This window comes from Bos indicus, chromosome X, assembly GCF_029378745.1.
Source record: "Bos indicus isolate NIAB-ARS_2022 breed Sahiwal x Tharparkar chromosome X, NIAB-ARS_B.indTharparkar_mat_pri_1.0, whole genome shotgun sequence".
Classification (NCBI taxonomy): Eukaryota; Metazoa; Chordata; class Mammalia; order Artiodactyla; family Bovidae; genus Bos; species Bos indicus.
The window spans coordinates 18,383,466-18,455,554 of NC_091789.1; the positions used below are offsets into that span (position 1 = coordinate 18,383,466).

The 72,089-nt window shown below is 42.1% G+C and overlaps 1 protein-coding gene and 1 non-coding gene across 3 annotated transcripts; both read right to left on the reverse strand.

Moving 5' to 3' along the window:
• Window positions 1-8,947: 8,947 nt before the first annotated feature.
• PLAC1 (placenta enriched 1) lies at window positions 8,948-45,614 on the reverse strand. Of its 2 annotated transcripts, XM_070783711.1 has the most exons (3): window positions 45,504-45,614; window positions 43,343-43,414; window positions 8,948-9,673 (listed from the first exon to the last, which is right to left on the reverse strand). In XM_070783711.1, the coding sequence occupies exon 3, from the start codon at window positions 9,613-9,615 to the stop codon at window positions 9,076-9,078; it is 540 nt and encodes a 179-aa protein (XP_070639812.1). In that variant the 5' UTR covers window positions 9,616-9,673; window positions 43,343-43,414; window positions 45,504-45,614; the 3' UTR covers window positions 8,948-9,075. The 2 variants fall into 2 exon arrangements, with proteins under 2 accessions (XP_070639812.1, XP_070639811.1); XM_070783710.1 differs by lacking the exon at window positions 43,343-43,414.
• On the reverse strand, window positions 23,911-23,984 carry TRNAE-UUC (transfer RNA glutamic acid (anticodon UUC)). The gene has a single exon. It is a non-coding gene; the product is annotated as a tRNA-Glu (tRNA).
• Window positions 45,615-72,089: the final 26,475 nt, after the last annotated feature.

The window sequence follows — 72,089 nt, forward strand, 5'->3', positions numbered from 1 at the left end:
TGGGCAGAGATAGGAGGAGGGGACAGGAAAGTGAACAGTGCTAAGGGATGCTATCTGTTTAAAACCAAGATGTGTTTTCCAAACCATGAAATACTTGTTGAAATAGGAAAGGAAGGAAAGTCAGTGTGTATAACTGAAGCATAATATTAAAGCTATTAATGCCAGAATATCCAGAACTTCTTCTTGTGTCCATAACATAGCTGTTTGCATTAAAAAAATATTTAAAAGACTTAATATGTAGAGTTTCTAGGACTGGTGAGACATGTCATTTCTTTTACCTCCTGTCTTTTAAAATAATTCTTGGGTTTAAAATCAGGTGGGATTCCACAGTAGCTAATGATCAGGGTGAGCTCCATCCATTGGCAGGAAATGGAGCTAGAGATCTGGGTCCAGTTTTCCATTTTAACATGTGCCCTAAACCCAGGGCTTCAGCAGCTTCCTTAGCTCAGAGTTCCCAAGGAATGCTTAGGCCTCAGGCAAGGAAAGAGGAGGGAGGCAGAGAGTAGGGGCAAGGACAAAAATGAGAAAGGAGGAAGGTGAAAGAAGGAAAAGAAAATCAAGTCCTTCCCCTCATTCCTTCTCTGTCTTCTAATGCAAACCCTTAACTTGCCACCCTTAGGTCACCAAGGTAACCTTCTCAGGCTCCCGGCTCATCCCCCAGCTTAGTTTGGCCCCTCTCACCCTAGTTCCCTAAGTTCAACTCTAAAAACACAATTCTGATCATATTGATCCTTGGCACTAAAAAATCATACAGCGAAAAGTATAGTCCTTGAATGTGGCCTTCAAGACCCTCTCCAACCTGGCTCTGATCTGCCCCTCTGGTTGTACCCCTTCACCCTCCAACCACAGCTTCTTTTTTATCCTTCCACGCAGGAGATTTTTGCTCTTCTCATTTCCTCATCCCTCAAGGCTCAGCCCAAATGCCATCTCCTCCCTGAAGACTTCTCAGATGATCTCAGGTTGGGGTTAACTGCCTCTGGCCTGTTCCATCACAGCACATTAATAAAGCTAGTCATTCTAAGTCTCTGCCTAGCAGATAGGAAGCCCCTAGAGAGTAAGGACATGCCCAGCTATGGATCTCTTCTCAGCACTTTGCACAATTACTCGTGTTAGTTGGTGTCCAACGCAGATTTTCAAATAAATGCTACCTGAGAAGGGAAAAGACATGGAGGGAGTGAGGAGAAGTCAGGTCGTGTCGGTGGTGAAGCTTGTGGCCAATATCCTCAAGAGTTGGCTTAGGTGCCCTTTGGTGCCCTTGGTGCCAAGGGTTGTCTAACCCAAAGCCAACATGGTTGCTTAACAAGTTGGTCTGAGATTGGCATTTGAAACTCATCCCCTTTAATACTATGGAATTAGTTTATTTTAAATTAGCTACTCAGTACTAGAAACCCTCTCCTGAAAAACTACCTCCATCATTTGATTTATTTTTATTTTTTATTTTTTTGTCTGTGTGGCACAGTGTATGGGATCTTAGTTCCCTGACTGGGGATCAAACCCGTGTCCCCTGCATTGGAAATATGGAGTCTTAACCCCTGGCCCACCAGGGTAGTCCCCCACCATCATTTCATACTTTTAAGTTTCAAGCCGATTTTTGAAGGGAAGGTGCAATTTAAATGCAATGAGGAAAACAGTATGTTCAGGGACCTGCAGATAGAGAAGAGTTAAAAGGAGAGAGACACAGCAAGACAGAGGCTATCTTTTGTGGAATTAGCTGTTGATTGAACTGGACAAATAAGGTCTGCCCCTCCAGGACAAATAGATTAGAGGGGTGTGGAAGTAGGCAGAGGCGTCTTGATTTAATTATGGGACTGTGAGGAGTCTTTGAAGGGCCTTGAGTGTGATGTAATGAAAATTGTTTGCAATAGATTCACTGGGCTTACCTGGTAACTCTACAAACTAAAACTGTGATAAACCGAGGTTGATCGGAACCATTGGAATATCTTCTTCTTCATGCACACAGGAGTGAGTTTTCTTACTGGAGAAGAGAACAGATGGAAAAATACTGCTTCACATATGCCTACACAGCAGCTTTTCTCCTTCTCTCCCTACCCCTCTTTCTTCCCTTTTCTCTATTTCTCAGACAACTGCATAGGCCCCCACCAAAATATACCCACCCCCCTGCCCCTGACTAGACTTGACTGGCCTTTAAGGATAATCAATTTCTTGTGACATTAGTCATAAAAATATGTTTTAAAATACCAGTAAATATCAGGCAGAAAAATTCACCAAAAGAATACAGAAATTTAACCTCATGTGCTGATTTGATGGAACAGAGGAACGGAAACACACCTTCTGGACTGAGGCTAATCGTTTTGGAGTGATGGCAGAGCTTCAAACTGGAGAATGTTTTTTTTTCATGGGCAGCTTAAAAAATTGTCATTAAATATTTTCAAGAAGTTAAAACAACACTGAAAGCAACTTGGGCAACTTAAATATTCATTGTAGTTGCTGTAACCAAATATCCCAACATATATGAGCTTAGGTGCTTCAATATAATCAGAAAAGTGTGATTTCTCTATAGCTTGGTAGAGCAAAAATTAAGCAGATGAAATATGAAATGAACATGAGAATTAATTTGTAGCTTGGATCATACAAGCCAGATTTTTGAAGAGATAATTTTATTTTGATTGCAGACTGTAAATTATTATAGGGAGTTAGTGTAGGAATGATATTGAGGCTTACTTTTGGGTCAATTTGTTCCCAACTTGACCCTCTGTTGGTAGAGGGGAGGGCTGAGGTTTCTCTAACCCCAAAGAAACCAGTCTCACTGTGGCTTTAGGACTTGGCTTTAGGACTTATTTCTCCTCTCCTCACACTGGCTTTCTTTCAGTATGTTGTCATGTAAATGCAGTTTAGAAAACAGAATAAATATTCTATGGGCATTACTTGGAAAATAAACTTTTAAAGATGTGTATGTATTTAAGTTGTAGTGTTACAACTCAAAAGAATTCTTGCTAGAAAGAAATACGTATTTGGCTAAAAGTCAAAAATTTTGAAGTAACTTTAAAAGGTGAATAATTTACATTAGCCTGGTGTTTATATAATAGGGTGTGTGTGACAAAGTTAAAATAACATTGAAAATAACTTGAGTCATTTAAATATTCCTCCTGGTAACTGTAGAATATAAGTGCTTTTGAAGGGGGGAGTGGTAAGTTTTTAGACAGCTGGCAGGGATTTTTTGTGTGTGTTCCTTTACATTTGAAAACTGGTATTAGCATTTACTTCTCTGACTCAGAGCAATTCCCCCTTGCCTGTCAGAGAACATCTAAAAATGAAGGCTGACAGACAGGCAGGGAAGGGCAAGCCTGTCGTTTCACTTCCGGGAACTTGTTTATGAAGCCTCCTGCAATCCCCCACCTGCTCAGGCCCTGTGAGCCCCTCTCGGTTCCTGCTGTTTAATAATTCTGGGAGCTCCTCTGATTTCATTGCATTACCCTTCAGATAAGTTACAGAAACTTCATCAATGGCCAAGCCAGATGGTTGTGGATTGGATAGGAACAAAGCAAAAAAAAAGAAAGAAAGTAGTAATGGGAAGAGTGATGGGAAGCATTGTGTTAGTATTTATATACATACATACATACATAAATCAATGAGCAAAGTCCCCTGCCTCTCAATTTTGAAGCTGGCTAATGCCTTATATATATATATATATATATATAGTGTGTGTGTGTGTGTGTGTGTGTGTGTGTGTGGCTCAGTCGCTCATTGTGTCCCACTTTTTGCGACCCCATGGACTGTAGCTTTCCAGGTTCCTCTGTCCATGGAATTTTCCAGGCAAGAATACTGGAGTGGGTTGACATTTCCTTCTCCAGGGATATATAAAAAATATGTGCATACACATATATATGACTCAGATTCCCCCATCTCCCCACTCCCACTGAGCTGCATTAGGAAATCGTTGGTCTGATCTGAACTAGCATCATCATTTATGTTATTTGATTTACCGTTTACACTTTTCCCCTTTGGCTTTAAATGTCTTCAGCAATGTCGTCTTAGAAAAATAAATAGAAGCTTCCTCTGGAATACTTTTCACCAATCAGTCGGACTTGTAATTTGCAGCTGGTAGGACTTATTTTCCCCAGAGAAGGAAAACAGAACCGACAGAGGCAAGGGTACAGCAGTGACTTATCATGTATTTTTCTACCCAAGCTGTGTCCTGCCATTGATTGTAAATTGATTGTATATACACAGATAAATTGAAGAATGTCTCATTTGTGGAGTTAAGGTCATCACTGGGATGGTCCCCAGTGATCCCGCCTCCTGGTGCTCCCACCTTTGTGTAGTCCCCTCCCCTCATGTAGGGGCTGGACCTCCAGAGTCACTTCCCCAACAAATAGAACATGGCGGAAGTGGCGAGATGTCACTTCTGACACTGGGTTACAAAAAGCCTGTGGCTTCCGATTTGGACTCTGTCCCTCCTCTCCTTCCCTCCCCCTTCTCCCACTTCCTATCTTTGTTGTCATTATCATCTTCCATACCATGAGAACACTCGGGCAGCCTATGGAGAGGCTCACAGAGAGGAAATGAGGCCTCCTGCCAACAGCCTCTTGAGTGAGCTTGGAAGTGGAATCTCCAACCCCAGTGGCATCTTGAAATGACAATTTGATGGCATCTCCTCGGAGATCTTGAGCCAGAGGCACTTGGCTACATTGTGCCCAGGTTCTTGATCCGCAGAAACCATGAGAGAATAACTAGTTGTTGTTCTGGGGTAACTTTTTTTTTTTTTTTTGGGCTGCACCAAATATCCTGTGGGATCTTAGTTCCCTGACCAGGGATTGAGCCCCCTGGGCCACCAGGGAAGTCTTGTTTTGGGGTAATTTGTTATTCAGCAAGGGCTTCCCAAGTGGCACTAGTGGTAAAGAACCCATTTGCCAATGCAGGAGACATAGGAGACACGGGTTTGATCCCTGGATCGGGAAGATCCCCTGGAGGAGGAAATGGCAGCTCACTCCAGTATTCTGGCCTGAAGAATCCCATGGGCAGAGGAGTCTGGTGGTCTTCAGTCTGTAGAGTCGAAAGGAGTCAGACGTGACTGAAGCAACTTGGCATGCATGCACATTATTCAGCAATAGATAACTAATACAGAAAGTTTTATAATTGTATAATCAGTGTGTAAGTTTATAAGCTGAAATCTGATCAAACCATTTGTTTTCTTCTGAAAAAGTTGTAGAAAGTCGCAAGACTGAAAGCCCTCTCCTTATGTCTCTCTCTGTCTCTGTCTCCCTGTCCTCTCTTTCTCTCTTTTTTTGGGAATAAACAACTATAATTACACTTTAAGCAGTATATCATAGAGATCAACCGCAGGGATTGCAATACTAATTAGATTTAAAGAAAACAGAGAAAAAGAATTAAAAGATGTTACTTCATAAATTAGCCTTTCTTTAAACATTTGATCTTTGATGATGTATTTCTTTTTTTTGGATAGTGTATTTCTTATAAACATGGTGCGTGTGTATGTGTGTGTGTGTGTGTGTGTGAACATGCTGTGTTTAGTATAATGCTTGGTCAGACTTTCATTCTTGATGGAGGAATGGAGGGATGGGAGTATTGACATGCAGCTCCAAAACGGCCTATTAGTTAAAATTAGGGATAAAAGACTTTTTGCCCTTGACATTTATATATACTTTATACTATTTTTTAAAAATCTGGTTTGCTGTTTTATAATTAGTATTATAATACCCTGTTTTCAGGGTATAGGAATTAAAATTTAAATGTTACTTTGACTCTTCTTCTATCAGTGAAATATTTTTAAATATTTGACAAGCAATTATCATAACACATGGTTTCAAACATTTTTGGCTTTCCCAGAGAGTGAACAAGATGTGAAAATGCTCATTTCTTTTGAGGGCAATAAAGCATTTCTTATTATTATTACAAATATGGTTAAAACTATGTGGTAGATTTTTATAAATCATGTCACCTTAAAAGTGAAATGGACATTACCACAATAAAGGAAGAAAATGCCCTTTCAGAGTGGCATGCCAAAAGGTAAATAAACTAGCCAACTCAAAATGCGTTTTTTTCTTAAAGCATTTTTATCTTCCCACCTTTTGAATGGTTTCTATGCTTATGAACTTCCAGGCCCTTTCTCAGTAACAGTCACCAAACAGGCTTGAGCACCTACTGAATACCTTCACCAAGTACTACATAGGAGAAAAGCAACACAAACAAACAAACAAACAGGACAGGGTCTCCCATGCTCAAGAAGCACATGATCAAGCAGAAAAGATCAAACATGGAACTGAAATGGTTGAAGTTTGCTTTTACTGAGTAAAGACATGTCTGAGTCAACAAGTGCAGATTACTCTTGAATTCTGAAAAAAAATGATGCCTAGTTATACAGAGATTTTTACCCAGGTAAAATATGATTCTTGATACAATATTGCTTTGCATCTTTGTTCTTGCTATTTCCTTTGCCTAGAATGCCTTTGCCCTCCATCTTCATCTGATGAAATCCTCCCTCTCACTTAAGGCCTAGTTCAAATGCCCCCAATCCATGAGGCCTAGGCTTATTCCATCTTGCCTTATCTGTTGCACTGGAAAAACTAACCTACCCAAGTCTCTGGTCTAGAATCCCATGAGTCACACTTCTTTCATCTCTTGATCACTTCCCTTTGGTATCCTTTGTTGTCTTTCTCTCTGTCTTTTGTTTTGCAACTGTGCCTTGAAGATTGAATGTTGGGGAGTTTTCATTTTCTGATCCTAATCACCTAGATTCATGTCATCTTCCCAAGGCTTTATCTCCCAGTAATTACCTCTTATACCCTTTTCTTAAGCTCCAGTTCAAGGAAGCTCAATTTCTTGAACTAATTCCTGGACATGTTCCCTTGGATATCACTATCATCTCCAAGTCAACTTGTGCAACCTGGACTCATCTTCACCCGTATCCTCTACCCTCATTCCGGTTTCCTTACTTAAAGCCAGAACTGACCATGTCTTCTGAGCTTCTAGGGCTCTAAGTGATGACATCTTCTTTGATTCAATCTCCTTTTTCACCTATATCCTGTCAGACAGATCAGGGCTTAGCTCCAATCTCATGGCCTCCATGAAGCCTGTCTTCTCTGCTCCAGGGTCTGGAGTCTGTCACACTCCAAATTTGCCTGCACAGCTCACTTTCTTTCTTGATCAGGAATGGGGCTTCTATAGGCATAGGCTAAAATGAATGAAGTCTTATTGTTCTTCACTTGAAATCATTCTCATTTTCATCTCTTCCTACACTTTTACACCTTCCCCTATTTGTTCTTCTCATGCCCTGTCACCTAACTTACAGCCCTAACCCCCTAGGTGTCTTCCCATCACAGTGCACTTAACTGCCCTGTGCCAGTTCTTACGCTCCCGAAGGATGCCTCTTGTCCTACTTTGTGCTTAGCCAACTCCTCCTTATCTTCTAAGAATGAGATCACTGCCCATCTCAACCAGGAAATCTTCCTGGATCTTTCAACCCAACTGGAAGCCTCTCCTCTCTGGGAGGGAGTGTTAAGTGTAGGAGAGGAAAATGCATTTTGGAGCTAGTCCAACCTGGGTTTGAATCCCAGTGATGTTACGTATTAAGTGTCTAGCTTCAATTTCTCTGAGACTCAGGTTCCTCATCTAGAAAACAGAGAAAATAATTTTTATCTTGCAGAGCAGTTGTGAGGATTAGATAAGGTCATGTGTATAATGTATCAGGCATATGGTAACAGCTGTTATTAGCGAGTAGGTCTTGAGTGTCCTCCAAGGCTGATACATTGCACAGCCCCCGGGGGTGTCTCCACGAATACTGCCCCTTGAGGTGTCAAGTGCACAACTTGCCTGTGTAGTCCAGGTCTCCTATATCTAGTACTGACAGTTTGCTATGTTATTTATAAGTGTTTTAGTGTTTAATAATCCATAAGCTTCTGAAGAGAGGATGGGGAAGGGCAGTCCTCATTTTCTTGTACATAGCCTTGTTTATTGCTACTTTTCTACCCCATTTCTCACCACTGTCAACTGCCCTCTACCCCAACTACATCGGATTAAACTAATTGTAGTTTCTCTGATGGCTGCATCCCTGATCCTCAGGCCTCTGAACAGGCCCATTCTCTGGGCTAGAATAGCTTCTAGCTACCTAGGCTTGTTTACTTGTCTTCTCTTGATTAGACCATGTTAGTCTTATTCACCAATGCATGCTCAGCATCTAACATAATACCTGGAACATAGGATGAGGGTGCTAAATGTTTGTTGAATGAACACATTGTTTTCAGGGGTTGTTACCTAGTTTTCCTCAAGAAGGGACAGGAGATTTTTAAATGAACAGCTGTGTTTCTTTGATGGCCATGACTGCGATATACTGGGTATTTGTTCCCCCTGCCTAATTTGTATGCTGAAATCCTAACCCCCAATGTGATAGTATTAGGAGGTGGGGCCCTTGGAAGATAATTAGGTCATGAGAATTGAGTCTTCATGAATGGGATTAGTGCACTTATGAAAGAGACCCAGAGAACTCACTGTTGAATAAACTGATGTACCTTCCCTTTGCAAGTCTTTGAGAACCGTAATGGATAGCCAGGCTTGGCTGAAAAATTTCTGATCACATAAGCTGGGCAACTTTTCAGAGTACTATGAGTGTATGGCCTCAGGAGTATGCCTTCTAGTTGGTGGGATGTGAGTTGAGTGATTCCTAGAACCACTGGTGGTTTATAAACCACTAGTATGAATTCTGCCTTCCATGGACAAAAAGTGATACAGAAAAGTGATAGATCGAACTAAGAAGGAATGTGGCTAAATGCTGAGTTGGGTGGTGTAGTTTCAGGGACATGCGTAGACAGATGGAGGGATTCACTGGGGGCCCTTAAAGGAGAGAGAAGTCATCTTAGAGAAGGGATCAGGCACTCAGATTTGTAAAGCACTTAGAAGAGTGTCTGGCACATAGTAAAAGCTTTGTATGTGTTTATGAAATAAAAATGCCCAACTGATATTTCTATGCCAGCAGGATTTTATTTTTCCCTAAAAATATACAAAAAGAATTTTTTTTAAAAGCTTATTCATGAAATCACCATGAGTTGTTTTTCCTCAAAAACACACATAGGAGGGTCATAAGAGCTTCTATTTGTCTACTTAGTGACGTGGGGCTCGACTCTGCCCTCTTTCATTGTAGACACAAGACAGACAATAGCAGTTGGGCCTTTGGCTGGACTGTGACAAGGTGAACACTTCATAGCATGTCTCGCCATTCCGGGTTGTGACCCCTCCGTTGGGGGCTAAGTTCCTGGAGCAGGACGTTGTGAGCCATGGGGAACATAGCGGGGCAGTACATGACACTGGAATCACATACTTAGATGAGGTATGCTTGGAAATGTAGTATATCTCGGAGCTGTAGAGAACCATGTCCTGAGAGACAGCCTTGGCCCTGATACCACATTCTGTCACACGGTAGGTGAATTGGTAGGCATGTGGCTGAACATGGTTGGCAGGGCAACCCAGGCCCAAGTATAACTCATGGAAGTGGACATACACTTCGTTGTTCAACATGAAGGGGTGTACCGTGACCATGAACCAGTCTGTGGAGCACAGTACAGTCACTGGATTTTGTCCGGAACAGGCTGAAAACACAGAGGTGAGGATGATCAGCTCTCTTATCAGCTCGAAAACTTTCATTCTGGCAGCTTATCAGGTAACGACTCTCAGGAAACAGGAAGCTATCCCGTGAGGAGTTCTAGAGCACACAAAAACACAAAAGGCAAATCATCATATTTCTTATGGTAAGTTCAAACATGACCATTTGAAAAAAAAAAAACAAAAGGCCAGGACTTCTTGGTGGTCCAGTGGTTAAGACTCCTTGCATCCACTGCAGGAGACACAGGTTCTATTCCTGGTCCAGGAACTAAGATCCCGTATGCCATGCAGTGCAGCCAAAAAAAAAAAAAAGAGGCCATTCCTAAAGCATTGAAAAAAAAATGTGAAGAGAGTAGAACTTAAACGTTCTCACTGAAAAGAAAAACAGTTAAACATGTGAGGTGAGGGACGTGTTTAATTAACTCAATAGGGGGAATTCTTTCACAACGTCAATGTATGTCAAATCAGCACATTGTACACTTTAAATCTCTTCCAATTTTATTTGTCTATTATACCTCAATAAAACTGAAAAAAAAAGAAGCAAAGGAAAATATCTTTGTGAAAGAGAACTGAATTTTTATTTCATTGTTGGAACTCATGGGTTTCTAGATAACTACAATGATTTCTTTAAACGACTTTACCATGTTGTTTGGGTATAAAACTCCCTCACATATACAATGAAAGTCTACACTGATTAGCAGTGGCATTCCTTTGTGTGCAACCCCAACAAAAAAGAAAACAAAATTGTTTTCATGCCAAACATTAAATAAGGTGACAGAAAATAACAGTTTAATTCAAGCTGACAGCACTTTCCTCCTGAAGGCCCCAATGTCCTCCCCTATACCGTACTAATGAACTCTTCTCTATTGCCTTCTTTTGGTTAGCAACAAATTTAATTAAATGAAAACCCAGCAAGAAATTGTGGTTTATTTCCGACAAACAAGTGGCTTATGTAAAGTGATCAAATGAATGCTTTGAAAATGCCAGCAGTGGCTATTGATTGTGAAAATTAATAAACATCTTTTACTCTTGTGATTATGTAACTATTACTCAGTTAATACCATTGTATCATGATTGGTCAACAGAAAAATAATATAACTCTATATCACCAAAAGTGGGATCTAATAGAAAAACCTATAGTCACTTTTTAAAGTCTGGATGCATGTCAGAATTATCTTGAAATTTTTTGAAAATACAAATGTTCAGGTATTGCTTTTTTCTTCAGAGCTCCAGATATGTTTCTAATCAGCAGCCATGTTTAAAAACAACTGGGCCATATGATGACCTTTTACTTTTATCTAGTTAGTTTCACTTTTTCTATTTCATATCCAGTACTCTCATTTCATTTAGTTTACATTCTCCAATTTCTGCATCTCTTCTTTTTTTTGATGTTCTTTCTCAAGCCTTTATCAAGTGTAGTAGAAAAAATTTTCTATACATATGTATAAGTATGTACAATATGTATATTTTAGAAAACTTATGAATTCTTGCCTAACTAAAAAGATGATGACATCTTGATTCCACTTATTTGACTTAATATGAATAGAAGGCTAGATTTCTAATTAAAAAATAGATATGCAACAAGCAACAAACACTTATTGTAGAGCTTAGGCAACTATAGTCAATATCTTATAATAACCTATGATGGAAAATAATTTCAAAAATAATATATGTGTATTTGTATAACTGAATCACCTTGCTATGCACCTGAAACATTGCAAGTCAACTATACTTCAATAAAATATATATATATATATATATATATAACGGAGAAGGCAACGGCACCCCACTCCAGTACTCTTGCCTGGAAAATCCCATGGACGGAGGAGCCTGGTAGGCTGCAGTCCATAGGGTCGCTGGGAGTTGGACATGACTGAGCGACTTCACTTTCACTTTTTACTTTCATGCTTTGGAGAAGGAAATGGCAACCCACTCCAGTGTTCTTGCCTGGAGAATCCCAGGGACGGGGGAGTCTTGTGGGCTGCCGTCTCTAGGGTCGCACAGAGTTAGACACGACTGAAGTGACTTAGCAGCATATATATAAATAAAAATGCCAGCAGTAGCATCATAGGCCATTATAACCAACAGATTCCCTAATATATTCCTCAAGACACCTTATAAAATAGTGAAATTGCAGAAATAAAAACATTATGGTTTTTATTTGGACATTTCCCCATCCATATTACACATGAAAACTACCAAAAAGTCCTGTATTGAAAAAGCAAGTCATGGGTTTGCACTTTACACATTGATTGTCAAGGCATCTCTTAAGGTGTTCTTTGTGGCCATGGCTTGCACCTCATGGAGTCATATGCTTTGCTTGATATGCTTTTATTTTCACTGGTCTTTTAAATTTATTTTCTTTTCCAATAGGAAGCTTTGTAGCCATTTCCCAGTCCTATTGCCTTTACCTCCTAAAGAGTGACAGGCAGAGTAATAAAGAGCAAAACGGAGTCATGCTCAGAACAAGTGTCTAAAGCTCTGCTTCAGAAGGGGTACACATGAAGAAAGAAGGAAGGAACAGGAATATCATCACATTTTGTTCAACTCAGCTTTAATTTTAAAAGTGAAAATAGAATAAATCAAATAGAAAAGTGCCTAAAATTTCAAAGGAAATGTCTATGCAGGGTTTTACTTTTGCTCCTTGGTAAGTTAAGTAATCCTTGAGTAAATGAACTCATTTGATCTATTGAGTGTCTACTATGTGCCCAGCACTGTGCTAAATAGAAAGCATACCAAGACAGTTCTTTCTTCCCCTCTTTCTCAGTTGCAAAAATGCAGCTCTTTCTTTTCCTATGATGCTGATGAATTTGCTGTTTTCTTTAATGGCAGAGGAGCCCACTAGCCAGGTGCTGTGGCCTGGATGGGAAGTTTTGTTTTTATGTCAGCACTTGATCTGATTGGTGCCCCTGTCTTTCCCTCCCTTGTTACTGACTCCTCATTCTCTTGAGGATATTGAGGTGTAAAGAGAAGCCTAAGAGGTTTACCCGGCTCCTTCCTTTCCTCTTTGTTCTGAAATGTCTCTCTTAAGACTATTTTTTGGTTTGTTTTCCACAAAGCAAAAAAAGAAAAAAACGAACAAAAAAAAACAGCCGCAACAAACCGAAAACTCAACCCTCTTACCCCTCCAAAAAAGCAACCAAACAAAATACAATGGTGATGACCACAGCAACAACAAAAAGCAAGTAAATTCTGATGCCAGCTGCTCCTGGATAATGACTCAACAGCTAAATAAACAAGCTACTTGCTCCAGAATGATGTGCATTTGCTGAGGTTGCTTCTGGAAGCTGAGGTCATCACGCCATGACTGCTGCACTACTGTCTTGGCCTCAGGAAGACCACCTTGTCCTGAGCTCTTTAGGAGTATCCTTCTCTCTCTCTCTCTCCCTCTTTCCTCCTTCCTTTCCTCCTTCCTATGTCATCTCACAGTCTGGACCTATTTGCCCTGAACAAAAACCTTCCTTTTAAGTACTTTCTGGAATAGGCCAGGGAAACAATCCTTCCACTCCAGTTTTGTTGTTCAAACCCCCAAACTGAGACCAAGTTTAAGGCCGTGTTCTCATCCAGAGAGTTAGCCATCCACTTCTTCTCCTTCCCTCGAGCATCTTTTCTATCTTCCCTTCTCCTCCTTCTCATGGTTAATCCAAAGAGAATTATAAAAAGCCCAGATTGTCTGAGAAACATTACAGTTGCCCCCCAACCAATCATTTTAGACTACCTCACTCTCACCCCCAACATTAACTTTTTGAATTACATTCACTGAATCAGTCTTGAAGGAAGGGGTTTAGTAAACATCACTGAGTTTGGGAGCTTATTGAGCATAGGACAGAATTTGTTTCCTCTGATTTTCTTGTAACCACAAGATTGCCACAAGATTGGAGCAATAAATGTGTGTGACAACATAGCTTGGGCTCAGATAAAACTGAAAAATGAAGTTAGTGGACCTGTGTTTAAGACTGCATTTCTAGGGACTTTCCTGGCGGTCCAGAGATTAAGACTCTGTGCCTCCAATGCAGGGGGTGCTGGTTCAATCTCTGGTTGGGGAACTAAGATCCCATAAACTGTGCATGACCAAAGGAAAAAAATGGCTGCCTCTCTAAGGTGAGAGAGAGGAGTTGGGACACCAGGAGAGAGCAGAAGGCACTTGCTAATGAACTTGCTAAGGCTTAGCTTAATGCCACTCTTGGGGAGTTGCTCCGTTTTGTTGAGCACAGGTCATCAGAACTGGGCAGCCTCCCTTCCCTAATGCCTGCAATTCCCAGGGAAGTTAGAGGGTGTGTGTGTGGGAGTGTGGGTGTGAGTTAAGGGAAGGTTATAACTCATTCACAACACAGTGTGAATTCATCAAGTCAGCAGCCTTTTCTAATATCCAGCTGAGATATGCTGGTAGAATGGGATCTTGGACTTGACTGGGGAGGGAGAGGGTGGGCTTTGATTATAGGGTGAGGGGGAGCAGAGGAAAAAGAGGGCTGAAGGGCTAAAGATGCGAAGGGGGTGCAAGAAGAGAGGGCTGTGTGGAGTTGCCAAATTAGAGCTATTTTTAGCCATAGTTGGGTCTGTGCACAGCATCCCAGGAGCTAAGGGAGTTAAGATTTGGGGAAGAAATAACTGCAGAGGGGGGAACATTCACCCTGGCTTCTTGGAGGAGGTTGGACTGTTAGAAAAACTGCAAGATTATCCCTGTGACATCCCAGAATCTGAGCTTCCATGCATTTGTATAACCAAACAGGGCTCAGCTATTGGTACCTACAGTCCTGAACTGAGCTATAGAGAGGCCAGTAAATCCAGAGCTGCTAATGACACGTGGATGCAAAATGTTTGCTTTCCTTGCAGCTATAGAGTACAGTAGCTTTCTGTTTTTCTAAATGTGGTTTATGCATACACAGTTTCCATCAGTTCTTTTAAAAGAGTTTTCCTCCTTTCCCCTTTTAAAAAAATTCCCTAATAAGCCTAAATCTTAATACATCCTTTACATTATTTAAAAAAAAAACATGAAACGTTTCATTCTGGGAATATGAACTCTATTTCTTAATGTCTTACAAGAAAGAGATTGAATATTGGTCTAAACACAGAGCGTTTTTAATCTCATGGAAAAGAAGATATTTTTTAAGAGAGACAAAAGCTGAAGTCCAACTTAGTCTTGTGATGTTGGTGAGCAAATGGAGATGTGTAACACAAATCTCCTTGAAAGCAGACAGGATTTTTGCCTCCCCATCGCCTCTGATGTCGTTAAAGACACATATGAACTCTTTGCATGGGGAATGGGGAGGGGAATTAGCTAAACATTTCCACATCTGGTTTGAGAACAGTTTGGAAAAAGAATTCACTCCATAGGCTCCTGGAAGCTTTTGGGGTCGACAGTTATTTATTTTTAAAATTCAGTATGCTCATGACAGCAGAGTTATCGCTTGTATATTGTTTTCCCAGAATCTTGTTGTCAAAACAAAAGGAAACAGAGGGGAAAAGGAAACTCCAAAGCAGTATGCAATTATCTCAGGGAAATATAACTGTCAGGGCATTGATTTGCAGCAAAGTTTGTTCACGCTCTTGCAGCTGATTTGAAGAAAAATGAATCTGAGTTGGAATAAAAATCCTTCTAAAAAATAAAAACAGAAGAATCCTAGCACTCTGTGGACCCTTTAGCTTAGAAATTCAAATAGTCACATGTTGTTGACTTTGCCCAGCCAACTATGTCAAAGTTTGGGGGCCTTTTAAAATTGAGGCCTAGTTTTAAAGAATTACTTGGTTTGCTGCTCTCAAAGAAAGTGAGGATTGTTATTATATTAATGATGTTGAAGGCTCATTAAGGTGAGTTAGAAAATTAAATTACTGTTTTTGTAGAATTTACATTCATTCTAAAGAAATCTGGGCCCAGTTTCGTTTTTCAGCCTCATGAAACAAGCTGTTAAAGTAACCACACATTATTCATTGTTTGGTGAGGAATAAGAATTATGAACTGCTAATGCTTAACAATGTCCATTCTCTCAACCAAGGAAAACACCTTGACTCAACCCTAGGAAAGATTTCATTCAAATTAAACTAATCATTAAAAGTGGTTTTTTTCCCCTCTGATTCTAGAGGTGGAAACAGTGGAGGGAAAAAACTGTAGAAAAATTGGGAGATATAGAAAAAACAGAAAGTACTCTTTGATCTCAAAATAATCATTGTTAAATTTTTAGTTTCATACTTTTAGTTTTGGGGGGAGCAGAAAAGTCTATATACATATATATGATCCAAAGTCATTTCTGGAAAAAAAAAAAAAAAAGGCAAGGCTTTTTGAAAGCTGTTTTTAATTTTTGACATTGAATTTGAAGGCAATCAAAGCATTATTTTTGTTTGGGCCATCTGGTTTTGTTCTTATAATCTGTTAAGCTATCAAGCATAGTTTAAATGTCATGGTTCATCTCATGCACAAATAAAGGTTGCGAAATAAGTAAGAATCCAAGCTCCTTGTAAGAGAGAGAAGTTTTCTCTGGGTCATAAATTTGGTTACTAAAAGGTGAAGAGTCTGATGTGAAATCAAGTCATAATAAGGGTAAACCATACCCTGACTGAACATAAGCATTTCCAAATAAATATAGAAAGCTGTACTTTGGTGGAAATGGCAAATATCAGGTTATGGGAACCCGTTCCCTTTCATGAAGAGAAGCTGAGTTAGTTCAGTTTTTAGAGTTGAACGAAGGGATGTAGTTCATAATTTTCATAAAATGTAAGGAAAATCCCAAATGCGTGCCCTTAATCCAGTTCATGTGTTAATTTAATAATTTATTTGAGTTTGATTTTTCAGAAAATGACACCCTTTGCCACAAAGCCCCAGAGTCCCTTCTCATTTCAAAAGACAAGATAAGTTTGTGTCTGGGCAGAGGTTGCAAGTCCACAGCAGCATGGCTGCCTTTTTAACCCATTAGTCATCTCTGGAAGGCTGCCCAAACCAGAGAAAGGCTCCTTCGCCCAAGATGACTTCCGGGTGTTACCATCAGAAGGCAGAGGACTGAATCAGATGCTCCTTCAAGGGCTTCACCACCTCTTTGATACACCTGTGTCAATAAACAAGGGCTCTAGGTGGCTTTCAAAAATGGTCAGGCACATTCCTCTCTCCCTTTCAAAATTGGGATTTTTGGGTACAGGTTTTCTTAAAGTGAGGTGCACGTCTACGGCCCCAGCTGAAGGATGGCTTAAGTCCAAATCAAACCACAGTTTACTTTACAGACTGTTTGGCTGATTTTTACCTGACTTGACTAATGTGTGGCTCTCCCAAATCCAAAGCTACCTTGTGTATGCCCCCACCCAGAATGTGGCCACTTGGTCCATATGTGTACACCCTGACTGAGGCCATTCACCATCCCTTGACTCCCGAGAGGGAGAAAGGTTTTAGAAAAGGTTTCTTTGGTAGGAAAGCTGTTGCCCATTGTTAGGGAGCCTATAGCTTGGGAGGCTTGCCTGCATATTGGAATAGGTAGAGGCATTACCCTGAGGCCAGGACATTGTTGGAAAAGCAAATCCTTCTCTCCCTCTATCTTTCTCTCACACACATATACAGGCACACACAGATGGACAGATGGACGAATACACAGACACACACATTAAGAAGAAAGGAAAACCCAAATCTATTTCCTGCTGTTGCCATGATCCTTACTATTTTTTCCCATCCCTTAATCCTTGGGCTGTAAATTCCTTAGGGAGCTGAGTCTTGATCTACTATAGTGTTTGGTACATGGTAAGTACTCAGTACATAGTTATTGAATAAAAGAATGAAGGAACCACCAGAAATTACCATTTTCCCCTGTGCCTCCTTATCCAACCCCTAAAGGCCTGAACCTTGTTACTGGCTAAATCTCTCCTCCACTCATTCCCCAAACTCCTCCTTGAAGTCCTGGGGCAACAGTGAAAATTTTCTTGGTAGAAAGTGTAGGGCCCACATCAAGAGTCCTGCCCACTAACCCACCTGCCTGTATACTGAGCTCACTGATGCCAAGGACTGTATGTCGGCCCAGGCCAAATGTACCCACTGCCCTCTCAATTAGCTCCTAAACAGCCACTCGAAACGGAGCCAGCACTCCATGCAGTAACTCCCCAACCCAGGTCACTACCCTCCTTCCTGCTATCAAGCAACCAAGCACAACAAGTGTCAGCATGCCTAGATGCAATGGGAGATTCACAGGCTACCCCCACTCTGATGGTATGAGATAAGTGAATGAAGTCAACCTCTACACAGAAGATAGGTACAACTTTCTCTGGTTTGGCTTTACATGGGAGGAGAGAAGAAATTCTTAAGACCACCCAGACCAAGTCAGGCAACTGAGAGACACAGTATCATCAGAACCGAAAGTCCCAGGTCCACAAGGTACTGAAGAGTGCTGGGTGCCTAGAAGGGGCTTCCTGGAACCACTGGGTTGACTGAAGCCAGTGGACACAGATCTCCTAAGTTGCCCGTGGATGGATTCCCTTAGCTACAAGGAGGAACCAAAACATGGGCTGGATGTCTGTTCCTGCTCAGAGCTCATCTACGTGTCCACTGTCAGTTCTGAGCACAGAGGTGGAAATCAAAATGCACCAGAGGTTCCTGAAAAATCAGAGGCAAGATGGATTAAGTCTCCCCTGGTGCAAGCTGACCCTTGGCTCACTCTGGGCCAGACTTGCTCAATCCACTTCACCAACTCCAGACTGAGAGAGATCCAGGCCAACTCCAGGTTTTGTTTCGTGCCCCCAGCCTGAGTGCTCCCCTAGAATGCTTTGAAGTTGACCCCATCTCTGCATATGCTATTGTATTTCCCTGGTAGATATCACTCTCCATCTCTGCCATCTGCAACTTTTCTATAACAAAAATTTGACTTTTGCTATGATAGGTCCTTATCCCCGCAATGTCAAAATACTTAAGGCAGAGTGTTGGCTTGGTACCTTCTCTATGCAATTAGTCTTTTGTTAAAATAGATACATGATACGTTGAACCTGTGTTCATCATCTGTCTATTATAATGTATATATATTTAAAAGTAAATATATAGAATATAAATAATGTTAGGCTAACCTATTACATTATTATATCTGATAATATATACATATGTGATATATAATACTATTAAAATATATATTAACAACAAAAAGAGGAGGGCCTCTACTCCTGAAAATCTATCTTCCCCTTAACTAAGAACAAAGGCCTCTTTTCTAAAATATTTCTCAAGGGCCAAGCTGTTGAACTTACATCATTTAGCTATAAATGTATATGTGTGTATATATATATATACACATATACATGTGGAATTATGTCCCCTCATAAACATATGTTGAAGTCCTCACCCTTGATACCCAAGAATGTAACCTTATTTGGAAATAGGGTCTTTACAGAGATAATGAAATTAAGAGATCATTAGGGCGGGCTTTAATCCAATGACTGATGCTCTTACTAAAAGGGGAAATTTGGACACAGAGGGAAGATGATGTGAAGTCACAGGGAGAAGACAGCCATGTGACTGGAGCGATCATTTACAAGCCAAAGAAGGCTTAGGATTTTCATCAAACATCAGAAACTAGAAGAGGCAATGAAGGATCATCTCCTAGAGCCATCAGAGAGAGAGCATGGCCCTGATGACATTTTGATCTTGGACTTCTAGCTTCCAGAACTGTGAGAGAATATATTTTTATTGTTTTAAGCCTCCCAGTTTGGGCTACTTTGTACAGCAGCCTTCAGTTCAGTTCAGTTCAGTCGCTCAGTCGTATCCGACTCTTTGCGACCCCATGAATCGCAGCACGCCAGGCCTCCCTGTCCATCACCAACTCCCGGAGTTCACTCAGACTCACGTCCATCGAGTCGGTGATGCCATCCAGCCATCTCATCCTCTGTCGTCCCCTTCTCCTCCTGCCCCCAATCCCTCCCAGCATCAGTCTTTTCCAATGAGTCAACTCTTTGCATGAGGTGGCCAAAGTAATGGAGTTTCAGCTTCAGCATCATTCCTTCCAAAGAACACCCAGGACTGATCTCCTTTAGAATGGACTGTTTGGATCTCTTTGCAGTCCAAGGGACTCTCAAGAGTCTTCAGCAGCCTTAGGAAACTAATAAACATATTTTTCCAACAAATTGAACAGACACACATGCCTCCTTCCTGAGATAAGAGTTTGAAAGGATGAACGTTCTGACTCTTTGTCTTGTTACAACATTAAATTCCACTTGGGATTAGGAAGATGATAACTAACCAGGAATGGAGACAGGAAGTTAGAAAGAAAGTAGCCTGTCTAAAGGTACTGTCTAAAGCTGCTGATGGTACTGGATGCCTGCAAGAGAGTGGAAGGAGGGAGGGAGATTTTAGTGTAATATCAGGAAGGCTTTTTCTAACTTTAAAAGTTGGCCAAAAATGCACAGAGAAGTCTGTTGTAGAACTAAGCTTCCTTGGTTCTCTGCAGGCCTTCCGGTAGAGTCTGGGTGGTCACTTAGGATGGCTGGAAAGGGAATTCCTGTCCTGTGTGGGAGGCTAGACTACAGTGTCTTGAAGGCTCTATCACCAAATGCCGCGTGTGTGTTCCCATGTGTGTGTTTGTAATATATGATCATAATTCATAATGTGTTCTTAATCATGTATCATAATGTGGTCATAATTAGTGCATATATTATGAAGATAGGCAGGAGAGAACACACACACACACACACACGAGTATGCAGTTATTTATATACATCTTCCTGATATATACAGGACTACACAATACGGCCTCACAGGGACCTGAGTCTTTAGCCAGGTTTTTGTTGTGACTGGCCCTTGCTGATATTGGTGGCAGTGACAAGGATAAGGTGCCAGGAGAGAAGGGAGGGTCAGTCACAATGTAGCCATCAGAATGGGGCTTGCTGTCCAGCTCTAAATGACGGGGGGCTGACTTGGCCCTTTCAAGCAGCATAACCTCTGAAAGTCTCACACTGGGGGTTCTCTTTACAAACTTCTGCACTGAATGGAAGGGTTGGGGCTCTGCTCCTTGGAACCAGCATCATAGCTATAGGACAAGTGCTCAAAAGTCTAAATATTCTCTATTTAACCTAGAAAGGAGTGGGGGGAAACCTCCCCCCACCTTTTGGTGCTTCTTTGCAATGTTCTAAGCAAGTACAGAATCCTAGGATTTTTGGAAGTTTGCTTCAATATATATGAGTCACATATGGCAATAAATCTCTGCTTTTTTCTTTAATTTGGCTATCTTTTCTGTGTATAGAGACACCCCTCCCATAGAGCGTGTTCTCTCGTTATCTCCGTTGATCCTTGCAGCAATCCTGTAAGGTCCTCAAAGGCAAACATCACATGTTAAAACTGTGGAAATGGGGGCCCAGAAGGGTGGAGACTCTAGGCCTTGGGCCTTCCCAGGAGCCTGCCCGGTTTCTCTCTGCCTTTACACCAGATACAAAATTGGAAGATACTACAGTGAGCAAATCATTGTGGCAAGGAAGGGAAAGTCCTGCAGTGACTTGACCTATGGACCACTGCTTCAAGATACGTGGTAAATTCTGCGTCAGTGCTGGCGGCCGCGTTGTTTAGGAGAGGGAGAAGAAATGACTCTCAAACTCAGCCAAGGGAGCAGAGCAAACAAAAGGAACAGAGGGCCTCTGGGAGCAACTTCCCACAGCTGCAAAAAGCTGAGAGAAGCTCTAAGAGGGCAAATGGCAGTGAGGGGCAGAGACCGAACTCTCCAGAACAGCTCGAGGTTTGAAAATGACAAGAGGAACAACAGAGTATTCACAGGCTGAAGATGGCAGACCTGTTAGACAGCGGCTGAAGGTGTCATTTGTGTTTCCACTGTCACTTTTTAAAGTTTTCTTTGTATTCCTTACTTATGGGAACAAAGAAACTGAGTCCACCCAAGGCTGTTCATTAGAGGCAGCTATCTGGTGGAGAAACTGAAATTCCTCTGAAGAAGGAAGGAAGGAAACAAACATTTACTGAGACACTGTGCTAAGGGGCTTTACTTGCAATATCTCACTGAATCCTCACAGCAACCCCGTGTGGGAGGTACTCTTAGTAATAGCCCCATTTTACAGAAGAAGTTGAGCATCAGATACATTAGGGAACTCACTAAAGACACAAAGCTAGTAAGTGGCAAAAACAGGATTGGAAGCATCTGCCATAAGCATGGAGCTCCCGGAGTTTTCTCTCTAGTATTTGCTGGTGCTAGGAAAGTAATACAGGGCACGTGTCTGATAAAGAGGACATCACAAAAAGAGGCATAGATTATTTATGGGGTGATGACAGATGGGAAGGTGAGGAAATTAATAGCTTTTCAAACAGAGGGAATCGAGAAAAAAAGCAATAAATGAGAGACAGAAATTCAGAAGTGCTCAGAGAAGATAATTCAAGGTCACTGATCACTCCTTGTAGTTTTGACTTCTTAAAACCAAGCTGTCATTCCTGATTTCAGTGGAACACATTTATTCCATGAGCTGCATGGTGACCCAGAGTATAATGCACCTTAGGACACGCTGTATATTCAGGCCTTCCCCATCTATTTTTGACAAAGGAAATGGGCAAAGCTTCTGTAAAAAGCCACCAAATATGGCAACCCCAACTCTGAAGAATGGCCTGCTAGATCAACCCTCAAGATCTCTATGACTGGAAAAAAGGTACCGCACTTTCTCAAACTCTTTCATTTGTTACAGAAGTGGGGAATCACATGGTCCTACTTCCACCCCGAGGACAGAGATTGTGTCTCTTTCTGATTTCATCATGTTTTTAAAAGGAATGCTGGGGTATGTTTACCAGGCCTGGATGTTTGTGAAGCTATGCGCAGGGCTTGGATGGGAGGGGGAAGGGAACAGACCGCTGAAAGGGACTTCACGTTGGCTCCATGTTCTAAATAACTTGCTGGGCAACCCTGGTGCCCTCATAAAAGTTGAGCTTCCAGAAACATTTTAGTACTCACTTTAAAAAAAATCCCATGTGGTGAACATTAAGAAAGCAGTGGGGCTGGGATGTTCTTGGTTCCTGGTCAAAGGCACTAGCTTGAGATGTTGGAGAAAGGAACTGACCTGGTTTCCCCTAATACTACCATCTGGCATTCTCTCAGACTCCTCATGAAGAATCCTACATTGTTTGAGCCATGCACTAGCTCACAATAAGAACTGAACAACTGTGGCCCCCAGCTGTTAGAAATCAAGACAGCGCTATTAAAACCAGCAGGGCCAACCCAGCAGAAGAGCCTGGCCATTTTGCATGGAAAGCGACCCTCTCCTAAACCCGGGGATTAGTGTGTTCACGTTGGGACAGTCACTGAAGCAGGTGCTCATTCTCTGGGTGGTTCAGAGTTATTTTTCTGACTGCCTAGAGGTAGAGGCTGAAATAGAGTAAGTCCTCAAAGGGCACGACCCCATCCAGGGGATTGGGAGATAAGGGAGATATTCCTTGTTCTTTGCTCCCTTGGAAAATGGAAAGACAAATTCTCGGCATAAAATGGCAGCTGCCCTGGTGTTTGTGCTACAAAACCAGAGGGAAGGAGCAGATTAAAGAAATAGGAAGGATTGTCCTTCTCAAGGGATATGGTCATTTGGGACACATCACTAAGAATGTATGTTTAAATTCTGAATCTCTAATTAAGCAACACTTTCGAAAGGGCCACCTTATCATTGTTTATAAAATAAACTGATTTTCAGGAAGGGGGATTTTCCCCTTCATTTGAGAGATTTTGCTGGTGAGCGATCATCAAACTAGGAGGCATTTTTTTAAAAAAATCAAGTTTTAAGTAGTATTTGTTATTTCTAAATATAAGAATTTATGGTTTTACTTTGTCTTCTGAAGATTCCATGAGCTTATCTATAAAGGTGACTAAAAATTTGGTGCTAGTAATGTTCTAGTTATGATTCCTCCTATATGGATACATGCTTGGGATGTCTAGGATGATTGGGTATTGGGAATAATAAGTGGTCTTGGGGAGGAGATTATAGAGGAGACAGTGACGTAGCTCACTTACAGGACAGAAATGGGTGAGATTTATATGGACAGGGAAAGGGTGAGAAGAAAGTCTGAGGAAAGACTCTTCAAAATAATATCATAGAGGGCTCAAGGCGAGATGATACTCTAGCAGCTAAGTGGCTTTGATGTGTCAGAGAAACCTGGTAAAAAGCTGTGCTCAGTTTTTACATGCTGAGTAACCCTGGGCTTTCTAAGTGTTGCTTTCCTCATTTGTAAAATAAGGATAGTAACAACAACAACAATACTTCCTAGGGTTGTTGTGAGGAGTGAATGAAACCAAGGAGTGTAAAAGTGCTTAGTACAGTTCCTGATATGTAAGTGCTCAATAAATGGGAGCTGTTATTAAAAACCATTCCTTTTTTTTTTTTTTTTTTGGCCATGGCACAAGTTTTGTAGGATTTTAGTCTCCTGACTAGGGATCGAACCCAGGCCCACAGCAGTGAAAGTGCTGAGTCTTAACCACTGGACCACCAGGGAGTCCCATAAAATCATAATTCTTGAATACAAAAACTAAAGTAAACTAGGCAGAGAAACAGGGCTCATAGAACCTTTTAGAAGCTCCTAAACTACTTCCCTGGTGGCTCAGATGGTAAAGAATCTGCCTGTAATGTAGGAGATCTGGGTTCAGTCCCTAGGCCGGGAAGTTCTCCTGGAGAAGGAAATGCCAACCCACTCCAGTATTCTTGCCTGGAGAATTCCATGGACAGAGCAGCCTGGAAAGCTACAGTCCATGGGCTCTCAAAGAGTCGGGTACGACTGAGTGACTAATACTATATTTTCAAACTATTTTAATACTGATGTCTAAGCCACATTCTGAGTTTTTAAAATGCCTGGGCATTGGAAATAGACCTAAGCTTGAACTGGGGCTATGTTGCTTCCTAGCTGGGTGACCTTGGGAAAGTCACTTCCCCCTCCTGGCCTTAGTTTCCTCATAAAGAAACAGGCCCAGGTATAATAACTACCTCTTGGGTTGGAAGGTTGAATGAGGTAGGAGAGACGGCACAACCAGAGCCTGACACAGAGCAAATGCCTGATAAACGAGACCTATAGCCTGGGCTTGGGCAGACAGCCTGACTGCGGGTTTCCTTTCACCCCCACTTCCCTCCACCCCCTTGTGAGTCCCAGCTGGACTCTCATCAATCTGCAACTCTCCCCAGGGGGTTGCTGGAAATTCCTGGCAAGGATGTCTCCAACAGGGATGAATTTTGGATATTCCTCCATCCACCCCTGTTACCACTTGAATTATGGGGAGAGAGAGAAGGAGAGAAGACCCATTGAGAGGGAGAGGAGAAAACAAGCGTCTTCTGTACACTCCTGCCCTGGCGAGCCCAGGCTTATGCCTGAAATAGGTGTTCGGTAAATACTTGAGGAATGTATGTACAAATGAATGAAAAAAAAGAGGCGGTGGGCAGGCATCCGGGAAGGCAGAGACAGAAATTAGATTTGTGGCAACCTTTTCCTGATGATGTACCGCAACATCTCTCAGTTGCAGGGGCCTCCCCAGGCAGGGGACCAAGGCCAACCCTAATCTTCTCCTTCCTCAGGCACAGGTTACCGGCACATACTCATCACACCCCCTCCAAGACACCCAGACAGAAGTGCGGTGGTGGATCGAAGCTCTCCACTTGGGGTTCAGGGTACCTGAATCTCTCTGCTGTGTAAGAAAACAGCTTAATTTCCTTGCTCATCCAGGGATGTGCAGATAGAATCCCATACAGTATTGTGAGATCCCTTCTTGTCCTGAGGCTGAGCAGTTGAGGGGCCAGATGACTGATCTGCCAGCCACTTCGATTTCTCATACACAAGCAGTCTGACTACCAAGTTTTGCTGTGAACGATGTGCAAGTGAGTGAGGACACCTGTACATACAGGTGGGCCATCCGAGCATCGAACGTGCATGACAATCATGTAAGGCACCGAGGTGGAGGATTGTGCTTTTTACCGGCAATGTCTTAAAACCTCTGTGCCATAGTTTCTCAGTGCCTTTCATAAGCTCAACTTCTGTTCTGACATTTGTTTCAAAGAAAGTTTCCTTCCATAAAAATACCACTTAAGGACACACATGCAGGAATGTGCATTTGGCCTTTCCTGGGTGTGAAATATTTTATTTGATGTGCTGATTGTCAAACTACATTGCTGGAAAACTAATATACCCTTAATTGCCTGGGTGACAACCTCTCACTACAGAAGCAACAGTGATTTGATCCTGAATCCTTGATTCTCGACCTCTTGCTGCCCGGGACTCCCAGCCTCAATGTCACACCCAATCTCCTGTTGCCTACAAATTCTGCTAATGACACATAGAAACAGGCTCAACATCTTGAAAAGAAAAAAAACCCACCACCACCAAGGATCTGGAAAAAGAGTGTGAGGATTCCATCCTACGTGATTGAAAATTTTAAAAATATTTTAAAGAGAACCATTAAGCCAGGCCTTTCTAAGCCAGGAAACTTTTGATTGGTTCCACATTCACATCATCTCTGGCTCGATTTGGTTCTTGGGGTTTGACTCAGCAAGCTTTTGTATTATCTCATTCCACATATGCTGAGGGTGAGGGGTATCTCTAAGTTGCCCTTTTATAGTTACAAAAATATATATATATTAGTGAAAATCAGAGCTGACTTTCACTGTGGGCAATTCCAGCTAATGTGTCAGCACATGAGCTCTAGGCAGTGTGTGGAGAGGACCCCGAGGTAGGGGTAATTTTGGCCTGGTGGCAGCTGGCTGGGCAGCTGGGAGTGAGCAGCTGCAGGAGGGGACTGCTTCCACAGAGGGTAGATTTAAAGTTGGACTTCTGTGCAGAACTGTTCAAGTTGACCTGACCCTGGGTCAAATTCTATCCCTTGGTGTACGTTACCAGCTTATGCTTTGACGTGAGATGAACAGCGGTGGGGAAGTGAGCCAGGGCCATAACAAGGACCCTTGCCTACTTCTGGATTCACAGCATTACTGAGGAGATTTCAGGTCCTGAAGGTGGTAATTCTTAGGTGATCTTCTTCTCAACGTGATGTTTGGGTGGAGCTTCGCCAACAGGGTTCTCATTTAAAGTTTAGAATGTCCTTTCATAACTGTTGGAAAGGAGGTTTGCATACATGGAGAGTATCTATGATTTGCCCACTTCTGTTTAAAAAAAAAAAAAAAACAAAAACACCCTTTTTGACTGTAAATCCTGTGCTCTGTAAATAAGTTTTGGGTCCAAGAAGACCAACGACTCACATTTTCATACCCCACTGCCCACCCTGCTTCTGGAGCCCACAGCCACAGGAGGGGGAGGCATCTGCCTGGGAGGGGCCACAAATGGATCCAAACAGACATATTTAGTTAGTCAACGAGCTCATCATCTTCTGAATTTTAAAATTTACCATGAGCAAATGTAAGTGCAGGCTCCCTTTGAAAAAATGTACAGCATTTCCCTCAGAGCAACTCAGTAAGTGCAGGAAGGTGAGAACCACATTCCATCCAGGTGTGCGGGACTGAACACCTGTGAGTTTGGGAACAAAGTCTCAGCTGTTCAACCTGAGGGGCCACGACTGGAAAGGCAGAGTGCCTGGGCAAAGAGACACTGGCTGTCAGACCCCTTCTTTCCAGTAGAATCCAAGGTCATCTGGCCATTGGTTCCGTATCACTTCTCCTTCCTCCTCCACACCTCTAACATTGACTGTGCGCTCACAATATGCCCAACACCCTACTAAGGGCTCTCTGAGCCTTCCTAAATTTCCTTTCTCTCTCACTTCATTCGTGTGCTACTTACAATGGCCCCTGCCTGGCACATCAGCTTATTTAGGAGACCTACTAGGTTTCAAGGTAGCAGGTGGGGGTAGGGAAGGGGACAGGTATTAACATCAATGTGGTTGTCCTTTCTGTCCTCCTGCTTAACCTCCAAACTAGAAAAACGAGCAAGTTTCATGCAGAATAAATCAAATGCCAACACATTTCTTGGTTTTCTGAACTGGTAACACTTTCCCCTGCTTAAAAAATGTGGTCAGGCCTAAAAATAAGCCCAATGTATAAAGTTCTGATACTTGTATTCTCAGAGAATGCTCCTAGGAAAGTGTTGTAAAATGCCCTTGAGTAGATTTTCATGGATTATGATTTGATTAGTCATTCCCAGTTCAAGCTATTTTGCTGAAAACCACTCTCATCGGAAAACTTGGTGATATTTGTATCTTGCCTGTTTTTTTTTCTATAGGCATCTGCCCTGTTATGTGTGCACTGGAATTAGATCCTCTTGGCAGGGGACACTGAGGTGATTTCAGGAAACTGTGTGTGTTTGGTGATTGCCAGTTGCTGATGGGTACAGGACCACTCCTGAATCCAAACAAGAGCCTGGGCCAGGTGTGGGGAGGGGCATTATGAGAAAACAGTCGACTTGAGTATGATAGGCAAGGGGAGAATCCTCAAGAAAGCTCAAGCCGGAGGAAGGGAGTAGAAACTCGGGATGAAATCATTCAAGAGCAGTAGAAAGCAGAAGGGCACCTTGCAAAATAGTTGATTTAGTCGGGGGCCCAGGGAACCAAGTTAATTCCAGCCCTGCAGGCACGGGAATGAGGGAGGGTTGAGCAACCGCTCTGGTGTCAGGTGGCCATGAGGAGAGCACTGTTCATTGTAACTTGGGAATTTCATGTGAAATTCAGCCAGCAAGGACCTTGTTTCCCCTAAGGGACTGGGGGTTGGGGGAAGCCTGGGTGGCCTGGGGCTGGATCATGGTATATTGAGAAGAAAAGGCAAGTTTATGAGTTAAAGGCTAAACAGGTTGGACCTGTCCTTGAAATGTACTGACATGGAACATCTGCACCCCCCTTGCAATTCCTCCCACTGGAAAAATCTGGCTTCCTTGCTGACTGGTGGGGAGGGGGCCTCCTATGTGAGTGACAGGGAATGGAAACTTGGAGAAGCATGGGAAACAGTATTTGGGCTCTAGGGTCAAAGTCTAAAGGAAACTCTTCTCAAATCTTTTGTGCTCACTCAACTTAACTCAGTTATTCCCATGGGGGAAATAAATAAAGGTAACGGAAACCATAATTTTTGATCCCTAACAGTCCTTATGTAGCCTGGGTAGGCACCCTAACCTAGCACTGGTTCCTGCTGGGTGATTTGGAAAGATCCTTGGTGGGTGGAAAGAAGCCCCCTAGAGGTGGACACATTGTCATACATAGCATCTCCAGGGCCTAGATTCCATGACAAGAGTGTACAATGTCTTCCCAAACTCAATAGGTAGGAAGCCTGTGCTTTATTACCATTAGCCCATGGACTTGAATAGTGCTTTTCACTCCAGAGTATCTCCGTATCTATTCAGTCTATCCAGTGTGACTTCCCAGGTGGTGCTAGTGATAAAAACCCACCTGCCAGTGCAGGAGACGTAAGAGACACGGGTTCAATCCCTGGGTCGGGAAGGTCCCCTGGAGAAGGAAATGGCAACCCACTCCAGTATTCTTGCCTGGAGAATTCCATGGACAGAGGAGCCTGGCAGGCTACAGTCCATGGGGTCACAAAGTCAGACACGACTGAAGTGACTTAGCACAGCACACAATGTGACATGGGGGATAAGTAATGTTTTTCCTATTTTCATAATAGAGAAAATAAATACAAATCAAAGTTTATTTTTCTTAAAAAGGTTTTCAGTAACTATGTTTAATTCAATGAGAATCTTGCTACCTTCTCCCTCTTCATTCATCTAACAAATACGTACCAAGCACCTTTTAGTAACACTAGTGTGTCAGATGCTTGCATGCATGCATGATAAGTCACTTCATTCGGGTTCAACTCTTTGCAACCCTATGAACCATAGCCAGCAAGGCCCCTCTGTCCATGGGATTCTCCAAACAAGAATACTGGAGTGGTTTGCCATGCTCTGCTCCAGGGGATCTTCCTGACCCAGGGATCGAACTCGCATCTCTTATGTCTCCTGCATTTGGAGGCAGGTTCTTTACTACTAGCGCCACCCGGGAAACCCTGTTAGATGCTTGGGAATATACAAAAATGAACTAAGACAAGGTTCCAACATTCATTCTAGTTACAGTCCCAAATAGGAGACATGTGATAAACTCACACATCATTATCTAACACTTAGTAGCCTGAAAAACATGTAACTAAAATTGTGATAAATGACTCCAAGGTCAGATTCAAGTGCTGTGAGAGTGTGTAACACAAGGATCTAACCTAGTCTTGGGGTCTGGCTTAAGGCCTCCCTGAAGAAGGGCCATTTCCACACCAGTTCTCAGACTTTGAACTGGGGTTGCAGATGGGGACATAGTGAGCACATGTCAACAGAATGACCAAGACCAAAGCTACAGAGCTGCAGCACAGGTCAGCACAAGTCACCCCCTGTAACTCTTATCAGGTTTCTCTTCCTCTCTTTCCGGTTACTCTTTCCCCTACACTGCCACCAGCCATTACTTTCTCCCTTCATCTGAATACAGCTTAGGTGGGTTTCTATCTTTCATCTTTGAAAATGAGGCAACAGAGATAAGAATCCGATAGCATGAAAAGCCCAACATCCGGGTTATGTATATGCGTGCATGAGTGTGTGTCATGTAGATGTGGGAAGATAATGATAATATTTAAGAAACATTGCTTTAGGGATCTCCCTGGCTATCTGGTGATCAAGAATCTGCCTGTGAATGCAGGGGACATGGGTTCGATCCCTGATCCTGGAAGATTCCACATACTGTGGGGCAACTAAACCTGTACACCACAACTACTGAGCCTGTGACCTAGAAAACTGGAGCTGCAGCTACTGAAGCCTGCATGCCCTAAAGCCCATGCTCTGCAACAAGAGAAGCCATCACAATGAGAAGCCCGTGCACTGCCTCTAGAGAGTAGCCCCTGCTCACCAAAACTAGAGAAAGCTCATTGATGTATACCAAAAACCATCACAATATGGTAAAATAATTATCCTTCACTTAAAATAACTTAATTAATTGAAAAAACAGAAAGCACATACACAGCAACAAAGACCCAGTGCAGCCATAAATAAATAAAATATACTACTTTAGAAACTACCATTCCTCATACACTGCCACAAAATTGAAATCACCAGGGTGCTTCTTTTTATCAATTTATCTTTTGGATCTTAGGGAACTGAATGTAGAATGTTTACAATTGGAGTGGTGGGGTACTGGGACTACAGAGTGAGGGGTGGAGATCTTGATGCAAAGAGTTTTGCCACTCAGGATAATACCCTTGAGGTCCATCCAAGTTGTTGTACTTTCCTTTTCATCACACCCAGAGTTTGCCTAACTGTTCATCTATCAAAGGACATTTGGGTTGTTTTCAGTTTGAGGCCATTACAGGGAAAGCTATAAGCTGTAAACATTAATGTACAAGACTCTGTAGGGGGCATTAGTTTTCATTTCTCTGGGATAAACGTCCAGGGGTGTGATTTCTGGGTCCTATGATAATTGCATGTTTAGTTTTATAGGAAACTGCCAAACTATTTTCCAGAGTGGCCACAGCATTTCACTTTCCCACCCACAGTATCAGAGAGTTCTGGTTTTTCCACATTCTCGCCAGCATCTGGTATTGTCACTGCTTTTTATTCAATTGTTCTAATAGGTGTGTAGTATTAATAACATTTCATTGTCTAAGTTTGCATTTCCCTAATGGTTAATGATGGTGAACATCTTGTGTATTTATCATCTGTATTTCCTCTTTGGTGAAATGTGTCTTTATGTCCTTTACCCATTTTCTGGTTGGATTGTCTGTTTTATTCACTGTTGAGTTTTTAAAACGTTCTTCATATAGTCTAGATATGAGTCATTTGTCAGATGTGTGGTTTACATATGTTTTCTCCCATTTTATAGGTTGTCTTTTCATCCTCTTTAACAGGACCTTTCATGGAGCAAAAGTTTAAAATTTTGATCAGGTTCAATTTACTGGTTTTTCGTTTTCTGTATTGTGCTTTTGATGTCAAGTCTATGCACTTTCCCCCTAGTCCTAGGTCCTGAATATTTGCTGTTTGTTTTTAAAAATTTTAGTTTTACATGTAAGTCTGTGACACTTTTAACTTAATTTTTGTATGTGATGAGACTTAGGATGAGGTTTTTGATGAATAATTTTATGTATTAAGTTGGCTAGGCCATGGTGCCCAGATGTTTGGTAAAACAGCTGAATGTTGCTGTGAAGGTATTTTTTATTTTTAGAAAAGATTAACATTCAATTCAGTAGACTATAAGGCAGATTACCCTCCAAAATATAGGTGGGCTTGATACAATCAGCCAAAGGCCTTAAGAAAAAGATTGACCTCCCCCAAGGAAGAGGCAGTTTTCTAGAAGACTACCTTCAGATTGGAGCTGCAATATCAACTCTTTCCTGGGTCTCCAGCCTGCTGGCCTGACTTGCAGATTTGGACTTGCCAGTATCCACAATTGCATGAGCCAATTTCTTAAAATAAACATCTCTTTCTTTCTTTCTGTATATATTTAAAGTACAAATGGAATTCAAAGAAGGAAAGGTGGATAGTCTTTTCAATAAATGGTGCTGGAAAAATTGGATGTATGTATATACACACATACACATACATACATATATACACACATTCCCACATTCTTTCTATACACACACAGTCTTTACACAGACACACACAGTTTATTGGCTATGTTTCACTAAAGAACTCTAATACAAGGTTCTTTTATTTTGCCCATAGATATCCAACTTCTCCAGCACCATTTATTGAAAATGCCATCTTTCCTTCACTGAATTGTATTTACAGTTAAAAAAAAAATCAGTTAAGCATATTTATGTGGGTGTATTCTGGATTCTATTCAGATCTGTTGGTCTATATATCCTCCTGCCAACACCACAGGCTGAAAAAATATTTATTTGTTTGTGCTGGGCCTTAGTTGTGGCATATGGGAGCTAGTTCCCTGACCAGGAATCGAACCCAGGCCCCCTGCATTGGGAGCTCAGGGTCTTAGCCACTGGACCACCAGGGAAGTTCCCACCATAGTCTTGATTATTAAAGATACGTAGTAGGGCCAACTGATTCTTTCCTCTTTTTTTTTGCTTTTTTCAAAATTGTTTTAGCTATTCTAGTTCCTTTGACTTTTTGAATAAATTTTAGACAAAATTCTACAAGTCTTGCTGAGATTTTTATTAGGAACTACCAACTTGTATATTAGGAGCTACCAACTTGATTAGGAACTACCAACTGAAGAACTATGGACGGATTTTCAAGACATTGTACAGGAGGCAGTGATCAAGACCATCCCCAAGAAAACAAAATGCAAAAGGGCAAAAAGTGGTTGTCTGAGAAGGCCTTACAAATAGCTGAGAAAAGAAGAGAAGCGAAAGGCAAAGGAGAAGGGGGAAGATATACCCATTTGAATGCAGAGTTCCAATGAATAACAAGGAGAGGTAAGAAAGCCTTCCTCAGTGATCAGTGTAAAGAAATAGAGGAAAACAATAGGATGGGAAAGACTAGAGATCTCTTCAAGAAAATTAAAGACACCAAGGGAATGTTTCATGCAAAGATGGGCACAATAAAGGACAGAAACAGTATGGAACTAACAGAAGCAGAAGATATTAAGAAGACGTGGCAAGAATACACAGAAAAACTATACAAAAAAGATCTTAATGACCCAGATAATCATGATGGTGTGATCACTCACCTAGAGCCAGCCATCCTGGGATGCAAAGTCAAGTGGGCCTTATGCAGCATCACTATGAACAAAGCTAGTGGAGGTGATAGAATTCCAGTTGAGCTATTTCAAATCCTAAAAGATGATGCTGTGAAAGTGCTGCACTCAACATGCCAGCAAATTTGGAAAACTCAGCAGTGGCCACAGGACTGGAAAATGTCAGTTTTCATTCCAATCCCAAAGAAGAGCAATGCCAAAGAATACACAGTTGCACTCATCTCACACACTAGCAAAGTAATGCTCAAAATTCTCCAAGCCAGGCTTCAACAGTGCATGGACCATGAACTTCCAGATGTTCAAGCTGGTTTTAGAAAAGACAGAGAAACCAGAGATCAAATTGCCAATATCCGCTGGATCATGGAAAAAGCAAGAGAGTTCCAGAAAAACATCTATTTCTGCTTTGCTGACTATGCCAAAGGCTTTGACTGTGTGGATAACAACAAACTGTGGAAAATTCTGAAAGAGATGGGAATACCAGACCACCTTACCTACCTCCTGAGAAATCTGTATGCAGGTCAAGAAGCAACAGTTAGAACCAGACATGGAACAACGGACTGGTTCAAAATTGGGAAAGGAGTATATCAAGGTCGTGTATCGTCACCCTGCTTATTTAACTTATATGCAGAGTACATCATGTGAAATTTCGGTCTGGATGAAGCACAAGCTGGAATCTATTATTGGGAGAAATATCAGTAATGCAGATAACACTACCCTTATGGCAGAAACCAAAGGAGAACTAAAGAGCCTCTTGATGAAAGTGAAAGAGGAGAGTGAAAAAGTTGGCTTAAAGTTGAACATTCAGAAAACTAAGACCATGGCATCTGGTCCCATCACTTCATGGCAAGTGGATGGGGAAACAGTGGCTGACTATTTTTTTGGGCTCCAAAATCACTGCAGATGGTGATTGCAGCCATGAAATTAGAAGACACTTACTCCTTGGAAGGAAAGTTATGACCGACCTAGACAGCATATTAAAAAGCAGAGACATTACTTTGCCAACAAAGGTCCATCTAGTCAAGCTATGCTTTTTCCAGTAGTCATGTATGGATGTGAGAGTTGGACTATAAAGAAAGCTGAGTGCTGAAGAATTGATGCTTTTGAACTGTGGTGTTGGAGAAGACTCTTGAGAGTCCCTTGGAATGCAAGGAGATCTAACTAGTCCATCCTAAAGGAAATCAGTCCTGAATATTCATTGGAAGGACTGATGCTGAAGTTGAAACTCCAATATTTGGCCACCTGATGAAAAGAACTGAGTCGTTAGAAAAAACCCTGATGCTGGGAAAGACTGAAGGCAGAAGGAGAAGGGGCCAACAGAGGATAAGATGGTTGGATGGCATCATTGACTCAATGGACATGAGTTTGAATAAACTCTGGGAGTTGGTGATGGACAGGGAGGCCTGGCGTGCTGCGGTTCATGGGGTTGCAAAGAGTTGGACACAACTGAGTAACTGAACTGAACTGAACCAACTTGTATATCATTTTGAGGAGAACTGACATCTTTATTGGGGGCCTCCCTGGTGGCTCACATGGTAAAACGTCTGCATGCAATGCAGGAGACCCAGGTTCGATTCCTGGGTCGGGAAGATCCCCTGGAGAAGGAAATGGCATCTTTATTATGTTGAGTCTTCATATCCAGGAACATGGCATTTCTCTCCATTTATTTAAATCTTCTTTAATTTCTTTTCTTCTTTTTTTGCCATGCCATTAGCAGCTTGTGGGATCTTAGTTCCCCCGACAGTGATTGAACCCAGGCCCCTGGCTGTGAAAGCATGGCATCCTAATCACTGGACCGCCAGGGAATTCCCCTCTTCTTTGTTTTCTTTCATTAGCATTTTGTAGTTTTCAGCATACAAGTCTTATGCATATTTGTTAGGTATGTGTCAAAGTCTTTTTTTTTTTGAGCAATTTTAAATGGTATTATATTTTTTATTTTGGTGCCCATGTTTCATTGTCAGTATATAGAAACATAATAGATTTTTAATATTTATTCCGTGATCTTGCTGAACTGACTTATTAGTTTTAAGAGTTAAAAAAATAGATTCCTAGCCTTCCCTGGTGGTCCAGTGGTTAAGAATCTGCCTGCCAATGCAGAGGACACAGGTTCAATCCCTGGTCTAGGAAGATCCCATGTGCCTTGGGACAACTAAGTCCATACTTTACAGCTACTGAGCCCACATGCCGCAAATACTAAGCCTGAATGCCCTAGAGTTCATACTCCACAAGAGAAGCCATCACAATGAGAAGCCTATGTACCACAACTAGAGAGGAGCCTCTGCTCACCACAATTAGAGTAAGCCTGTGCATTGCAATGAAGATCCAATGAAGCCAAAAAAAGAGAAGATTCCTAAAATATGACACAATTGAACTTATCTATAAAACAGACTCACAGATATAGAGAACAGACTTGTGGCTGCCAAGGGGGAGTTAGGAGGGGGAGGAAAGGATTGGGAGTTTAGGATTAGCAGATGTAAACTATTATATACAGAATGAATAAACTACAAGGCCTTACTGTATAGCACAGGAAACTATATTCAATATCCTGTGATAAATGGAAAAGAATACAAAATATATATATGTATATATATAACTCACTTTTTTGTATAGCAGAGATTAACACTTTAAGTCAACTATACTTGAATAAAATGAATTAAAAAATAGCTTCCTTGAGATTATCTGTGTAGATTATCATGCCACCTGCAAATAGAAAGTTTCATTTCTTCCTTTCAAATCTATATGTCTTTTCTGTCATTATTGTCCTGACTAGAACTTCTAGCACTATGATAAAAAAGAATAGTAGCAATGGACATCCTTGCCTTCTACCTGATCTTAGGGTGAAATCATTCAGTTTTCCACCCTTAAATATAATATTAGTTGTAAGGCTTTTTTTTTTTTTTTTTGGTAGGTACCCTTTAGCAAGTTAAGGAAGTTTCCTTCTATTCCTTGCTTGCTGAGAGATTTTGTCATGATTGGATGTTGAATTTTGTCAAATGTCTTTTCTGCATCAGTGGATATGCTCATGTGATTTTTCTTCTCTCAGCCTGTTAATATGATGGTATACATTATTGGTTTTTAATATTCAACCAGACTTGGATACTTGTCACTGTCCCACAAGATGGTGGAGTAGAAGGACGTGTGCTCATCTTGTGAGAACTTCAAAATTGCAACTAACTGCTGAATAGCCGTTGACAGGAGAATGATCCCAGCAGAAAAAGATACTCCACATCCAATGGCAAATGAGAAGCCCCAAAAAGATGGTGAAAGGAAGAGTGAAAGTTGCTCAGTCATATCTGACTCTTTGCAACCCCATGAACTATACAGTCCATGGAATTCTCCAGGCCAGAATACTGGAGTGGATAGCCTTTCCCTTTTCCAGGGGATCTTCCCAACTCAGGGATCGAACCCAGGTCTTCTGCATTGCAGACAGATTCTTTACCATCGGAGCCACAAGGGAAGCCCAAGAATACTGGAGTGGGTAGCCTATCCCTTCTCAAGCAGATCTCCCTGAGCCAGGAATCAAACTGGGGTCTCCCATATTGCAGGCGGATTCTTTGCCAACTGACCTATCAGGGAAGTTGATGGTAGGAGGGGCAAAACTGTGCTTAGAATCAAACCCTTTACCCACCAGAGATGCTTGGAGGGCTCAAACAAAACCTTGTGCACACCAGGACCCAGGAGAAAGGAGCAGTGACTCCATAAAAGATTGAGCCAGACTTACCTGTGAGTGTCCAGGAGTACAGCCATGAAATTAAAAGATGCTTGCTCCTTAGAAGAAAAGCTATGACCAACTTAGACACCATATTAAAAAGCCGAGACATTACTTTGCTGACAAAGGTCCATCTAGTCAAAGCTATGGTTTTTCCAGTAGTCATGTATGGATGTGAGAGTTGGACCATAAAGAAAGCTGAGCACTGAAGAAGTGATGCTTTTGAACTGTGGTGTTGGAGAAGACTCTTGACAGTCCCTTGGACTGGAAGGAGAGCCAACCAGTCAATCCTAAAGGAAATCAGTCCTTGATATTCATTGGAAGGACTGATACTGAAGCTCCAATACTTTGGCCACCTGATGCGAGGAACTGACTCATTGGGAAGGACTCTGATGCTGGGAAAGATTGAAGGCAGGAGGAGAAGGGGACAACAGAGGATAAGATGGTTGGATGGCATCACCAACTCGACGGACATGGGTTTGGGCAAGCTCTGGATGTTAGTGCTGCAGTCCATGGGGTCACAAAGAGTCGGACACAACTAAGTGACTGAACTGAACTGAACTGGATACTTATAATGAACCCTACTTGGTCATGGCATATAATTCCTTTATATTGCTGAATTCTACTTGCTAATATTTTGCTAAAGATTTTTGCATCTATATTCATGAGGGATATTGGTCTGTAGTTTTCTTGTACTGTCTCTAGGTGGTTTTGGTTTCAAGGTAATGCTAACTTCATAAAATTAATAGGGAAATGTTCCCATTACTTCTATTTTCTGGAAGAGATAATGTAGAATTGCTGATACTTTAAATATTTGGTAAAATTATCCAGTGAAATCTTTTGGAACTAGAGAGTTCTTTGTTGGGAGTTTTAAAATTATGCAGTTAATTTCCTTAATAGTTATAGGGCTATGAACTCTATTTATATTGGGTGACTTGTGGTAGTTTGTGTTTTTCAAGGAATTGGTCCATTGCATTTAAGTTTTTAAATACAAGTGTGTAGAGTTGTTCATGGTACTACCTTATTGTACCCCACCCTTATCTGTAGGATCTGTAGTGATATCTCCTGTTTTGTTCCTGATATTGGTAATTTGCTTCTTCTCTTTTTCCTTTGTCTGTCTTGCTAGAGATTGTCAAGTCTATTGATCTTTACAAAGGAACAGCTTTTGTTTCATTTATTTTCTTCATTGTTTTCCTTTATTCAATTCCATTGATTTCTGCTCCTTATAATTTCCTTCCTTCTTGCTTTGTGCTTATTTTGCTCTTCTTTGATAGACACATACTTTCTTTTTATTAATGTTTGCATGATATATCTCTTTACATCCTTTTACTTTCAGTTTCTCTATATCATTATATTTGAAGTAAGTTTCTAGTAGAATGCATATAATTGGGTCATATTTTTCTTATCCACTCCACCAATCTTTGTCTTCTAATTGATATACTTAGACCATTTATACTTAATGCAATTTTTTATAAATTAGAATCTAAATCTGCCATTTTATTTTTTGTTTTCTGCCTTTTATTTCTCAGATTTCTTTTTTCTGCCTTCCTGTGGATTACTTGAATATTTTTTGGAATATCATTTTGATTTATCTGTCATGGTTTTGAGTGTATATCTTTGTATAGATTTTTAGTGGTTCCTTTAGGTATTTATATATATATATATATATATATATATATATATATATAAAAATAACTTACCACACTCTAGTGATGGATTTTTTTACCATTTCAGGTGAAGTGGAAACCTTACCTCCATTTATATTCATTTACTTTCCTCATAGACTCAAGAGGGGAAGGAAAGTCTACTGGATTTCTTCATATTTTTGTTTATTGTGTTCTTTCTTCCTTATATTCCAAGAGTCCTTCTTTTATTATTTTCTTTCTGTTTGGAGAAGTTCTTCTAGCTATTCTTTTAGGGTAGGTGTGATGGTGACAAATTCTCTTAAGTTTTCTTCATCTGAGAATGTCTCCATTTCCCTTTCATTCCTGATGGACATTTTTGAGGGATGTAGGATTCTGGGTTAGCAGTCCTTTTCTTTTAGTGCTTGAAAAATGTGCCAATTCCTTATTAGAACATTGTCTCCTTGTTCTATTTTCTTTTTGCCTTTAAGACTTTCTTTGTTTTTAGTTTTCAGAAGTTTGACTATGATGGGTCTTAGCGTGAATTTCTTTGCATCTATCCTGCTTAGGGTTCTTTCACCTCTTTGAATATGTAGGTTTATCTTTTTTTCCCAAACTTGGAAACTTTGAGATTTTATTTTTTCAAACGGTCTTCAGCCCCTTTCTCTTTCTTCCCTCTTCCTGAGACTTCAGTGATATCAATGTTATTATGTTTTGTTATAGTCCCATAAGTTCCTGAGGCTCTTTTCATTTTTTTCCAGTTCTCACTATGTAATTTCTATTGTTATACCTTCAAGTTCATTAATTCTTTCGTCTGCTCTATTCTGTTGAGCTCATCCACTGAGTTTTTCATTTCTAAATTTTTCATTTAGTTCTTATTTGTATCTTCGTATTTGTTTGCTGAGATATTATATTTCTTTGCTGAGACTTTCTAGTCTTTTCATTTGTTTCAAGCATGTTTGTAATTGTTCACTGAAGCATTTTTATGGTAGATGCTTCAAAATCTTTGTCAGATAACTGTAACATCTCTTATTTTGATTTGGGCATCTGTTGATTCTTTTTTTCATTCAATTTGAGATCTTCCTTGGTCTTGGTATAATGAATGATTTTCAGTTGAATACTGTTCATTTTGGGTATCATGTAATGAGGCTCTTATTTAAGCCTTTTGTTTTTCCTATTTGGACAAGTTTCCCCTACTCTGGCACGGAAAAGAGAGTTGCTGCCTTGTTAGTGGCACATTGGGGTAGAAGTTCAGGCTCTCCACTCATCATTCATTGGCATGGGTGTGTGTGGAAGTCATAGTTTTTCCTGTGGTGTTTGGCTACAGTAGAGTAGTACTTGTCTAAAAGTTGCCTACTTTGCTAGGCTGCCCCTTTCTTGGTCCTTCGGCTAAAGAGAGCAGGCCTTTCTTGTTTGTTTGCTCCCACTTGGTTTTTTCTTAACTGCTGGTGTCTCCAGCATCCAGTCTGGAATCAATGAGGCAAAAAGAAAATCCAGGGAACTCACCATCACGTCATTCATTGGTTACTGAGGTCTTTAGCCACTCTGCCTTCTTCTTTCCACCTTTCTTGGTCCTCTTATATTTGTTTTATATATAACACCCAGGGTTTTTAGCTGTATTTAGTGACAAAAATAGGGACGAGTACATCTATTCCAGCTTCTTTTCTTGGAGGCAGAAATCCCCATTTGATGCTTTGGACTCCACACCTCTTATTAGCTAAACCTCTTCACTTATCCCTGAAGGTGTGGTGTTAAAAAGTCAGTTTGATATGCGGTCTTCATTGAGTGAGTGGATCATGCTCATGTAGCCTGTGAGATATTGAGGCAGATCCATAGATTAAGGCGTCCCCAGAGTTCTCCAGCTGCTGAGCTGGTGACAGATTCCTTAAATCTGTTCTGCTCTTGAATAAACAAGTCTTCAGTATGTGCCCAGAGCTGCAACGGGTGTTTAAGAGGTTATGGAGAAAGCTGTAGCCTTCACTCTCAGGATGTTTAATGTCTAGTTGAGGAGAAAAGACAAATGAATTCTCCATCTCAGCACTTGGCATATAGTAGACAATCAATACTTGCTTGATGCTAGGATGAGTGCTGCTGAACAAATGTTAACTGTCCCTGAATGACAGGTGCTAAAATAATTGTGTGATGCAGACTAGAATTGTTGTCTGAGCCAGAAGACAGGCAGTGGTGTGGTTTGGGAGTAGTCAAGAAGGAGGTAGAGGTTGGGTTGTTTTGTAGGTTGGGTTGGATATAGAAGTATTTTTTTTTTATTGAGGTATAATTGACATATAACATGATATTAGTTTCAGGTATACTGCATAGTGATTCAATATTTGTATATACTGTGAAGTGATCACTACAATAAGTCTAGTTAACATCTGTCACCATACATAGTTACAAATGTTTCTTTCTTGTGATGAGCATTTTTAAGATCTACTTTTTAGCAACTTGCAAATATAATAATATGGCTTTATTAATTATAGTGTCCATGCTGTACGTCACATCCTCATGACTTATTTATTTTGTAACTGGAAGGTTGTGCCTTTTTGAAGGTATTTTTTTGAAGGAAAAATGGACAGGACTTGTTAACAGACTGTTTATGTGGGGGCTGGGGCATGAAAGAGAGTAAAAAGCCAGACTAGTTCAGATCCTGGGTCACTGGGAGCCAAGCAGAAGACTATATGTTTGATCTTGGACCTGATTAGCTTAAGTTGTTAGCAAAAGATGCAAGCACAACTGCACAGTTTTTGGACTATCTGGAACTGAGGGACAAGACAATATTAGAAAAACTCATTTTTTCACCTGAGAGTCTCCAGAAGATGTAGGCCCTAGCTCCAGCTTTGCAGCCAAAAAAACTATGTAATCCAAGGCAATTTACAATGCCTCCCTGGGTTTTGATTTCCTTATCTGTAAAATGGAGTGCATTGCTATGTGGTTTTTAATGAGATAACATTTGATCAGCAACCAGCACAGTATCTGGGATTTGGAAAGAACTCTGGACTTGTTGGAATATTTTCCTTTTAGCTGTAAAGTTCTAGGATTCTGAGATTTCTTTGAAATGTGAAGAATACTTACTGTATCTGCCTTCTACGACTGAGTTTTCACTTAGTAGCTTTTCCCCCCAGCAGAGCCCACCAGTTTTTATTATGTAAAGGTCAGAATGTGAGGGAGGGAAGGTTGTACATGTTGTGTCTCAGTCTTCTCAGACTTCCTAAATTTTGAGCATTTGCAGCTTTCATGCTTGAATCAGAAAAGCCTCCATTTCGCTGACTCCAGCCCTCCACTCTGGGGAGTACAATGGGCTGGTAGCCATTAATACACAGGAAGGGAGGGCTTTGTGATATCTTAAAGCTATTGGATTTTATTTATTTCCAGTTTGTTCAACATTTGTTCCACAGATCTGGACAGTTTTAAAATGGGTGGGGATGGGGAGAGAGAAGGATGAAACCTAACTAGGCCTAGAGAAAAGGATGAACAGTTTTGCCTTTCAATATCAAACTGAGGCTCTTAATAAACCTCGAAAAGACTTGTAGGCATAATTTTGCTTTTCTGAAAACAACGCTGCCTTGACTTTCCACGTGGCATCTGAAGAGTAGACTCTGGTTTGAGAAATTGTTTCATATTTTGTGACTAGGATAGTATTTCTTTCTTTCCTTAATTGGAAAAATTAATTGAAGAAATTTTAATTTAATTTAATTAATTAAAATCTTTTTAATTAAAGATATTTTTCAGGTTTGTAAAGTAATACAAGCTCAGTGTAAAGAATTTGGAATTTACAAATATTAGAATATGAAAATAATTCATAATTCTACTATTAGAATCATTGTTAATATTTTGTTTATTTCCTTTCTGTCTTCTTTCTTTTTGCACGTGTGCACACACACACACACACACGCAGGAGATCATATTGTATGTTCATCTGTATCCTCCCTTTCTCCACTTAATTTAGGCTGCAAGCATTTTCTCATGATGTTATAGACTCTCTTAAACATGATTTTAAATAACTACAAAGCATTTATAGTATAAATGTTACTACATAAGATTTTATAATTTAGACATTGAAGTTGATTTCACTTTTTCTCTAATTTAAATGATACTACAATGAGTTTCTTAGTATTTATATCTTTTGTGCATTTCTGTTTTTTTTTTTTTTTTTTTAGAGTAGTCCTTAGAGAGTTTCTGGGTGAAAAGATAAGAACACCATTAAGGCTTTGGCACATTTTGGCAAATGACCCTGTGAGAAAGTTGTATCAATTTGCATGCCCAGTAGTATTTGAGAATGCCTGACTCACTACATTGATGCAGAATACTTCACCATATTTGTGCAAGACAATATTATGGATCATTTCCATTCAAAAGGCATTTACTGAGCACCTACTATGTGTAGCGTACCGGGCTAGGTATGAGACTCACCCCCCATTATGCAGTGTAAGTGCTAGGCAGATAACACACATACAAAGATGGTTAAAAATACAAGTAAGTGCAATCATATATCACTCTCTATGGCCAGGGTTGGTATCATATATCACTCTCTATGGCCAGGGTTGGTATCATTCAGCCTTCAAATAGCTACTTTTTGAGGAAAGACACTGTGCTAGCAAATTTTCAAACAGAATTGCAATCTCATACGTGCTTTTTAAAAAAAATGCACTAATGTGAACCTTGCAAACAACAGGGGTTCAGTTGTAATAATTTACACTGAATTTCCTGATGTAAATTAAGGTCACAATGGAGAGGAATATGACAAATCCACAACTTTTCAAAAAGCAAAAACCCTATTTGGGTGAAAGGACAATTTCTGCTTTTGTCAATTCCCTTTAGAAAGTTAACCTGTTAGTTATCAGAGAAGGGGGACACAGAACACACAGAAAGCTAACCTCCTTCTGGCAGCTGGGGATAATTTGTCAGTCTCCTTTGAAATGTGGCTTTGTGCTCACTGGTGAAGGCAGCTGGAACAGCAAAAGCATGACAGACAAAAGCTGAAATCCACATGAAGAAAGGTCTTTTTCCCCCAAATTACTGCCTGAGTTAGCAACGGTCAGAACAGAAAGTACATGTATATGTTCCCAGCAACAAGCATGTCCCGAGCTAGAGAAGGCCCCTGTGCTACAGGAGCCACTGAGAATAGTAGTAGCCCTGAATGGGGCTGCTGGATAGCATTTAAACAAGCCCTCTACCCACATGAAAAATTATACCCTCAAATGTAATCCATTTAAAGCAGAGATGAAATGAATGAAAGTATCATGTTTTAAAATCTAGTCAAAAGCATTTACTATTCTGAAAAGGAAGACCTACTTAATATATAGTGGACATTGTCCACTATATATTGTCTAGAGATATAGAAATAGAGGTTTTAGTATATGATTTCAAGTTAAAAGGTAACCAGTGGAATTCTCTAAAAATAATACTATCCAACTGGAAACAATGCAAATGTCTTTCAACTGGTGAGTGAGTACACTGGTACATTCAAGCGATGGAATACTACTCAGCAATAAAAACAATGAACTACTGAGACATAAATCTCAAAATAATTAAAATGAGTGAAAGAAGCAGTATAAAAAGTTCTCATATTTGCTGGTTCCATTTCTATGACATTCTGGAAAAGGCAAAAGTATAGGAACATAAAACAGATCAGTGGTTACCAGGGGTTGGGAGTGAAGGATGGGGTTGATTACAAAGGGCAGCATAAGGAAGTTTTGGGGGGTGATATATATTGATTGTGGTGGTAGTTATATGACTTTTTGTATTTGTCTAAACTCATTAAACTGTATAACCCAAATAGGAAATTATACTGAATACTATTTTAAAAGGTGAATTTAAAAACCTCATAAAGATAATACTATCAAACGTGGGGAGGTGGAGAAAGAAAGGAGGTTGAGAGTAATGCTAAGTGACCTAAATCCATAGTTTTTACAGCAAGGAGTCAATAGATAAGGCTTCAAATGGATAAATTAAGAAGTAGGAGTAGAGACATATTTAGAAATATTGAAATAACCACCAGATGAATTGAAAACAGAATCTCTTAACAATGGCTGCTTCTGAGGAGTGACACTAAGGGTAGGGCAGAAAACTTTTTTTTTTTTTTAATTACAAGCGTTCCTATATTACTTGATTTTAAAAATCATTCTCATGTATTACTTTGATTTAAAAATAAAGGCAGTGGAAAATGCACTGGACTGGGAATCATGGAACCTGATCTTTAACCTTCAGTCTGCACTAATTGAATGACTCCCTTCTCTCTGAGTCTTGGTTTCTATTGATATATCCATAATATAAAGGGGTTGAACTAGATGACCTTTAAGATCCCTTTCAGACCTAAAAGAATTTATAACACCAGATGACTGGCATACCTACAACAATTCTTTATTGAACCCAAAGCTAAGAAACAGACATTCTTATTTTTAAACCTGGAAGGGACTCAATCATCAAATTAAAGACTTTTTTTAACCACTGAAGAAACCAAGACACAGAATTGTTAAAAGACCCACCTGAAATGACAGTTAATTGGCGCAGAGCTAGGACTGGAGCTTAGGTCTCCGCCTGAACTCTTGCCATCGCACCACCCAACTTCTACTGGGTCTAATGGAGTTATTCCCAGGCACCAAGGCTGACAGAAATTCCTGGAGATGACACCAGACGTGAAACTCATATGCCTACATGGTTCCACTGGCCTGGGAAATGAGTCAGAATTTTGGAAGTGGTCCCTGACATAAGAATGGATGATGCAGTACCATAGGCATCCCCAAGTTGATTAAGGCTATGTTAGAGCCCCATCTGAGGACTTCACTTGACTAATGACTGGAGAATCGACCACCTTAGACAGCTCTTGCCAGCCCACTCACTTTCTTCTTTGTGCGATAGGAATCCCACCACTCAGAAATACTACCCTTTTCATTCTGATTTAAAACAATATTTTTCTCATTGGTCTTTTATCTCTACAGCCTCTAAGCGCATGATATATTTCACCGAAATCTATGAAGTATGATAGATACGTCTACTTGGAAACATTTATCAACCATCATCAAATTAAAACAATACCTGGGTATGGCTTAGCAATCCTCCTAGAAAGCGAGTTGAAACAGGCCCCAGACTTTGACCACACTATCTTCTTAGGAAAGATCTTCCATGTTGGCTAGCAAGCAAGCTGTGAGCATGTGCGTTGTGCCAAGTGTCTTGCCCATGCCCCCCCCCTTCGCCTGAGCCTGAAGGCTCACTGGCCCCTCATCGCACAAGGTCTGAGATTTAGAGAATAAGGACACCATTATGTGGGGCTATCATTCTTCCCTGGTGGAAACAACGCTGCCCTTTGTAAGCTCCCAGCGAACTTCAAAGGGTGTGGCTATCTCTCTGTGCTCCCAGGGAAGCCTCCTTGGGAAACATCGCTCACAGTGTCCTTCTAGTACTAGAATCTTCTTCAGCTGATAAGTGAGTTAAAGAAGGAATTTTTAGGCTGCTCCCCCACAGCCCGTTGGTACTCTGTCTACCTTAGAAACAAGATTGTATTTTTTTTAGTCTTCCTCCCTTGGAAAACACTTGTTTGCCAACTTTTGTGCCCCCCTCCACTCCTGAATCAGGGCTCCCACTCAAGCCTGGCTGTCTGCCCAGTTCTGAATCTTGCCTTACCTACTGCCTGGCGTTTACTTCACAACAGCTGGCCCAGGGATATCGAGTACTTAGCCTCAGCTGCCAGCTTAGGGAAGGAGAGGCCCCTGGAGTTGAGCCTGTGACAAAGACAGCACTTGTTCCCACACCAGTATTCTCAATGTCAACAGCAGTGACAGGCTTGGTGAGAACTCCACAAGCCCAGGGATGTTTAGACATCCAGCTTCCAGACTGGCTTCGACTCTCCCCACAATGCTCTGAGGTGACTAGAAACCAGTAATAAGATTCTCCTTTTACAGTGTGGAAAGGCAAACACCGGGACAGTAGGGATTTACCCAAGGGAACGATGATCGTAGTGTTCAAAACAAAAATCAGGATACCTGGTAATGACAAACACTGGTCTCTGTGACTTGCCAATTTGTTGATGTGAAAAGTGCTGTAACCTGGTTTGCTTGTCACTGAGTGATTGTGCTGGTGCCACCCAAAGTGATGGATGATGGCAAGGAGGTTGATGTGAGAGGAGGGGTGGTTCATGCCCTGTGGCGGGATGGCAAAGAGACGCTCTATCCAAGACCATCTCTCCTGGGGGGCTGCATGGCATTCCTCTCTTCCTTCCACCAACAAATGTTGACTGTAGTGGAAACACTGAATCTTAACCACCTGAGCACCAGGGAAGTCCCAATATGTAGATGTATATATATACATACTGTGTGTATATATTTATATACACATACATACATATATACACATATATCTTCTGGTGGCACAAATGATAAAGAATTTGCCTGCAATGCAAAAGACCTGGGTTCAATCCTGGGGTCAGGAAGATCCCCTGGGAAAGGAAATGGCAACCCACTCCAGTATTCTTGCCTGGAGAAATCCCATAGACAGAGTAGCCTGGTGGGTTACAGTCCTTGGGGTCTCAAAGAGTTGGACACAACTGAGTGACTAACTTTTTTCTTTCTCTCTCTCTATTTTTGTAATGATATCCTTGCATATCTAAAAAACTGATATGCAAGGATATCACTACATCATTCACTCACTGAGATGTGAGTGAATTATAATTTTACATCAAAAGTTAATGAGCGTTCAGGAGGGTAGTTAAATGTACAGTGAACATGCAGAAATAAAAACTTTCTTATATACCAGCAATAACCAGTTAGAAAATATGCAAAAAAGACACAAGTCATAACAGAGGTGTACATGGGAATATTACCCAGTACAAAGAGCTGGGCATCTCCTCTATATGATTCTAGGACACCCGGGGCTAGAAGCAGTGCCATGGTGCCAGTTTCCCAGGCCTATTGGCCTCTGGCCTTGGCCTTGGCCTTGGCCTTCTCCCTCTTGAGGCTCAAGCCCAGTTCAGGGACTGGCTGTCCAGCTCCAGGTGGTCCCATCAACTTCCTTGTTCTCTCCCCAGTCAAGATACAATTGCTCCCATAGCAGACTAGCTTGCACAAATGGTTCCCAGCCTCACTCATAGACAACTATGTATCTTTCTCCTCCCAAAGCCACTTCTTCTTGAACCACATATTAGTTCCCTTAAAGAGTACCTGCTTGAAATTTGCAAGAAGAAGAATTCTGAGCAATTTTCTCAGGGAAGATTTGTGTGGTCATTAAGATTGTGGGTTCAAGTATGGAGATTCCTTTAAAAAAAAAAACTAGGAAAAGTACTATATGATTCAACAATCTCACTACTAGGCAAAAACCCCAAGGAAACCATAATTGAAAAGGACACACGTACCTCATTGTTCATCGCAGCACTATTTACAATAGCTAGGACACGAAAACAACCTAGATGTCCATCAACAGATGAACGGATAAACAAATTGTGCTACGTATACACAATGGAATATTACTCAGCCATAAAAAGGAACACATTTGAGTCAGTTGTAATGAGGTCGATGAACTTAGAGCCTATTATACAGAGTGAAGTAAGTCAGAAAGAGAAAAACAAATATCATATATTAACACACATATATGAAATCTAGAAAGATGGTACTGAGGATCCTATTTGCAAGGCAGCAAAGGAGATGAAGACATAAAGAACAGACTTTTGGACACAGTGGAGGAAGGAGAGGGTGGGATGAATTGAGACACTAGCATTGAAACATGTATATTATCGTATGTAAAATAGATAGTCAGTAGGAATTTGCTATACAACACAGGGAACCCAAATCTGGTGCTCTGTGACAACTTAGAGGGGTGGGATGGGATGGGAGGTGGAAGGGAGTTTCATGAGGGAGAGGACATATGTATACATATGGCTGATTCGTATTAATGTATGGCAGATGGCAGAAGCCAGCACAATATTGTAAAGCTGCTGCTGCTGCTGCTAAGTCGCGTCAGTTGTGTCCGACTCTGTGGGACGCCATAGACGGCAGCCCACCAGGCTCCACCATCCCTGGGATTCTTCAGGCAAGAACACTGGAGTGGGTTGCCATTTCCTTCTCCAATGCATGACAGTGAAAAGTGAAAGTGAAATTGCTCAGTCGTGTCTGACTCTTTGTGACCCAATAGACTGTAGCCCACCAGGCTCCTCCGTTCATGGGATTTTCCAGGCAAGAGTACTGGAGTGGGGTGCCATTGCCTTCTCCGATTGTAAAGCTATTACTCAATTTAAAATAAAATAAATAAAGCCAATTAGATCTTCAAAAAAAAAAAAAAAAAAAGATTACAGGTTCAAATCCCACCTCTCCACTCACTAGGAGCCTTACTTTAGTCAAATCCCTTCAGTTCTCTACCACTTTCCTTATCTGCAAAATGGGGGATAAGTGATCCTAAAAGTGATCTTCACTTTTAGGGAGATGGTGAAGCTTAAATGAGTTTATGTATGTAAAGGGTTTAGTAGAGTCAGGCACATGGGAAGATCTCAATATATAGGAGCTGCTGTCACCACTAAAACAAGAATAGTTTGTCAACAATCAAAATCAAAGGTTTCATCTCTTGTAAGCTACAGACTGCTAGCAGCAATTAAATAGGGTTTCCAGACCCCTAGAGAAGGAAATGGCAACCCACACCAATATTCTTGCCTGGGAAATCCCATGGACAGAGAAGTGTGGTGGGCTACAGTCCAAGAGGTCGCAATAAGAGTCAGACGCAAGTTAGTGACTAACCAATGACAAACAAGACCCTTGTCTTCCATCCAAGAAAGTTTCAAAAATATCAGTCTTAGTTTCAGCCTGGGACCCCAAACACAACTGCCTAGGACCCCTCAGAGTACACAGGCTCAGATATTGAACTAAGGACTTACCGCCTAGATGGACAGACAGAAGTCACCCACAGGAAACAACCAGTTTCAGTGAGAACCAGTGACAAGCTCTCAGGCACATGCATATAAGGAAACATGTATATAGAAATGTGCATAATGAAATATGTGATCTCCCCACAATGCTCCCTAAGCCCTTGGGCCGCAGGGCTCTATTTATCCAGCAAAGGTAATTCAAACACCACAAAGTCATTTTTATATTCCTTTAAAGTTTGTAAAAACAAGATTCTCTTCTTCCCTTGAGCATGAATGTATGGCACCTTCACCTACCCCGCTGAGGAGCTGAACCCGGAATGAATCCAGTCACTGTCGGCAGCCTTGATCAAGTGCACGGCCCCTGCCCTCTGGGGGTTTCTGGGGCTGATCCAGGCTTGGCCTCTCAGGCACGCGAGGCAGGTAGAAGCAGTGCTTCAGAGCTCCAGCCAACGTGATGCTTGGAGGGGTCAACTCTCACCACTCCTCACCCAGTGTCCAGAGCGGGAGTGAAGAACTGCTTCACAGCCCTGGGTTTTCTCAACCGAGGGAAGTGCTCAAATCTGAGGAAGAAAATCTCAGGACAACCCAGGGAACTGAATCCCGAACCCCCTTTGCAGACCTTGCTTCTGTGCCTTTCACGCTGAAATGTCAACAAAATTGTTTCACCGCTGGACTAGGGCCTTGACCAATCTCTGCAGGCTGACAGACGTGTCTTTCCATCAGAGAAGTTTCACAAGGCCTGTTACATTAAGTATTAATAGAAACCTGGGCAAAGGCTGAGGAGGGGGACTGCCTAGGGGTTTTGTCACCCTACCCTCCAAAGCCTCTCAGGACACAGGGTGCTACCCTGCACATAACCTAAGGGAGTTACATTCCTTCCCTTTTTCCCTTTCCTTTGCTTTTCTTTCCCCCTTCCTTCCTTCCTCTTTCCCTCCATCCCTCTCTTTCTTTCTTTTGATAGCATACAATTTAGCTGACTCCTCTTAAAGTTTCATTTCCCTCATCTCTGAAATGCGGAGAATACCTCAAAAGACTGTTGTGAAGATAAAACTGGACAACGACTTTAAATTGTTTAGTAATATGTCATACTTAGCAAGCCTTCAATACACGTTGACTACTATTATTATTACTGGTTAATCCTCATATATTTCATCTCAGTAAATTACCATAGCTTAGTATTAATTTCAGAAAGTGTAAGTTTTATACAGTTCCCATATATCACAAGAAAAGACAACTGGAAACATTTGGCTCCCCACCCCCAGCTTTTTTTTTTTTTTACTTTTTAAAGCTATTTAAACAAACATTTTCGATAGAATTTCTGAATTGGTTCATTCTACATTCAAAAAGGCACTTCAGGGAGGGTTTAAGTCAAGGCGCTCTTTGTATATCCTTTGGTAAAGAATCGTTTCGCAACATGAAGAATCACCTCTTGGTTTCTCTCTTTCGCAAGTGATTTTGCTGATTGTCTTAAAGCCAGGCAGCCACGTGCTCCTGAAGGAGGCATGCTGAAGAAATAGAAATTTCTCATGCCAGAGAAATAGAAAGACCCCCAAGTCAGTTTGCTCCATACAGAGAGGAAAGTCTTTGCGCTCCTCCAGGTAAAGGCTCCAGGGACCCGCACACCATCCCTTGCATCGTTCACCTTCCTGGGTTTCTGTGGTTTTATCCCAGCCCAGACTCTAACCATTTAAGTTTGGATTCTCATTCCCGGCTCCCAGCTGGACACTTTGGCTCCATTCCCTCATTTTGCCCCTCTGCTGCCACACTTAGCTGCTCCAGATGCCTTCTGTTTTCATTTGGGCAACTGGGTGTGGTCTCCAGAACCTCTTTACCCAAAACTCTTCCCAAGGCAGCACCCTGGCTCATCACCCTGTTTGAGCTCCTCCCTTCTCCTGCAGGCTCTTCCCAGCTTCTCAGCTCTTGCTTATCTGCCTCCCAGCCTTTACTTCTTCCCTCTGCCTCTCTGAACAGCCCCAAACCTGCCTCCTTGAGGAAGGCTTTCTGGTGTCCTGCAACTGACTTAGGACTTCCTGTCTCTAAAGACTTACTGCCCTTAATTGGATGAGAGCATCCAGTGTTCAGTTAGACTCTCCTGTGTTTTTTTCTTTTATGGAATTCTAGACACCCCAATGTAGGTAAGCCTTTCCACATGCCCAGCTCTGTGCTATACTCATTTATAGACTCAATACTCACAAACTAATACTCAATTACCATTTCTTGCTAACACACTCATTTTTGTTTGTTTGTTTTGTGCAAAACACTGCATTTTCACCAAGTCCTCAAAACTCCCAGACTTGTTTATATTATTGCTGTAATAAATGGCTTCTCCAACATCTGTCCTTCTGATCTCATCCAGATGTTTTGAGGCTCAGATAGGAAGAGGGGTGGGAAAACCCTGTGGACACTATGATTGCTGCTGGGCCAAAGCACTGAATGAAGGTTTTGAGCTGATTTGACTGCACCAGTTGCTCCAGCCTCCTATACTCACTGCCTGAATCTCTACATAGAACTCCATTCAATAATCAAATGTGGTATCAGGGTTCCTTCGCAGCTTTTAGCAAAGGACAAGTGCTGAACAGGCCAAAGCCTATATTTTGACAAGATAACAATGGTCCAATGGGTTTTGTTTCTATGCCCATGAATGGGTCACTAAGCATGGCCCCAGAGAGCAAGGTGGGCCCTAGAGTGATCCATGTCCTCATGTCCTACAAAAAGAGCTTTGGCTTTTCATAAAGACTTGAAGATCCAAACAACAGCACCCAGTTGTGGGTGTGAGTGGTGATGAAAGTAAAGTCCGAAGCTGTAAAGACAAATACTGCGTAGGAACCTGGAATGTTAGGTCCATGAATCAAGGCAGATTGGAAGTGGTCAAACAGGAGATGGCAAGAGTGAACACTGACATTTCAGTAATCAGTAAACTAAGATGGACTGGAATGGGTGAATTTAACTCAGATGACCATTATATCTACTACTACAGGCAAGAATCCCTTAGAAGAAATGGAGTAGCCATCATCGTCAACAAGAGTCCAAAATGCAGTACTTGGATGCAATCTAAAAAAAACGACAGAATGATCTCTGTTTCCAAGGCAAACCATTCGGTATCACAGTGATCCAAGACTATGCCCCGACCAGTAATGCGGAAGAAGCTGAAGCTGAACGGTTCTATGAAGACCTACAAGACCTTCTAGAACTAACACCCCCCAAAAACTGTCCTTTTCATTATAGGGGACGGTTGCAAAAGTGGGAAGTCAAGAAACACCTGGAGTAATAGGCAAATTTGGCCTTGGAATACAGAATGAAGCAGGGCAAAGGCTAATAGAGTTCCACCAAGAGAACGCACTGGTCATAGCAAACACCCTCTTCCAACAACACAAGAGAAGACTCTACACATGGACATCACCAGATGGTCAACACCGAAATCAGATTGATTATATTCTTTGCAGCCAAAGATGGAGAAGCTCTATACAGTCAGCAAAAACAAGACCAGGAGCTGACTGTGGCTCAGATCATGAACTCCTTATTGCCAAATTCAGACTGAAATTGAAGAAAGTGGGGAAAATCACTAGACCATTCAGGTATGACCTATATCAAATATCTTATGATTATACAGTGGAAGTGAGAAATAGATTTAAGGGACTAGATCTGATAGAGTGCCTGGTGAACTATGGACTGAGGTTCATGACATTGTACAGGAGACAGGGATCAAGACCATCCCCATGGAAAAGAAATGCAAAAAAGCAAAATGGCTGTCTGAGGAGGTCTTACAAATAGCTGTGAAGAGAAGAGAAGCCAAAAGCAAAGGAAAAAAGGAAAGATATACCCATTTGAAGGCAGAGTTCCAAAGAATAGCAAGGAGAGATCAGAAAGCCTTCCTCAGTGATCAATGCAAAGAAATAGAGGAAAACAATAGAATGGGAAAGACTAGAGATCTCTTCAAGAAAATTAGAGATACCAAAGGAACATTTCATGCAAAGATGGGCTCAATAAAGGACAGAAATGGTATGGACCTAACAGAAGCAGAAGATATTAAGAAGAGGTGGCAAGAATACACAGAAGAACTATACAAAAAAGATCTTCATGACCCAGATAATCATGATGGTGTGATCATGCACCTAGAGCCAGACATCCTGGAATGTGAAGTCAAGTGGGCCTTAGAAAGCATCACTACGAACAAAGCTAGTGGAGGTGATGGAATTCCAGTTCAGCTATTTCAAATCCTAAGAGGTTATGCTGTAAAAGTGCTGCCCTCAATATGCCAGCAAATTTGGAAAACTCAGCAGTGGCTACAGGACTGGAAAAGGTCAGTTTTCATTCCAATCCCAAAGAAAGGCAATGCCAAAGAACGCTCGAACTACCGCACAATTGCACTCATCTCACATGCTAGCAAAATAATGCTCAAAATTCTCCAAGCCAGGCTTAAATAGTACATGAACCATGAATTTCCAGATGTTCAAGCTGGATTTAGAAAAGGCTGAGGAACCAGAGATCAAATTGCCAACATCCATTGGATCATCGAAAAAGCAAGAGAGTTCCAGAAAAACATCTATTTCTGCTTTGTTGACTATGCCAAAGCCTTTAACTGTGTGGATCACAACAAACTGTGGAAAATTCTTCAAGAGATGGGAATACCAGATCACCTTACCTGCCTTGTGAGAAATCTGTATGCAGATCAGAAAGCAATAGTTAGAACTGGACATGGAACAACAGACTGGTTCCAAATTGGAAAGTACGTCAAGGCTGTACATTGTCACCCTGCTTATTTAACTTATATGCAGAGTACATTATGAGAAATGCTGGGCTGGAAGAAGCACAAGCTGGAATCAAGATTGCTGGGAGAAATATCAATAACCTCAGATATGCAGATGACACCACCCTTATGGAAGAAAGTGAAGAGGAACTAAAAAGCCTCTTGATCAAAGTGAAAGAGGAGAGTGAAAAAACTGGCTTAAAACTCAATATTCATAAAACTAGATCATGGCATCCTGTCCCATCACTTCATGGCAAATAGATGGGGAAGCAATGTAAACAGTGAGAGACTTTATTTTTCTGGGCTCCAAAATCACTGCAGATGGTGACTGCAGCCATGAAATTAGAAGATGCTTGCTCCTTGGAAGAAAAGCTATGACCAACCTAGACAGCATATTAAAAAGCAGAGACATTACTTGGCCAACAAAGGTCCATCTAATCAAAGCTATGGTTTTCCCAGTAGTCGTGTATGGATGTGAGAGTTGGACCATAAAGAAAGCTGAGCACTGAAGAATTGATGCTTTTGAGCTGTGGTGTTGGAGAAGACTCTTGAGAGTCCCCTGGACTGCAAGGAGATCCAACCAGTCCATCATAAAGGAAATCAGTCCTGGGTGTTCATTGGAAGGACTGATGCTGAAGCTGAAACTCCAATACTTTGGCCACCTCATGTGAAGAGTTGACTCATTGGAAAAGACCCTGATGCTGGGAGGGATTGAAGGTGGGAGGAGAAGGGGTCGACAGAGGATGAGATGGTTGGATGGCATCACCGACTCAATGCACATGAGATTGAGTGAACTCCGGGAGTTGGTGATGAACAGGGAGGCCTGGTGTGCTGCAGTCCATTGGGTCGCAAAGAGTCAGACACGACTGAGCAACTGAACTGAACTGAACTAGACTGAAAGACTTGGTCATCTGGCATAGATACTGTTGGCATTGTTATTTATTGAGCACTTACTATATGTTAAGTACAATACATCCACCATCTCACTTAACAGTCCTCAGGCAACCATGATACTACCCCCGTCTATTGGTTGAGGAAACTGAGGCTCAGATAGATTAAGTGACTTGCTCACAATCAGAACTATCAGCCTCCAAATCTCAAAATGTGAAGCACACGTGTCTGCCTTATAGGCTGCACTCTGGGACTGATGAGTGAACACAAGTACTGGGTGGGCCAAAAAGTTCATTCGGGTATTTTGTACTATCTTATGCAGAAACTCAAATGAAATTTTTGGCCCACTCAATGACGGGAAGTGTTATCAGGTATCTTATTCCAGTCTACAGCAAGCACCACTCACATCCTATTAGTGTGGCCATTACCCTGCAAATAGGTCAGGGAGAAGATCAAAGCATGGCAGCATGTCCCATGGGAGATCATCCTTCAGAGGTCGCACAAGGGAAGAGAATCTGACCGCGGACATTGACATAGATGAAGTCACTTTCCTAATAAATTGCAGTTGAAGTTGCATGATTCATAACACAATTACATTTCCACCTTCCTCTAAGCCCATCATTCTTAACCTTTTTGAGGGTAGAGCTCTTTGAGAATATGAGAAAAACTTCTCTTCTCAGAAATATGTATAACCGCAAATACACAATTTTGCAGATAGTTTCAGAAAAATCCATGCAAATTTCTGTATCTCCTTTGAGAACTACAGAGCCCAAGTTAAAAACTCCTGCTTTAAGCAAACCTAATTCTATATTTTAAAAAGTGATAAATTCAGATACAATGATTCTTTTAAATCACAAACCAACCTAGGGCACAAAAACCAGGATGTGCTTTGTGAAAATTTTGTTTTCATATAACATTTTAGGAACATGACTGATGGCCTCCATGAGGTGCATTTGCAATCAACATCTCTGTATTCCCATAGAAATGCAGTCAGAAATATCAGTGGCACAGACAGCCATCAGTAGAGCTGGCCAGAACCCAGAGCTAGAAACTACATAGAGTGGTAGTAAGATTTTTTGTCACTGGAAGCTGGGCAGCCACTCAGCAGAGAGAAGTGTCTTCATCAGATGGGGATTGGACTCATAACTTCAATAGCCCCATTCAGGATATGTCAAAGGTTCTAAGACCCACATAAACCTGGAGAAGTTTCAGACCACAAGCCCGCTCCCGCTCAGCTGCAAATGGCTTCATGAGCGATACCTGATGGGGGTGAACTAAGTATATATTGGCTCGCTCACCTGAAGCCACAGTCAATCTCCTTACACTGGCCCAAGCTGTTGCAAATAGCAACCATTAGTTCCCTGCCAACCAGAGGCCCCATTGTTCTTTTACAAAAATATCAGATAATCCCAGCCCAAGTCATTCCAAGGCCATTTCCCCCTGGCTTCTTGTGTTTTGAGTGGACAGGTCTTAACTGTGATCTTGAATATCATTGCTCGTCATGGACTGATATTTCTTCTTCTGCACTCAAATCCAGTGTTTGAACCCTCATACAAAGTGTGCTTAGTTACAAGGCATTGATCCAGTAGCACTTTCTCCTTTAAAAACCCTTTCTTTGAAAATAAGAGGGTGTGTAGTTATTGGGTTGGCCAGAAACTTTGTTTGGGTTTTCCATATGTGCCTATGGAAAAAAAATCCGAATGAACTTTTTGGCCAGCCCAATGTTTGAAGGTGCACTAGATCTGGAGCCTAGTTCCTTCATGTATTCCTTCCCACCTCTCTGAGCCTCACCTCCCTCTATCAGACACATAATCTTTACTCTGCTTCTCTCACAGGCGTCTTGTGAGATTCAAATAAGATAGTGGGTGTATACTTCATTAACTGTAAAGTGTTAGATAAGCAGAAGAATTCATAACTATTTCATTTAAGTTTCAAACCAAATCTGTGGGCTGTACAGATCCTTATTGTCCTGTCTTACATTCTTGACTCTTTTGCCCTCTCCCTCCCTTTCATTCACTGAATATTTAGAGGCTGGATTATTATCAGGCACAATGTGTAGCTCAAGTAAGTGCTTACAGAATCAGAAACAGGCTGAGAAAAGTGGAATTACACTTCCAAGCTCACACTGCTAGGTGTATAAGGAACTGGGACACCCTCCTTCTACCCCATCCCCTCTGCCAAGACCACATTGGCTGACCCAAAACGCTCCCCTTCATTGGAATAAGAAATTGTTACTCACTTCTGAAAAATAAATCCTTGACACTCTTAGAGACCCGTAAGGCAGTTGGTCCTGTTTCCTCCTTGCGACTAAGTGGGTGGGGATAGGGGGCATGGGGAGGGGCTGAAGCAGGCCCCTCGGACTTGACTCCTCTGTGTGGGAACCTTTGCCGTGGTCGATGGCTTTCGGAAGATGGCTGTGTGTTCCCTCTCCCTCTCTCCTGGCCCCCCTTTTCTAATTTGCGAGTTATAAAAATGTGTCGACCCCAAACGCACCAGGTGTCTCCAACTTTCTAATTGAGCAAGGCAGACTCCTTTCCAGCCAAGAGCCTTGAAATATTTATCCGCATTTTAGTTTCACTGAATTAATGCCTTAAGCTGGTGAGCAATCCAGCTGAAGTCAATGTTCGTTTCCTAAAGTTGTCCAAGGTCTGTGTGGTATTCAGACCTGAAAATGATGACTCGACTCCAGATTGCAAACTCCCCCGAGTGCACCCTGGAGATGGAAGGCAGCCCACATTGCTTTCTGATCAGTCAGCAAAAATGATCCTCTCGAGTTCAAGGTGGGCTCAGGATTGAAGCTGCCTTGAGAGAAAGCAGACCAGGCTCATTCACCCCTGGGGGAAGGCCTCTATGCAGGGGGATGTGAAAGGGCCCTCTGGTCAGGGGAGACATCTGCTCCCCTTGGCTTTGGGCTGTACCAGTTGGCAGATGAAACTCTGTGCAAATGCTGGCCAGACCAAAATGGTGCCGAGACAGCCACAGTGTTGTTTAGCAGAAAAGAAAGGAAACATCTGTAAACCCTGCCTTGGTGCTGAGCGGGGACAGCCTGCGGCTTTTCCTCATGGGCCCATGGTGGGCCAGCTCCTGACTGATCAGAATGGTTCCCTGAAACAAATGCATTCGAAAGATATTTTCCATCCCCCTTACCCCCCCACAGGAAATTCTTGTGTTTAGTCATCCTTACTACATGGGCTGAGTCAGCAAGCTCTGCTTTAACCACAGCTGCTTTCAAATAGTAAGCTAAGAAGACCAGTTAGCTGGGTGAGGAGGCTTGGCTGAAACACTTGGACAGCCGGAGCTTCAAAATCAGATGGATACATGGGTGGACTGGCAAGTTGGGCCCTGCTCATTACCTTTGAGTCCTTCTGGGTGGGCCTCAATTACTTTTTAGTATGTTGGTACTACAGAACCAGAGAGTCTCTTGGATTGCCAGGAGATCAAACCAGTCCATCCTAAAGGAAATCAACCGTGAATATTCTTTGGAAGGACTGATGCTGAAGCTGAAGCTCTAATACTTTGGCCACCTGATGTGGAGAGCTGACTCATTAGAAAAGACCCTGATGCTGAGAAAGATTGAGGGCAGGAGGAGAAGGGGACAGCAGAGGACGAGACGGTTGGATGGCATCACTGACTCAATGGACATGGGTTTGAACAAGCTCCAGGAGATGGTGAAGGACAGGGAAGCCTGGTGCGCTGCAGTCCATGGGGTGGCAAAGAGTTGGGCACCACTTAGCAGTTGAACAACAACAACGTGGTGTAATGGCCTAAGCTTCTGGCCTAGGATTTAAATCCTGGGTCTGCTAGTAAGTAGCTCTCTGGCTATAGGGCAATTGTCCCCTCTCTCTGGATCTTAGCATTCTCATTCTTATAATCAAGCCTTGGATAAAATGGCCTCTAAGGGCTTTTCCTGCTTGGATGGTCTATAACACAATCTAGGACAGATGGCCAGCTACTCTTTGCACAATTTACCAGGGAAAGACACTATATAACCTGTTTTGGGAATCTAGCCCAGTATTTTATCCATCTGTGGTAAAAATATCTTCCCTGGGTCTAACCACAATCTGTTTTCTCTTGTTTGGACCTCTGTGGACATGGAGTACCCCCAGGGAACATTCTTTTCTAAAGATGCTTTGTCAACTCCAAGAGCCTTCAAGTCAGAGTTCTGTTAAGTCCTCTACAAACTGGGGAGACAATTGCTTGGTTTAAATGACCACAGTTTCCCTCTCATGGGATAGATTCTCACCCTTTTTTGGGGTCACTATCACTGGCTTGTGAATCTAGAGAGACTAAGATTGGGGTAGATGAACTATCCAGTGAGCAGGTAGCTCTGCGGATGGAAGAAATTCACCTCATCCAGAGCAGACACCTCACAAAAGGTGACCTAGACCCCAGAGACACATGACACATGAGAAAGGGTAGCTCTGTGTAGTGTGACCCTTGCCACTCCTGGCTCCATACCTGGACATGGATGCCGGATGATGAAAATGGTTGGCATTTACTGAACTTAATAATGTTCAATGAACAATGTGTTGTACATTGTTCTAAGCACTTTAACATGCTCCTCTGATCTCATTTAATCCTCACAACAGTATGATTATTAATATTTTACAGACTAGGAAACTGAACCACAAAGAGGTTCATCAGCCAGCTCAAGGTTAAGTAGCTGCTATTCTAACCCATGGTGCTTCCTGGGTGGCTCAGTGGTAAAGAACCTGCCTGTGATGCAGAAGATGCAGGAGATGCCATGGGTTCGATCCTTGGGTCGGGAAGATCCCCTGGAGGAGGGCATGGCAACCCACTCCAGTATTCTTGCCTTGGAGAATCCCATGGACAGAGGAGCCTGGCAGGCTACAGTCCATAGGGTCGCACAGAGTCAGACACGACTAAAGCAGCTGAGCACGCAGACACACATTCTAACCCAGGACTGCTAGCCTGGGGGTCTGCCCCGAGCCATCGTACTTCTGAGTGCGACAAGCACCATGAGAGGACTAAGCTGGTAACTATGTTTCTGGCTTTTGTGAGGGCTGCCCGCCCCACCTTCCTTATATGCCTGCATCCCTTGTCAGTCACAGGGGCTTGCCCTGGCTTCTATAGCATTCTGTGTCCCTTCTACAGAGAATAAAGCTTTCTCAGGCAGTGATGCCAAATGTTGACTTTATGACACTGGATATGGGTTGTGTTTCCCTCTTAAAAGGGTCACAGAGGGAAAGAACACTATAGAAAATGGATATTCCCAAACTACAGAAAGTGCTGGAAAATGGCCACATTGCTCTGTGCTGGTAAGTCCATTAGATTTGTCAAGTGTCAGAGTTTGGGAAGAACTGACATCTTGTCTGGTCAAAGTCCTTCATGTTATAGGTAAGGAAGCCAAAGCTGAGAGAGTGGGATTAGACTCACGGGGACTGAGGGTTAGAGGGTTCTTCAAAGGTTGGGAAAGTGACAGAAATGACAGAGTTGGCCTAGTTTATAATTCCTCTTTGAATCAACCCTCCAAGGGAATCAGGAGGAGGGATTCACCCACAACAGAGCCACTTCTTCCTGTGTGCTGCCCCAACCCCTGGCATAACGGGGATTCCATGCAGTGTGGGCTTCAAATGCAGCGAGACATCATGCCACTGCCACATTCAGTTGGCCATGGGCCACAGCTAAATTGTAATGTCTCTGTTACCTGTCTTAACACCAGACCTGCTTACAAAATGGATCTCATAGTGACAGTCACAAACAACTTTGGGGAAAACCACCCCTGTTGAAAAAAACAGGTGATCAAAGAGTTTAGAGTGATGATTGTGATCCAAGGATCCCTCTCAAAGCTTATCATGAGAGCTCAAGAGAACTAGCTTACTTTTCCGTATTGAATGTGCAGACATTATTGAAATATTTTTCAGGCCAAAAGGCTTGTAAAGTATTATTTTAAAATGAATTTTATGGCCATATAAAATTTCACTGATCCTAACTGGGAGTCAATGTGGAAAAACAGAAAGGACCTGAGGCTTTGTCTTTGGTTAAGCCGCCCAGGAATTGGCCAGAGGGAATGGTATCTTAATAGCTGTTTTCAAAGAAATAGTAGATCTTCTTCCATTCCCCAGTGTTAACCCACAATGTACTTTCCAGTTTCTTCCTCGTAAACTCAAAAAAGAAAAAAAAAGTACCAGAGTTTAAAAATAAAAGGCACAGAATTGGAGATTTGGCCTAATTTGCCTGCTACTGAATCTTACGTCTGGTAAAACCTTCTGAAGTGTCTTGTCTCCCAGGTGCGACTACAGCCGCACTGGAACAGATCTTTCAAAGACCCACGTCATGCTTTGGGGTATAGTCTAGTACTACCTACTGACTTTCCCACGTGGTAAAGTTGGCCACACACCATCTTATAAATAACCAAATGAACTCCCCTTCATTTTATAGGGTAGCTAAAGCCTGATTACCTTTCACAATCAGCCAACTTCTTAATTCATCCCAGGTTGCAGTTGGGCTTCAGAAGCATGGAGGAGCTTTGGTTCAGGAGGGAAGGCAGAGGGTGGGAGAGGGAGGGATAGGGCACATGTGGACGTGTACATGGCACACAGAGTCACTTTTGAAGATTTCTTATAGGTATTCAGTACTTCTAAGATGGGGGAAAAAAAAAACCCGGCCTTTGTAGTGTTAGGGGATGACATTTCATTGCAAAAATAAATGATTTGGTCATTACCATTTCATGGTTGCTGGCAACCACTCTCCTCTGCTTTCTAACAATTTCCATTTTAGGCACTGACAGGCCCTTCAAAGTGATTCAGCCAAATATCCACCCAAAGTTGCGTATTTGGCAGTTTCATACTTGAGAAATCTGGGGCCTCTGGGCAAAAATGTCAGAAAGGGCTCCCTCCTTCTTTGTCAGTTGCAAAACAAACAGATCACCATACACAGTCACCGGGGCTCCTTGGGCAGCCATGCCGGAGGGAAGGGAAGGAGTGGAAGTTGTTGGCAGGGGCTGCCTCCTTGGCTCCGGCTGTTGCTCTCACTCCCCATTGCTGCTTGCGCTTTTCCTGAAGGCCAGAGCTGCCTCAATCCATCGTTAACCCTAACCAAGGTGAGGCTCAGTGTTTTGGCAAGCAGCCATTTCCCGCCCATGGCAAGCAATGAGCAGAGATGGAAATCACTGGGACGTGATTCTCTGAGGTCGGGGAGACTAGGAATCCTTTGGAAGCTCACCATATCGAATTGGCTGAACCTCCAAGCAGCCTGTCACTATGGATCCTCACTGGGTAACTTCCAGGTTGGTCTCTGGAACTCACTTGGGTCCTGGAGCCACCGTAAGGCCTAGAGCACTTTGGTTTGTCCAGAGAGGGAGCAGCTCCCAGGTAGCCTCCTGCCTGCTCAGCAACTCTACGGGTCTGATTGCACAAAATCCTTTCACACGTTTCCCTCAGCCTTAAAGGCTCTCTGCCTGGCTCTTTAAGCCACTCAGGACTCGTTCTAAACGCTAGGCTACCTTGGCAAGACCATCCTGACTCCTCAGGCTGGGCCCCATTTGAATGTTCTCTTTCCGAGGATCTATTTTTTTTACCAGCTCACAGCACTTATGACTGTTTATAACTATGGATTTATTTGTGTGTTTGCTTGCTTAATGCTTATCTATCCTCTGACACAGTAAGCTCCATGAAGGCAGGGGCCACCTTCATTTTGTTCAATGCTGTACTTCCCAAATGCCTCCCACAGTGCCTGGCACATAGTAGATGCTCAATAAATACTTGTTGCGTGAATGAAAAGAATGCTGGGATTCTGCTCACTAGTCCATTCGGTGGAAATTTAAAAAAACACACCTACTGTCTTCATGCACAGGTCTCTTGCTAAAATTTCTTACATTTGACCACTTGTCTCTCTGGGGAGAGACAGCTAGCTATCTCTCAGCTACCTCCTTTCCCTGTCCGCTTCCTCCATTTTTGTTGACTGATTGATGCCCACGATCAGGTAGTTTTTTGGTCAGAGGCTGGGGATTTGCAGGTGGAACTGACTCTAATAGCAGTGTAACAAAATGTCACCTGGGGACCAGACTATGATGCTTAATAATAATACTTGAGTTTACCCTCCCTTCCCTTTGGGTGCTACTTTTAAGAAGTCTGAAAACAATGGCCAATGTTCTCGAAGCTACAAATAAAGTCAAATTCCTATGATGTCTGAAGACTTCCCTCATTTCAGTTTGCCAGCCTTCCTTCTGGGAGCCAATGTATCCTTTATTAAATAATGGCCACAGCCGTCCTGTTGTTACACACTCCAGCTTAGTTCCTCCTCCTTTGAAATTAAGTACTGAAGAGAGATGAGTTACCAGTTTTCCAACATTTGAAAATGATTCCCAAAGGGTTTCCAGGCCTTCAGTTCCCTTTCTACCTGTCACTAGATGTGACAATATGGGTGTTCATTTGTTTTAGAAAGGAATGGAAGGCCCTGTGCTTTTTGATTATATGATTGAATGGTGACCAATCCATTTATTTCTGCTGTAATATACCATTCCCTAATGGTACCAAGAAAGGTTTTCCCTTATCCCTAGTTTAAAATATTAATCATCTCAACGCTGAAAGTCTTTTCAAAAAAGTCTATCACAATTTCAAATGTGTTTCTTTTAGCCTGGAAATTCTATTGCTTGGAATTGATCCCACATATATGCCAGGATCGGAGAAGGCAATGGCACCCCACTCCAGTACTCTTGCCTGGAAAATCCCATGGATGGAGGAGCCTGGTAGGCTGCAGTCCATGGGGTCGCTAAGAGTCAGACATGATTGAGCGACTTCACTTTCACTTCTCACTTTCATGCATTGGAGAAGGAAATGGCAACCCACTCCAGTGTTCTTGCCTGGAGAATCCCAGGGATGGGGGAGCCTGGTGGGCTGCCGTCTATGGAGTCGCACAGAGTCAGACACGACTGAAGCGACTTAGCAGCAGCAGCAGCATATACCAGGATGCAAAGATGTATGCACATCCAGAGTGTTCACTGAAACTGTTTGTAATAGTGGTGCTCCAATAGAATAGAACCCTGAGCAGTCACCAAAAGGGTAAGACAGATCTACATGTATGGTCACAGAGAGATCTCCAGGATGTCCTAAAGGAAACCAGCAAAGTTCAGTGCAGTAGGATCCATATGTCTGTCTTTAGAGTCTGTCAGTCCCTCCTCCCAGTTATTTCACCAAGTCTTTGCTTTTCATCTCCTCTTACTGGTTTAGGCTCCTAATTGGATCCCTAATCCCAGGGTTTCTCTTTCCAGTTCATCTTTCCCACCAACTGGAATGAGTGTTCTAGAACATCACTTTTGTCAGCTCTCTACTGCCAGAGGGAGAGTCCCAAGAAACCAAACCCTTATGATGTCAGAGGCAGGATGGTGGAGTGTTTCCACACTCTGGAATGAAGGGAGACCTGGATTTGAGGGTAGGTTTCACTGCTGACTAGCTGTGTGACTTAGAGTAAATGAATCAACCTCTCTGAGCCTCAGTTTTCTCATCTGAAAAGTAGTGACAGGGTAGTTGTGAGGATGAAATGAGAAAATCATGTGAAGAGCTCAGCATGGTGCCTGGCACATAGTAAGCACTCAATAGATGGTAGCTGTTATTATTGTTACACCAAAAATTGGGTTATTTGAAGTTCTCTGAGAAATGCTTTGTAACTGTGTAACACCTTTCAGGTGGAGAAGGTTTGTGCATTTCCTTCATGTTTACTGGGCATCTAGTACTCAAGGAGCCTGGTGGGCTACATCCATGGGGTCACAAGGAGTTGAACACAGCTAACACTAGTACTCACTGTGTACAGTAAGGCTGCCTTTCATCCATTTTTCCTGATATGCACTAAAAAGGCTGCCCATCTCGTATTCTAGAATCTGGAGGACATGTTTAAGTCCTTTGGATCCATGGCCTTCTGGAGTTTCTCTATAAACTTTGATCATATGACATCCCTTCTATTCCTTCATCTTCCCTAGCTATTTTGCTCTAATATTTCCTGCTTGGCCTCATAGGGCAGCCTCTCAGTGCCTTTGGCCCTTTCTCGGCTTCTTTAAGACTTTCTTAATGGTTGCCTGTTTTGTTTCTCTTCCTTGGGATCAGGTGACTATTTTACACCATGCAAATTCTTTAAAACCAAAAGGTCTGTTAGCTGTTGCTATGGAATGAAAGAGCATGCCAGTTCTGTTTTTTTTTTTTTTTTCCTTGTAGAATGCTAGTTTTATGCTGTTATTGTGAAAGGGCAGTCATGCTTTTATATTCCATTTTGACTTCTGCCTCTTTCAGCTGGGTTCCCAGAGCAGAGTCATGTCTCAGCTCTGCCTGGGTTTCATTTCACTGCTGACCTTGGGCATATCAAAAACACTCCTGTACCTGTCTCGTCAGTGAGCTGAGAGTGTTGGATCATGGTTCCTAGTGTGTCTGCCAGCTCAGATATGAAGTTCTTCTACGGTGTGGATGGGGTCCTGAAGGCAGTGAACAAGGCTGAAGTTCTCTCATTAATTCCCATGCCAGTGACTGGGCTGAGACGGTTCAAGTTGAAGTTAGCTCTTCTAAGAACCCAGCTTTTGAAAATTTTTCTATTGTATATTAAATGTCAAAAGAATTGGGTTTTCCTTTCCTCCAGGCCTCACCTTGGAACAGCAAGCTCTAACCCACACTTACGCTGAGAAGAACTGAACACACTGACCTCTGATTAGATCTGATTACAAAGGACATTTCTCTCATCAACACCTCTGTTCCCAGGATTGCCATCCTCCTATGCTTACATCCCTTGATATTTTCCAGGCGAATGCCGAATGGTTGATTATTTGCCCAGATGATTTTAGTATGCCCTCACTCAGATTTTGCCTCCAAAGTCTTTTTATTGAGAATTTTTATATTAAACATACACTAAGTCTCAAGCTTGATTTTAACTGATCCCACATGAAGGAATGATTTTCAACTCATAACACATGAGGAACATCTGTTCTGCTTATTTGCATTCAGGCGGCACCGTTATTATTATTATAGAAGCTGACTGTCGAGTATCAATATTTGTCTCTTTCAGTTCCATTGAACTTTCTGGAGTGCCACTCCCATTGGTGGAGCTTTGAAACATACATCCTGAAGTCTAGAAAACAGTGGGACAATACCCATTTTCCTTTCCCTTTCCCCCAACTTTGGCTAGTGAACTTGAGTCAGGCCCTGACTATCTCTTACATATGTGATTGGGCATGGGAGTCTGTGTCAAATGCAGCCAGAGTCATGTTCAAAAGTCCAGACATCAGGTGCACAGCCTTCGAGGCTGCCTCATGAAGGCCACCCAAGACCTTTGTTTACAGTAATCTGATCTTCAGTCCCAGGGGAAGCTTGATTGAGCCGAGTTATACCTCTCTGACACCTCCAGATGGGTCATGAAGGAGAAAGTCTTTGGACCACAGGTTCACATCTTTGATGTCAGGGCACTCTGGTGTCTGATAATCAGTTAGTATTTGTTTCTAATAATCAAATACCAAAGCTTGTATCTGATTTACTTAAGAAAATAAACTCAAGTGGATTCAAGAGTTTCCTTATAAATAACTGTCACTAACATTCCCATATGCTGTCATGAGTAGGAGAGAAAGGGGTGGGGTCATATTCTGAGAAAACTCTGGGTATGCCCAAGGGCATGTGAACATAAGGGGCGCTCATGCCAGGCTCCTATCCCTGGCAGCACAAGGGTATTTTAACAAGGGCCTCATGAGATTATTCCCTTGCCTATGGGGTCTTAAAGGCAAGCAAGATGGGGCAGGCAGCACATACCACAAAGGCAGTAGGCTGGCTCTAACTAAGCAGATTGGCTCAAAGTCGGGCTAAATTCATGATGAATAATGGGAGGACTTAAGTTGGAATCTTAACTTTAATCTACTAGTATGACCTTGCCTAAGTCACTTAATTTCTCTGTGCTCCAGACTACTCACCTTTAAAATGGGACATAACTATTATCTACTTCAGGAAGTTGTGAGGATTACACAGGGTGGTGCAAATAAATCACCCAGTGTGTGACTTGAGTGAGCTAAGTACTGTATTCCAAAAAATATAGCAGCTGCTGCTACCTGGCATGCATCTGAGGTTGGAGGCTCATGCCTATTATAGCAACTAGCACATGGAGGTACTAAAAAAATGATGGCTTGACACAAAGGGCCACGTATTGTATGAGTCCACTTCTATGAAATAGCCAGAATAGGTAAATCCATAGAGACAGAATGCAGATTAGTGGTTTCCAGGAGCTGGGGGTGGGGGGATGGGGAGTGACTACTTACTTAGTGGGTATGGGGTCACCTTTGGGGGTCATGAAAATGTTCCAGAACTAGACAGAGGTGATGATTGCACAACATCGTGAATGCACTCAATGCCACTGAATCGTGCACATTAAAATGGTTACATTTTCTGTTATTTGGATTTTACCACAAAAAATTCACTGGCTTGGATTTAGCACTTTCCTCTCTTTTGTGGGTCTCTAATTCGCAGACAGCTCTGAGCCAGTACACACACGGAGGCTGATCATCAGTACCTGCTTCTACCCCACGGCAGGCTGGAGGCACGGCTCTGGTGTGCACACACTCTAGGCAGACACCCCACAAGGTGCTGGGCCCTTGCACTCATCTCATGCCAGCTGGTTGGTCTGGTGGCTCTGTTGGCCTTGCCTGCCCCTGACCTGAGCCCATGTAAGAGGAGTAAGAACAGTAGGGAAGGTGCCAGCAAGAACCAGAGGATTAGGCTGAGGCCCAGCAGAAATAGTGGTGTCCAACTCAAAGCCAACTGTTTCTCAGGCCACTCAAAGCTGAGCAGCCCCGGTGGGAGCCATTGGCAACTCTGCTCTCGGAAAAGACCACTGTCCACACGGCTGTGGGGAGCCCAAGGGGGTCATGGGATTATTAAGCCTGCACTGTACCCTCCTTGAGCAGTCATCCAATGCTCTGAATGCCAAGATCCTTGAGCTACTACCAGGAATGTCCCTGGAGTGAGTTCATCTGGGGGGGGATTGAGGGACCAGTTCCAATTCAGGGTCTAGAGGGTGACCGGTTGCATTTGAGATTTGTTACCCAATAAAAATCTCTGCTAAAGCCCAGGACTGAAATAACTCAGCTGGGCTCTGGACTCAGCAGGGACCATTCATTAGCTAACACTTCTCATCTGTGATAGTTACAGACAGGTTTTTTCATGCCCCCCAAAATGGGCTTCAACGTTGCAGCTGGCAGACAGCTGTGGCCTCACAGTGTTTACATTACCCAGACGAATGCAGTCTGTGTAGGAGACACAGAATGAATCTGATTTAGCTTTTGGAAAATGGGATTTTAAAAAGTTCCGTGGTTTTCTCTTGCCCCTCCCTTCCTGGACTGCAGAAAGACTGAGGTGGAACGAAACAGGCACAGCTAGGAAAAGAGGACTCTTGTTTCTCAGGCTAACGCTTTTCTTTGTTTGGGACTTCTTTGTTTGACACCTCCAGGTGGTGGGGGCTGAGTTGAGACTGTAGGATTAAGATGACCAAAAGTCAGGCCATCACTCTGCAGCATAGTCTTATTGGGTCAGCACGAGCTCCCTAGGGACTCAGCACAGCTGGCATGGAGACAGCTGGGCAAAGTCCCCTCAGCAATGGTCTAGTCCTCTTCATTCTAACTATGAAAAGAGCAGAAGACCAGGGTCTCTATAAACAGCTGGATCCATGACCAATTGCCCACAGAATGGGAGCAGGGGCTGGTTAATACTACGGGGGTCTATAGGACCTACCACACCACCTCGTGAGGAAACTACTCCAATTGAACTCAATAGCCATTTTGTTTTATTTCCTCCATCATTGTTAAGATTTCCAAGTCCTGTGCATTCTTCCTTTGAAATACATCTGACATCCTCCCTTTTCAGTCACCATTGCTACTGTTTGGGGTCAGGGCCATATTTCCTCATGTCTGCACCAGGGCAACCTCTTTCTAAACAAATCTCTCCCCAGCCTTCTCCTGATGGCTCTTCCAAATATCTAGCCTTGTATCCCAGCCTATCTTGTCCAGTTCCCATCTCATTCCATCAAGAAACATTTCCTGAGTGCCGACCATGGGTTAAACTCTTTGCTGGGCCTTAGGGAAAAACACATCAACCAGACATAAGCTCTTCCCACAAGAAAATCAGTTTGAAGGGGAGAACTCTAAGGAAGCAGGGAATCACAGGAAAGTGTGAAAAGTGTTAGGATAGGGCCCAGGGGATTATGGGAGCCTAGAGGAGCACACTTCAACCAGCATTGAGGGGAGGGTGAAGAGAAGACATCCCTGACCTGGTTTTCATTTGGCCACTCACCTCCTCAAAACCCTGCACTGCTGTCACAATCTGTCTCCAACTTCCTTTGTCAATCAAATATGCCATGACTCCCTTAAAAGAAATCTCTATTCCAGAAAGGCTGGTTCCCTGACTGTTATTCAACATATATAAACTCTGCTACCTCCTTAGCTTTGCCCCTGCCCTTGGCTATGATTTGTCTTATTTGGGGCTGGATGGCTCCTGTTGAACTGGCATTGTGTCTTCGTCTTCCCTCCAGCAATAGCACGGTGCCTGGCCCACAGTGTCTGATGACTGGTGACTTACTAAGCACACTTTCTTTTCACCAGGGTACTAATCTGATTCTCACAAGCAGGATACATGATTTGACCTCTATTAAACAGGGCTATCAGAAAAATCTGTGAATGCAGATGAAGGGGTTTAGAAAACTGCTGATAAGTTTCGGTCACACTGTCCCCAGCTTTGTCTTGACCTCCTAGAAAAGAGAATGTTATCGATAATCAAGTGGAGATTAGCAGTTTGAAAAGCTTCAGTAGGCGTAGAGTTGGATGTATTTTCTATTCTGATTTAAATATTTAGCCTGATTTGTTTTGAGCTTCATTTTTTTTTTTTTTTTTGTTTTGGTCCCGGGCCTGTTGGTCAGGGCTAATTTGTACAGCTGCTTTTTCGTTTGGTTTCTTCCAAGAAAGCGAGAGGAAATAAGGTTGCCAGAAAATTTGCAGTTACCAAGGTTTTCCTAAGATGAATATTATTTTTCTCTTCTAATACTGCCAAATACAGTATAAAGAGAAGCATGTGATCATTCCACAAATTTAGCTGCACCAGGGGTCAAATCCTGTACTCTATCCACATCCTGATGTTGGGAGACCTATACTGCACATTTCCTGACCCACTCTTTAGTCAACCACATTTCCAGACTTGAACTATGTTTCCAAAATTGTAAATTCACCCTGATTTTGAGCTTGGATTCTCAGACTGACTTCTCCTGGATTTCAGCAGGAAGGGTCCAAGGGGCTGCTTTGGGTAGGACAGGGACAAGAGAGGCAGTGGAGAAGCTGGGCAGGAGAAAGAGCACTGGAGAAGGAGTCTGGAGTGTCCGGTTCTGGTTCCTGCTCTGCCACTGACTAAATGTGTGGTTCGGGCAAATCACTTCCCCCTTTTGAGCGTCTCCATGGGGAGGGTTGGAGTGGATAAGCTCCAAAGTTCTTTCCTGTCCAATATTATTGGATCCTGTGACTTTGTGATGGATGCTACTGTAAAGCCTAGTAAGAAAATGCCAAGGCCTTGTGGGTATTAACAAGGCTTCTCTCCCCCTATCCCCAATCGGGTCTGCCCTTAGGAGGCATTTGCCAAAGCTGGTGCTTGGGCAACCTGAGAAGACTGAGAAGAATGATCTGGAAGAAGGCACCCATGTTCTTACTAAAGCAACGCCAAGTCTAGCCTGGATAGCTGGTACTGAGTCCTGGCTACTTTTTAAAACAGCTTTATTGAGATATAATTCACATACCATACAATTCACCCATGTACAATGTATCATTCACTGATTTTTTAGTACAGTCACAGAGTTATACAAACATCACCGCAATCAGTTTTAGAACATTTTCAACAGCCCCTGATGCCAGAAGCCCTGTAACCTTTAGTTGTCACTTCCCATCTCAAATGCCCCACCTTGTCCAGTCCTAGGCAACCACTAATATTTATGTTTCTATGGATTAACCTGTTCTGGATACTTTATAGACATGAAATCATATGATGTAGTCTTTTGTGTCTGGCTTCTTTCACTTAGCAAAATGTTTTCAAGGTTCATCTGTGTTGTAGCATGTCAGTCCTTCATTAGTTTTATGGCTGAATAATATTCCATTGTAAGGATATACCACATTTTGTTTATCTATTCGTCAGTTGATGGACATTTGAATGGTTTCCACTTCTTGGTTATTATGCAAAGTCCAATATTATTGGACTGCTATGAACCTTCATGCACAAGTTTTTGTGTAGACATTTGTTTTCAATTGTTTTGGGTATATAATATACTTAGGAGTAGAACCGTTGGGTCATATGGTGACTCTGTGTTTAATTGCTTGAGAATTCCCAGACTGTTTTGCAAAGTGGCTGTACCATTTTACAATCCCACCAGCTGTGTATGAGGGCTCCAATTTCTGGAGGCTACTTTTTAATCTTGACCTATTGGTAGAGAATACCTTCCAACACAGATGACCCTGGGATAGTTAGACCATGTAATGTTAAGCTTTCAAAGGGATAATTCCGATAAGCAAGTCACCTCCATTTTGTTATATGGTAGCTGGATCCTAGGAGAAGATGATTTTGGGGAAGCCATTGTTGGCCTTTGAAATCTATAGGAATTCAGTGGAAACACTTCCAGGATATCTGATAGAATGACTTGTAATAAGACGCCATGGGTTTGCAGTGGGCTTATATCAGTTTTAACCCTTTAAAGGATACTTTCTGTGTTAGATCATTTGAGGGTAGAGGGAGTTGAGGGACTTTTGGTCTATCTGCCTACTCAGTTTCAGTGTCAACCTATCCTACCTGGGAGTTGGGGCAGGAACCAAATAAGTCAAACAGGAGCCCAGTGCTTTAGGTGGAGTGAAGATATGCACTGGCTTGCCCAGGGTGGTCCCAGTTTACACCTGGTATCCCAGTATTATGAATAGCACTGTGCTTCATCCTTCAAAGTGTGACAATAAGCTGTATGTCACCTCAGGTTTAGATCACAAACATGTAATGCCCAGAATCACATTCAGAGCTATAACGGCTAGAATTTCACGTCTTGATGAGCTTATATCTCACAACGATAGAGAGTCTCTCACTAGGCTGAAGGTAGGCTCCAAAATGACAGAGTGAGCCAGGACTGTACACAATAAAAAACAAATGCT

Coding starts and splice junctions, on each gene's coding strand:
- PLAC1 (XM_070783710.1), bottom strand. CDS start 9,615: ATGAAAGTTTTCGAGCTGATAAGAGAGCTGATCATCCTCACCTCTGTG.